The sequence below is a fragment of the Notamacropus eugenii genome, chromosome 7, assembly GCF_028372415.1.
Source record: "Notamacropus eugenii isolate mMacEug1 chromosome 7, mMacEug1.pri_v2, whole genome shotgun sequence".
In the NCBI taxonomy this organism is placed as follows: Eukaryota; Metazoa; Chordata; class Mammalia; order Diprotodontia; family Macropodidae; genus Notamacropus; species Notamacropus eugenii.
Window position 1 is genome coordinate 137,009,316 of NC_092878.1, and position 72,089 is coordinate 137,081,404.

At 38.6% G+C, this 72,089-nt stretch overlaps 2 protein-coding genes across 3 annotated transcripts in view; both read right to left on the reverse strand.

Moving 5' to 3' along the window:
• Positions 1 to 17,400: 17,400 nt before the first annotated feature.
• Positions 17,401 to 48,488, reverse strand: LOC140513630 (alcohol dehydrogenase E chain-like). 2 transcript variants are annotated; one of them, XM_072623478.1, is made up of 9 exons: positions 48,364 to 48,488; positions 44,852 to 44,953; positions 39,398 to 39,536; positions 37,274 to 37,361; positions 36,946 to 37,165; positions 32,646 to 32,906; positions 27,923 to 28,058; positions 24,613 to 24,751; positions 17,401 to 17,916 (listed from the first exon to the last, which is right to left on the reverse strand). In XM_072623478.1, the coding sequence occupies exons 1-9, from the start codon at positions 48,379 to 48,381 to the stop codon at positions 17,892 to 17,894; spliced, it is 1,128 nt and encodes a 375-aa protein (XP_072479579.1). In that variant the 5' UTR covers positions 48,382 to 48,488; the 3' UTR covers positions 17,401 to 17,891. The 2 variants fall into 2 exon arrangements, with proteins under 2 accessions (XP_072479579.1, XP_072479578.1); XM_072623477.1 differs by having other exon boundaries at positions 27,923 to 28,082.
• Positions 48,489 to 54,298: 5,810 nt separating this feature from the next.
• The window catches only part of LOC140513631 (alcohol dehydrogenase E chain-like), a 29,163-nt gene continuing 11,372 nt past the window's right edge, over positions 54,299 to 72,089 (reverse strand). The window contains exons 6-9 of the mRNA XM_072623479.1: positions 69,566 to 69,826; positions 64,835 to 64,970; positions 61,485 to 61,623; positions 54,299 to 54,814 (exon numbers count right to left, since the gene is read on the reverse strand). Coding sequence (XP_072479580.1) covers positions 54,790 to 54,814; positions 61,485 to 61,623; positions 64,835 to 64,970; positions 69,566 to 69,826 — 561 coding nt within the window. The 3' untranslated portion in view covers positions 54,299 to 54,789. The remainder of the gene's footprint in view (positions 54,815 to 61,484; positions 61,624 to 64,834; positions 64,971 to 69,565; positions 69,827 to 72,089) is intronic.

A 72,089-nucleotide genomic window follows, 5' to 3' on the forward strand; every position in this document is an offset into this window, starting at 1 on the left:
AGGAGGGTGTCACTAATAAAAATTTACCCAAAAAATAAGACCTGAGGTTTTTACAGACTGAATATGATTCCTAACCCTAATTTTGAGATGAATTAAGAAGCATAGCATTCAGTGTAGAGCAGGTGAGATAGTGTGTGGGATGGTGAGACTCCTACTCAAATTCACTACTCAGAGGCATCTCAAAGTACAAACAGAAAGTCCTTTATTTGGTTCTTGTAAGAAGTAGGCATTGCCCTCTCCAGATGGTCTGGAGAAGTGAGGCACCTTACAGAAGTGGAAACATGGTTATAGAGCTAAAAATGACAAACCCACCCCCTTACCCTCTTGATAAAGAGCCTGAGCAAGCAATCTTATTTTCAGAAATAAGGAAATGGGTTAAGCAAATCTGGGGAGAAGAGGGACAGGTGGTTGCACAACTTCAAGTTTCCCCATATCATATGATTTTTGAGAAATTGAAACTCAGGCGTAGAATCTGATCTACTTCAGATTTAAATTCTTTAAAAGTTTTCACTAGTCATCACACTCAATAGTCCTCTGCCCAATTCAGATATCAAGAATATGTTGTTATAGTGGAACAGTACGAAATGTGCACCTAGATCTGCCTTCTCTGAATAGCACATGGACATTTCCTTTGTAAGAAAATAAGGAGAACCTGTTTTGTTGCTTGGCCTGTTATTTTAAGAAATATCAGCTTTTTTAATGTGCCAACTCTGAAAAAGCATGGAAACATCCTCTAATGTACCTGTTTCAACTGTATCTCAATAGAGGATGAGAGCTATATTTCATCAACACATGAATAATCCTTTCTCCACTCCCCCCTCTACTGTCATTTGCTCACATGCAAGCAGTCTTATATATGTATATATATATATACATGCATATATATATTATATATATTTATACACACACACACACACACACACACACGTCTTCCTAAACTCATTTGGGCAACTGTTTTGCATATTTTTGTCCCAGGTACTTTCTTCATCCTTCCCAGTTCCCAGCTCTATTCCCAATGTATTCTAGGAAGAGTGCTTGAGACCTTTTTCCATTTCCCTTTCTTATCTTACTAAAGGTTGCTCATTTTTGTTTTATTATGATGTGGCTTCTCATATGTATGCAATTGTATAAACACATTGCACTGCTCATGAATGCCTTCAAAGTACTCTCTGGAAGAGTGATTTTCCCAGCCAAGTAGTTGTAAACAATAAACTTTGAACAATGTACCTGCTAACCAGTGTGTGGTCTTTTGAATGCTATAACAGCATTAAATTCTAAATAACACATGAGGCCAAGCAAAGTAGGATCTTTTGCTGTTTTTGTTTTAGTATCATCAAGAAGTATAATGCCTTTATTTGAATGTGATTAAAGAAGATCTTCCACACCCATTGATGGGCCAGTCCATTGAGGGAAGCTTGATTAGGGGAGTTGTTTTGTAGGAGGGTCCCAAGTACCTTTTGTTTTTTCTATTGAGGCACTAGGTCAGAGAGTCATGATCTCCAACTCTGAAAAGTGTATAAATACTCTGAGGGAGAGGTGAAGAAAGCCAAGTGACTTGCTTAAGGATACAGAGGCAATCAATTGCTACGTATGAAACATGCTCCTATGAGAATGACATGCTAAATGATGGGGTGCTTGGGTACATGTGCTTGGACCCCAATTCTAAGATCATATTTCTCTTTAAATATCACATTTCTCCCTAGCCTCAAAACACTATCCCAGGCAATTTCTCCCCAGCCCAAAGACACAGCCTGCCTTAGCAACAATGGTTATCTCCCTTCCTGCTATAGTAGCCAACTACACCTATAGAACTCATTAGGCTTAACCAGCTGTGTACTAACTGAATGGGCTGTGCACTGGGTCATAATGACATTTACTACTCACTGACCAATCATATGTATCCCAGACTTAGACATAAGTATACTCCCTTACACTTATCTTATCTAATAAGACATTGATGAGAGCAACCTGGTATTTCTGAGCTAGCCCTGACCATTGGTTGACTTAGTGACATTTCAGGCCTAAAACCACACCTCCAGGTAGCCCCTCCTTGTGCTATTTCCTGATGAATTTTGAGTAAAATACCTGCATAGTAGATATCAAAAGGGCATGTTCCTTTAAGAACTGATCACTCCTTAACCACTCCCTAATCCCACCCCAAAACACCTAGTTAGCATATTTGGCACATGCTTCCCTATAAAATATCCTATATAAACGTTCCCTGTACCCCTCTAAGGTTGCAGGTTCCCTAAGAACTCTTGCCTGCTAAAAAGCATAGTAAATCTTTACCTTGACCTCAACGATGCTTGAATCCATGAATTCTTCTCCAAGAGACCTGCCCCTGGTACCCTGGTCTTTGTGGGGGTCTCACACCCCGCTTCTAGCCCTGATCACAAATGACATGCTCTCTTCTGTTATGTCACTTAGCCTCTCTGGGCCCCAGTTTCTTCATCAGTAAAATGAGAGAGTTGAACTAGCTGGTCTCTGTGTCCCTTCTAGTTGTAGATCTATGATGCCATGATGGACAGACTTTTTACTTAGAGGTCTTCAGTGAAGGCAAACTTACTTTCTCCTATGGTGGACTTTTCCACCAAGGCCCTCTGATTTCAGAGTTAATGATCTTTCTACTATGCTATGCTACCTGTTTGGTGTATGCCTTAGAATATTGCATTAATAATTATGACTATGGCAGGCAATAATTAAGGGGAGAGGATTTTGCTGGATTAACACATAGTTAAGATTGCAAAGGCTGTAACATTAATATGAGGCCAGTGACCTGTCATCAAAACTTTGAGGCCAATATTGTTGTGACTTAATGAGGAGGAAGTCAATGTTGTATGTGCCACAGAAGAGTTTGAAATGGTAAGGGGAGAGGTGAAGGAAATGTGCCCTTCTAATGGAGCCTGGACAGCTTAAGAAGGAGGACTCTAGGCTCAGGGTTTCCCCCTCACATTCAAAACTAGCTCTTTTCTCACTGACTACACCTTCCTGCACCTTTGGGCTGGGTTTGTCCCTGTCATCATCATTCTCCCAAGATTTGTGGGCATAGCCAAAGAGTTACATGAGTATTTCAGAATTGGAGCTTTACTCCTTATTCCAAGCTTCCTCTGTATCAGGCGGCTGAAGTTTCAATGATTGTGAGGGTGGGCTTCCACTAATAAATGTGTGCTTCTGGAGCCTAGGTTTTGTATCAGCTTTAGGCCTTCAGAGTCTGATGGCCACACTCATAAAACCATAAACTATGTATTTATCTTGATAGGGTCATGACCTGATCCCCTCCCTACTTTGGGGCTCCCCTTCACTTCTTTGGCTGGTGGTTCCTGGAGGTAGCTTGAGGAAGTAGAGGAGTGGGCTTTTTCAGATACTGCTAACCAAATACCTGAGGTCCATACCCACATAATCAGAGAGGATAAAATGCCCCCATTCCCCTTCTCCCTTTGCCATTCTGTTAACTATCATGATGAGACTTCATTGTCCCTTCAAAGGTACCTGGGTTCATTCTGAAGAAATTTCATTTGGATAAACCTGCTTGAGGAGCACACACAATCTGATTTGTCCTGGTTCTTGGAACCCAAACTCCTACAGAGATGACCTTGAGTCCTAAACCCTCTAGGTATACTGTAGGCACATGGGTGCTCTAATCTATGACCATTATTGACAGTAATCTTCCTATTTCCAAGTTTGAAACTATTTATAGTACCAACAGAGTTTATTTAGAATTTCTTTAACCACATAAGTAGTCAATGATTAATAGGAGTTCACAACATCTTTTCCACTTGGGTAACACTTCTTATTTTTAACTCACATCTTTCTGAGTTGGGATGATCTTAAGAGTCTAAACTGTCAAGCTTTGCAGTGAGCTCAGCTAATTTCTAAGTTTCTGAGAGTTCTATTTATTTAAAAAGAGCCGGACTTTTCACTGGCTGTGTCCCATACATGGAATGGTCTCTGACTACCTGATTTCCCTTCAAGTACCAGTTAAAATTTCACCTTTCAAGAAGACTTTCTTGATTCCTTTTAATTCCAGTGCCTTCCTTCTGATTATTTCCTATTTATCCTGCAGGTGTAGTATTTGCACACAATTGTTAGCATTTTGTCTTTTCCCTTAGGTTGTGAGTTCCTTGAGAGCTGGGGCTATTTTTTACCTTTCCTTGTATCCCTAGCACTTAACACAATGCTTGGAAGGTACGTGCTTAAAAATGATGACTGGCTTCCTGAAAAGTAATTTGTGAATACTCAGTATGAATTATGTACTCAGTGTGAATACTTACAACTACTTAATAAAAAAATCAATGGAACTAAAACTAAGTTAATAAGATTTTTCATTTTGTTTTGACTCATTAAATGTATGGTTTGCATTATATTGGCTTCAGATCTTCCCAAGGCTAGGGAAATTTTTCCGAAAGAAACAATAAGACTTTTACATTTTACATTTTCTGTAAGCCTAGGATATTATGTCATCTCCGCTACCAGGAAGGCTCAGGCTGGTGGATAGCTTAAGCTGGACAGTTCTAAGCTTCAGTGGGCTGTCTTAATCCCAGTTGTTCTTGTTCTTTCAGTTGTGTTCTACTTTTTGTGGCCTCTTTCTTGGCAAAGTTACTGGAGTGGTTTCATTTCCTTTTCCAGCTCATTTTACAAAAAGGGAACCGAAGCAAACAAGGTTAAGTGATTTACCCAGGGTTGTACAGCTAGTAAGTGTCTGAGGTCAGATTTGAACCTGGAAAGATGAGTCTTTCTGACCATAATTGAAGATGATTCTAAGGCCAGTATTCTGTGTACTGAAATACACGGTGCACTATGGCACCAAGTTGTTTATGTCTGCACTAAGTTGAGAGAGAGAGAGAGAGAGAGAGAGAGAGAGAGAGAGAGAGAGAGAGAGAGAGAGAGAGAGAGAAAAGGAGGGAGGGAGGGAGGGAGGGAGGGAGGGAGAGGGAGAGGAAGAGGGAGAAGGAGAAGAAGAAGAAATATACGATTTATTTAGTGTTCGCTTTCAAATGAGCTCTGCATGCTTGGCAGAACAGTTAGTTAATCAGCATATCAGATGATGGGGTTGAGTGCTGTTGTATAAACATTAGATTTCTTAGATGTTTATTATGATGATTGTGATTTGATCAACAACTTGAAGGTAAATACAACCTCCCAAGGGTAAGTGTAAAGCCAAGGAAAAATGGAATACTAAGTAATTATACGTAAGAAAATACTTATTATATAAATGATGTGGCAAGAAGCCATGATACAGTGGCAGAAGCAGCGGACTAGGAAACTAGGAAGTCTGCCACCCAATGGCCATATAAAGTTGAGAAAATCATCTCTGGACTTGTTTCTTCATGTGTGAAAGGAGGAGATTGGAATAGTTGACCTCTTAGTTTCTCTTCTTTCTTCTATATTCTTTTCACCCGTGTAGACATCTGACCATTTTTATACATGTAAGAGCTGGTTGAAATGAACAACGAAGCATTTATCTTATTGTTTTTCTTTAAATGTTAATTAAGGAATTTGATTATTTTTCCTTAAATGTTAAGGGTGTAATGTTTATATTCCTGCAAGCCAGGTATATTATATTTTACTTCTCCCCCAGGGTTCTCTGGCATCTTTAAGGGGGTTGGACGTGTCCAGGCTCTTAGCAAATAGCTCTAGCCCTCCACAGATGATGTTTCCCCATCATCCTTCTTAACCACTAACAGTTGGATTAGTTTTCACTAAGCAGTCTTTACTTTAAAGGAAATAATATAAATATAATATTTATTGTACAATATAAATATGTATTTATTATATGATATAAATATATAATATAAGTATATTTAGTATATAAATGTATAATATTTATTATACAATACAAATATAATAGAAATATATTTATGCATAAATAAAAATATATGTAATATATTATAATGTATAAATTTGAAATATATAATAATAAAATTATATATATGTATATATATATATACATATATGCTATAAATAAGCACATAGCTTAGTGTCATTATGGTAGAGTTCAGTCCCAGTTCCAAGTCTAAAACTCCACCACAGGCTTGAGCCCCAGGCACACTGGCTTCACCAGACTTCCTTGCCAGGCTGGCCAACTGCTCCATCCCTCCTGGAATCCTGGCTTCGAGGTCTCCATGGTTTGAACTCCCAGATCTGGTCACTGCTGACACCTAAATCTGGTGATTTCAATAAAACATGACAGAAACAAACACCTTCGAGGCCATTTCTTGGAGCTGGGGCAAAAGGGGTGGGGAGAAGTATCCTCCTCTGCTGATTTAGTGCATGATACCCATGTTGTGGGTTAACTATGGTCTTTTAACACAGTAGGAGGGAGCATGCAGAAAGAGAGAGACTGGCTTAGTCTGACCAGTCTTAAAGCTGCAACCTATTTCATCTACATAGTTAGTCAAAGGAGACTTCTCCCACCTGTGTGGTAGGGGAAACTGTATCAGACTATCTCCAAGTTAGGAAATCTGGGTATGAGTAGGGTGCACGGTGGGACCCATTGCAGAAATAGAAAAAGATCAGATACGCTATCACTTTAGAACATTATCATTTTTTTTATAAAAAAGAAGCAATTATGAAAAGTAGCAAAGAATTCTCTAAAGTTCTACACCAGTTTTCCCAGAAGCCACTGAGATTGGTATAGAACATAAATGTCAGACATAGACTGGTTTCTGTCCTAGTGATATGCATTGAGTTATTTCTAGCTATCCCTTATGGTTCCTGAAGAAGAGCTTCTTAAAAAGCACCTATCATTTCTGAGAGAATAAATATAAATACATGATATAAATAAAAATATATTAACAAATCAGTATAAAAACAAACTAACTCATCGTTTATCTGACAAAATAAATACTTTTTGATATGTACCTGTTTCTCAAAAGAACAAGGAACCAAACATTGAAATGTTACCCGGAATATATTTGTTCGAATTAGAATCAAATCTTTTGAGATCCCAGCTATACAAAGCACATTAATCAGAGACATACACTAGTGGTCCATGTCATACTGTCAAAGGCATATACTTGGCTTTTTTATAGGAAATAGAATTTTATTCAGGTGCTGGACAGGTCCTGAATCATATTCTGAGTCTCCATTTCCATTTGTATCACAGCTCCTTTAAACTGGATTATTCCATCGGGACAAAAAGTTTTGTGGATATGTTAGTCAAACAGTGATATTTTGCAGATAACTTTGAATGTAGCATAACCCCTTGCTGTGGATCCTGAAGAGTCAAAGAAATTGAGAAGATATAAATAAAAGAGGCTAAAAGAACACACGACTCACAACATAGATAACCAGGATGCAAAGAGATCCCAAGTTGCAAGGTATATATTTTCTTTCTTTCTTTTTTTAAAATCTGTTTCAGTAATATATTCTGCTCAACAGTAATTCAGTAATACATTCTGCTTGATAGGAAACTGGGGGAAATATTTGTTCAAATTTCCCTAATTAAAATCTCATTTTAAGACATAGAAGAAATTGAGTAAAATTTATAAGAACAAAAGCCATTTTCCAGCTGATAAATGGCTAAAGATTATGAATAGAAAGTTTTCAAAGGAAGAAATCTAAGCTATCAACAACCATAAGAAATCCTGTAAATCCCTAGCAATTAGAGAAATGTAAATGAAAACAGCTCTGAGTTACTATCAAATCCATCAAATTGGTTAAACTGACAAAAACAGAAAATGACAAATATTGAAGGGGTTATGGGAAAACAGGTACTTAAATGTATTGTTGGTGGAGCTATGAACTCCATTATGGAAAGTAATTTGTAACCATGACCAAAAAGCTATTAAACCATAGATAACCATAGCAATCATTACTAGGTTTATATCCCAAAAAAGAGCAAAGAAAGAGGAAATGGCCCCCATGTACAAGGACATTTATAGCAGCTCTTTTCGTGGTGGCAAAAAATTGGAAAGTGAGAGGATGTCAAGCAATTGGGGAGTGGCTAAACAAGTTATCATATGTAAATATGATAGATTATTATTATGCCATAAGAAATGATGAAGGGAATGGTTTCAGAAAAACCGGAGGTTCGTATGAACCGATGAAGAGTGAAGTAAGCAGAATCAGAACAACTTACACAATTTCAATAATTCTTCCTTCCTTCCTTCCTTCCTTCCTTCCTTCCTTCCTTCCTTCCTTCCTTCCTTCCTTCCTTCCTTCCTTCTCTCTTGTGAGAATTTATTTTGTTCCACTATACATATTTGTAATAGATTTTATTTTCTCACCTTCTCAATGGATGGAGAAGGAGTAGAGCAGGGGGAATTCAGAACCAAAAACAACAAAAAAATAAAATTAAAAATACATTCTGCTTGACCAGAAGTTGATCCATTTTTGTAATGTTAGTAGCTATCAGTCTCTCAACATCTTTTATAAGGTGCTTTGACTGTCAGTGTGTTAAGACACTGCCCTCAGGTTCTGATCAAATATCTTTGTATCAGCATTAAAGATGTAACCAATAGACATTAAAACCACACAATTATATATGAATGCAAATCATCCTATGCCTCTACTGATGTAGAGGTCATTGAGGTGATTTTGAGAGCACTGAATATGCAGAATTGCATGTCTACTTTATACCAAATTTTAACTAAAGAAAAACTGATATACATTTTTTTCTTCATAGATATGAAAAAGGAAGGGAAAAGACAAAGTTGGGAGAACACCCAGATGCTGCTCATAGGGCAGCAGTGGAACTTGGCTGCTTTGGTCTTGGCACCAGCAATTCTTACATCCATGGCAGAAATCTGCTTTTTGCCAAATTAAACCATCTTCCTGGCAATCAGGACCCTAAGGGAGGGACCCTCCACCTCTCCAGCAGCAAGTGGCTTTTCAGGTCACTGCAATAACACAGCAGTGTTATTATGAGAGGGACTTTCAAAGCCTTTATAAATATATTTCATTAGAAGTTCTCCACCAGAATACCATACTCACTCAGTTGGGTGTAGAAATTGATCTTATCATAGGAAAGTAGAAGGGGAGGAGGATAAGAGAAGGGGTTGTGGGCTGATAGAAGGGAGGGCATTTTGGGGGAAGTAAAAGTCAAAAGCAAAACATTTTTGTGAATGGATAGGATAAAAGGAGAGAGAGAGAGAGAGAAAGAGAGAGAGAGAGAGAGAGAGAGAGAGAGAGAGAGAGAGAGAGAGAGAGAGAGAGAGAGAGAGAGAGAGAGAGAGAGAGAGAGAGAGAGAGAGAGAGAGAGAGAGAGAGGAATAACAGGAACTCTGACCAAGTCACTTAACCCTGTTTGCCTCAGTCCCCCATCTGTAGAAATCTCTGATAAAGGTTTGATAACCAAGATATAAAAAGAAATGATATAAATATTTAAGAGTCATTCTAGACATTTTCCAGCTTAAGAAATATGTTATCTACAACCATATCAAACACAACAAATCACTAATAACAAGTAAAAAACAAACTAAAACAATTCTGTAAAATGAGCTAGAGAAGGAAATGGCAAACCACTTCAGTATCTCTGCCAAGAGAAAAATCCCCCAAATCGGGTCACAAAGAGTCTGACACAATTGAAATGACTCAACATCAACAAAAATTTCCAATATCATTCTTATGAAAGAAAACTTGAGGATTAGGCAGACATTCAATAGAAAATTAATCTCCAGGGTAGATGATCAAGGCAACCAAATACTTTTCATTTATAATAGGTAAACTTTATCAGATTTTTGAGGTTTGAATACACAAAATGATATCACAAAGTTGTACGCTAATTAACCTAGAAATCTGGAAGTAGATTAAAAAAATTCTCACATCTTAGATGAAATGCATTTGCAAAGGCCAAAGTGGAACAGGGAAAAGAGATCTTTTTTAAAAATTAAGGAGACACAGGCATATTTGTAGGCAGATGGTAAGGAGTCAGTGGGAAAGGAAAGAGTGAACGGGTTGGAGGTGGGTTGGGATAACTCATGGGGTCAGGTACTAGTGGAGGTGGTAGGAAATAGGATCAAGTCTGCATTTTGAAGGTTTAGCCTTAGGGAGAAGCAAGGATAGATTTCTCTTCTGTGACCAGAGAGCAAAAGAAAAGCACATGATAAGAGAAGGGCGAAAAAGTAGCATGGTCCTGGATGTTATAAGCTTTCAATTCCAGGCCAAAAAGTCTGAATTTGACGTGGTGGACAATAGGGTGCCACAGAGGGTTTTTGAGCAGAAGAGTGATGTGAACAGATGCCTGAATGAGGAAGACTTGTGGGGCAAAGTCATAAAGTATGGATTAGATAAGGAAAGAGTTATTATAGCCCAAGCAGGGAGCAGTGATGGCCTTTGCTAGGGCAGTGACTGTGGGAATAGAGAGGAAATGACTGATGAAAAAGGTATTTCAGGTGACAATGTGGTTATTGATTAGATGTGTGGGGTAAGGTCGGGGGGAGAGTCAAAGACAATCATAGGATTTCATACTAGGAGATAAGTGAATGATCACTACTGAGACCTCCGTGGGGATAAAAATTGTCCAACTCCCAATAAAAGAGACTGAGGAAGAGTTCTTATAAAGAGTTCTTATAAAGCCAATCAAGGCAGCATACGTGAGGACCACAGCATAATGAACTCTTCATTTATTCAGCGATAAACTAAACATTGTTCAATAAAGTAAAGAATAACATTCATAGCAACATCCTTAAGCAAAACATATCATCTAATACATACATGCATCTCATAACACTCAGTATGTCATATGGCACATAGCATATATCATTGCATCCCCAAAGTCAGGGGATCCCAGACTAGGGTCTTCCCTAGCACAATACATCCTTAAGGGGTAGCAGAAAATACTACACTATCCATCCCTAGGTCACAGTAAGAACAATCTCCTTAATCAGTACACAGTGTTCAAGTAAAGTCCTCTCTCATTTTGACTTGAGGCTGACTTCCAAACCCCACAGCTCCTCTTCCTTGGGCCAACCACTCCTAGTTCTTGCCTGGGTTCACATGCAGGCAGCTCTCTGCTCCTGCTCCTTGTCTCAGCTCACAGGAACTCTTCCACTCCAGACTCTTCCTGTTTCTGCTTAACAGCAGGCTCCAGGGACTCCTGCCCACAACTTCTGCTTTTAGGAAAACAAAGCTTAACAAGGCTATAACACTACACATATTACCAGCGCCATCATCTCCATTCAGAAAGACAGGACTCCTATCTCAGAAATCAACACAGATCAACAGACAGGGCTCCTATCTGAGAAATTAACACAGACCAACAGACAGGACTTTTGTCTGAGGAATTAACACAGATCAACAGACAGAGCACTGACAACACAAACATTTTTTCCATTAGACCTCTCTACAAACAAGTTCCCCTAGTCCACTCACAGTCACTTCTCTCTGTTATGTTTCTCTCTTTGCTTCTCTCAGTTCTGCTTCTCTCTCCAAGCAACACTATATATAATATATATACATACATATATATGTATGTATGTATGTATATTATTTCCAATAAAAGAGTCTTGATTGATTCAATCAAAGGTAAGAGTCAAAGTCTGTGAAGGAGTTTTTTGAACTCTTCCCGGAAGGAATTAAATAACACACACAAGTGTGTGTGTGTGTGTGTGTGTGTGTGTGTGTGTGTGTGTATGTGCATGTGTATGTATTTACTGTATCCAGGCCTTTGGCTGCACACAGATCACAGATGATTCAGGCTATGAGCTACCTTAAGCTGCTCAATTATCTTAGAAGTTGGAGGAAGGAAAAAGTGGTGATATCTTATTCCTTCTTGCCAACCTGGTACCAAAGCAGTCAGATCTATAAACGTTGTGTACAGACCTCTGTCCTGCTCCAACATTTCTCTTGGAGTTGTTGGGCAGCAAACACCATATCAATTGTTCCTTGGCCCTTTCTGAAGCCACACTGGCTCTCAGGTAGATGATCATCTTCTAGGTGAAGGATCACTCTATTAAGGAGGACTCTGTCAAGAATCTTGCCAACAATAATGGAGAGACTCCCAATGATTTTCACAGGAAAATCTATTTCTTTTACCTTTACAGATGTGGACTTCCATTTGAATTGTCTTAGGAAGATTTTGAAGATCGCCTGGCAGGATAAGGTACCAGATACTGAGGTCCTTACTGGAACTAAAATGCCAAGCATTCAAACTATGTTTCAGAGTGCACAACTCCAATGGGCTGGTCATGTTGTTCGAATGCAAAACATACACTTGCCAAAAAGACTGTTTTTTGGAGAACTCACACAGGGCAAGTGTTCACATGGTGGTCAGAAGAAACAGTGCAAGGACACTCTCAAGGTCTCTCTCAGGAACTTTGGAATTGATTGTGTGACATAAGAGACACTGGCACAGGGCTGCTCAGTATGGCATCCCCACATCAGAGGAGTTGCTGTGCTCTATGAGTAAAGCAGAACTGAAACAGCTCAAAGGAAATGCAGGATTTGCAAATTTAGAGTATCCACCCCAAATATTCATGCAGAATATTTGTGCACAATCTGTGGTAGAGTATTCCAAGCTTATATTGGTCTGATCAGCCACAGCTGAACACATTGGAACTTGACTTTAGCATAGGGATGCCATTTTCATCCTCTTCAAGAATGAAGGATGGCAACCAACCAGTCAACCAAGGCAGCCATATGTAGTTCATATTATAAGCCTAGAAATCAAAGTTTCACTAGTACGTCTTGGTCTGTGCCTGAGAAAGGCAGCCCACGCCAACACTGACCACTCTATGTGTCTGGAGCTTAAGCTTATGGGTTTATTGCTGGAGAAAGAGGCTCCAAACAATCTGAACTAGAAAATAGTCTACTGATATCATCCTGTAGATGGAGATTTGCCCAAGGTCAATGTTAGAGCAGTCCTTCTGAGTTCTGTGGAATCCTGGTCCAATGAGGGGGCAAGTGATAGGCTCAGTTCAGAAGCTGAGATAAGGAAGGGCTGTGTGTGTGTGTGTGTGTGTGTGTGTGTGTGAGACAGAGAGAGAGAGAGAGAGAGAGAGAGAGAGAGAGAGAGAGAGAGAGAGAGAGAGAAACAAAGACAGAGACAGAGACAGAGAGAAAGAGAGAGCATGCATACTTATCTACCTGTACCTCTGGTATCTTTACGTATCAGGGTATTTATTGGAAGAAGTGCATCCGTGTGGTGCTTTCTGAGCAGTGAGAATTCTGGAGAGGACTGACAATTAATTAAATGAACTTTCCCTTTCTATCCTACTTTAGGCTCCTGCCACCCTTGCTTATCTAGTTCTAAGATTCATTCAATTAAGTGCTTATTTTACCATATACTTGGTCACCTTTCAGCTTTTCAGTAACCTCTGCCTTAAACAGCAATTTAGACTTTATAAAAGCATAATAAGAATTTGTACTAAGAACTTAGAAGAGTATAATAACTTTTTTCTTGGGAAAGAAAAAAATGTGAGCTACGGAGCAGAGTGTAACCATTTGATTTTTTCCCCTACCTATGTGGGGCTCCTGATTCAGGGTAAATAACAACGACAGAAAATTCCTATACTTTCAAACTTTCCAACTCTTGTCAGAAGGTGGGGAGCCAGCCTGGGTGTGTGTGTGTGTGTGTGTGTGTGTGTGTGTGTGTGTGTGTGTGTGTGTGTGTGTGTGTGTGTATGTTGTTGATACCCATATATTCAGTATCATTTTCACACCAAGTTTCTCATTTGGCTCCACAGACTGCAGCAATGATAATCACCATCCCTCTGTCTCCTCACATTCGTTCATTCATCAGCTTGACTGAACAGCAAGCTGCTTACCCTACTGTGATGGCTATTGCTCATGTCAGGGTCCAGTTCATATCTGATCAGCAATACAGATACAGGATGGGATTATCTGTCTTCCTGTTCTAGCTCTATGGAAAAGCTCATGTGCCTGGTGACAGGATTTCCCCTCCTTTGTGTCTTTCAGTCTCTGATATTGGCCTGGAAAATCTATACATCCAGCAGTGACTTGTGTTGTCCTATTCCATGTATCCCTTAGAGTGACACTTTCAGGACTCATGGACTTTTTGTTTCAGAGTCTTCTAAGAGGTCGGATCCCTCAGACATTGGACTTGTACATATACCTAAGGGTTTGTGTGTGTTCTCTGTGTGTTTATGTCCTTACATATGTAGCAGCAAGAATATATGCTATGTAGTTTACATATGTATGAATGCTTAAAGATTTCACTTATAGGAGTCTATCAAGTTGTGGTTTCTGCCCCCAATATTTTTTCAGTGGACTTTGATAATATGTCTTCCCCTTGTGCCTCAGTTTCCCCTGTAGTTGAAGAGATAATTATAAGGCTGCTCAGAAGACTGGAAAGAGAAGCTGACAAGGCATTGACCAACATGGTGTGCCTTCATCAAAGATGGTGCTGGTCTCTGTGAGCAAAGGGGAATTGCAGTAGGTCAAAAAAAAGTGAGATGTGTAAAGTTAGAGACATTTCCACTCCAAATGTTTATATGGAGTATTTGTGCCTGATCTATAGCAGAGCATTCTGACTACATACTGGTCTGATCAGCCATAGCCACACATTGTACCTTGACTCCAACATAGTGATGTCATTTTGGTCCTCTTGGAGAATGAAGGACAACAACCAGCCAACTGACCAATATGTATTTGAAAGATCAGTAATACAGTTTAGCAGGAGAAGAACAATGGTCCTGCTATCTGTGTTTTGTATGTTGTGTTGTGTATCCCCCCTCACTGACACAGAAGAGAAAAGAAGATAATATTACTTATTCCCTCTTCCTAGATATTCTCCTTTCCTTTGACTTCCATGACATGGCTCACCGTAACTTTATCTCTCCCTGTATGACTGTTCCTTCTCAATCTCCTTTGATGGATCATTTTATTCCTCTCGTCCACTAAATGTGAATGTCCCTTGAAATTCTGTCATTGGCCATCTTTTATTCTCTTTCTGTAGTCTTCCTTTTGGTGATCTTGACTTAATTGGGTCCCATGGTATCATTTCCAAACAAATTACTCAAAATCTACATATCCAGCCCTAATCTGCCCATTGGATACTTCCAAATGGGTGGCCTGTAGGAAGTGGTGTGCTGGAACCAGCTCATGCTGGCTTTTGAGAGCTGATAGTTAAATTTTCAGTATGAGCTTTTATTACTTGGAAAGTTGAAAATGCTGCAAATCAAGACTTTACTTATTGTTTTGCTGATTGTCATCTTAAGAGAGTGATGAAGAAAATGGTAATAATGCATATTAAATTTAAGCATGTCATGCATGCATTTCCCCCTTCCCTACCATTAGATTGTAAACTCTTTAAGAACAGGGACTATGTCATTTCATCTTTGTGTTCCCAGCACTCAGGGCACCTAATCAATCAAAGCATTACTTTTCGAGTCTTACCTGAGAGACTGAGAACAGAAACATTCCAAGGTCATATTACCTACATCTACAAATGAAGTTCTTAGAGGAGAAAGCATTAAAAGATACTTAGTCCTAAATAGATCAGCACTGGTTTTAACACACAATAGGTGCTTTTGCTGTTCACTCATTTCAGTCATCTTTGTGACCCTTTTTGGGTTTTTTTTGGCAAAGGTACTAGAGTGACTTGCCATTTCTTTCTTCAGCTCCTTTTATAGATGAGGAACTGAGGTAAACAAGGTCAACTGACTCACTCAGGGTCATATAACTAGTAAGTGTCTGAGGCTAGATTTGAACTCATTAAGATGGGTCTTCTTCCTGACTTCAGGCACTGCACTCTATTCACTGCACCACCTAGTGCCAAACAGACCAGCACAGTTCTTAGCACACAGTAGTTGTTTCATTAATGCTTATTGAATAGAAGAAGATTAGTTGACCAACCTCTATTGAGATCAAGGATAAACACTTTCATGATTTCTTGGAAAATTCAACCTAGTTTTAATTGTCTTTCTCTTTCTTCCTACTCCTAAACTTACTCTTTATTCTTACTGTGACTTTTAATTCCTCCATCCCTCAGTTTTATCCTAGGATTTCACCTCTATTATGTCTTCACTCTTCTCCCTTCCCAAACTTGACCTATTGTGAGCTAATTCAATTCTTTTCTGTCCCATACTCTTTTTTTCTCACCCTTTCATTCTGTTGACGATGATGTCTTGACAATCCATAACCCTGAATTATTTCTGCCATTTATCTCCTTTCATCTTGTTCATATGTTGCTGAATGGAACTGGAGAGAATGATGAACATTTAAACCTCCATGTATAGGTATTTCAAACTCAATATGTCCAAAACAAAACCTACTCTATTTTCCTCTAAACTGATTCCTTCTTGAAACTCCATTTATGCTGATGGTAATATCATCCTTCTGGTCATCCAGGCCAGAAAGCTTGACTTGGAGTCATTCTTGACTTTTCCCTTCCCCTCAACCCCCACTCCCACAACTTCTAACTTAGTTTATGCCCTCATAGCCTCTTACCTGAATTAGGGGTAATCTCTTTCTCTCTCTCTCTCTCTCTCTCTCTCTCTCTCTCTCTCTCTCTCTCTCTTTACAGTTGGGTTAAATGATTTGCCCAGGGTCACACAATTAGTAAGTGTCTCAGACCAAATTTAAATTCAGGTCCTCGTCACTCTAGAACCTGTACTCTATCCACTGTACCACCTAGTTGTCCCAAGGAGCTAGTTTCTTAATTTGCTTACTAAATTCCAGTCTTTTTCCCTCTCAATCCATTTTCTGCACATCTACCAAATGGATCTTCCCAAACCCAGGTCTGAACATGTCCTCCCACTGCTCTCACCTCCTCTAAATTCTTAAGATCTTTACAATGTGGTTTCTACCTCCATTTCCAATATTGTTTTGTGGTATACCATCTGTTGTGTCAAACTGACTTGCCAGATGTTCCCCATATGTAACATGCCATTTACTTTGAGTCTTGGCACTTGGTCCTCTATGCCTTGAATATACCTTCCATCTCATAGATTCTCTAATTTCCTTTGTAGAATAGCTCAGGTACAACTTTCTATATAAGACCTTTCCTGTCTCCCCTTTAAACCTCCCCCCCAACTGATTAGTATTCTGTTTGAATTTATTTTAGATTTCTTTGGATTTACCTACATTTATATACATCTTGATCACCCCTGGAAGAGTGTAAACTCCTTGAATAGCAGGGATTGTTCATTTCTTTTTTTTTGTATCCCTATTGTCCAATGCAATGTCTTACAAATAGTGTTTAATGCATAGTTATCTAATTGAATTATACCAAGCTGCTTACTATATATGATATTTAATATTGCATGGCTAACTGAACTATTACCATTAAGTATGTCTCATTTTTTATTCATATTTAGTTAATAAGACAATTTACTTTTGTCTATAAATAGTAAAGTCCCTTTGGATATACTATGAAGAATACTCCATATTTGTTATATCTTTTCAAGTATTCCCATGTTGCATGGTAACTTGAGTTCAGTTGAAAAGGAGGATCCTATTTTTTTTTTGGAAAAGAGGAGGCACAAAGGAAAAAAAGAATTATTTTTCACTTAACAAGTTGTATTTTATATATTGAAATGTTCTGAATGGATTCACAAACATTTGCTGATGACTTGGGAAAAGGGAGAAAGGGAGAAGAAAAAGGGAGAATGCTGAGAGACAGAAAGCTGCAAGCATAAGGGTCCATCAGTGAAGATAGGGCAAGGATAACGATGGCTCCCTGCCCTTTGTCTGAAGGTTGGCGGTTGTCTAAGGTACAATACTTAACAGTGATCAAACTGAGAAGTATGACCTTCTATCAAGCTCCTATTCAACTTTTGTTATTTCCCTTTACTCTAACATGAATTTGAGACATTCTTTCATATCAATCACTAATCTGCTCAGCTGCAGGTTTCCATCCGTCAACTTGCTGATTGAATTATTGAAAACTTTTATTGACGTTCTCCCAATTATTGACTCTGTAGAGGTACAATCAGAATGCTGGCAAAATGGAAGAAAAAGAGGTTTCCAGATGGGGTGTGTGATTGGTCTCACATTGTCATAACAGTGCGAATGCTGAAATGAGAAATGAGATGTATTAGTTAACTCACAATTTAGGCAATCTGCTCTGACTCCAGCAAATAACCAACTAGGCTTCCATGTAGCTAAAGTCAAACTTGGTCTGCACAGCTTTCCTAATTCTGACCTTTATCATTCCTGGACAGACCAGACCCAGGGCAAGATGTGGGGGGATCAAAACCACGCATCTGTTCCATATTTCTTGTCTTGCTTTTCTTAGTGTCTCTGCCATCAAAGCTAGACGGAAGATTTGTTCTTTTGATGCTCACAATCACCACTGAAAAGTATTTGTTAAGAGTCTGAGTACACTTTAATGATCATGAGGGTCAGACAGTTATACATACATATGTGTGTGTGTAGATGACAGGGAGCTTATGGTAGAAACGATGCGATTACATACCAGTAGTTCCTTCATAGATAATCTCAAGTAAATGTAGGAAGTAGAAAAGAAAGCTGGTTTATTTTAATTGCACGAACCTCTTGGGAAGGAGAGGCATTGAGTATTTAAAATATTTTGTACCCTTTCACTTTCCAGTATCCTCCATTTTGAATATGGATGGATACTTTTGGAATAAGTAATTGCTATGTCTCAAAAAATAAAAGCTACTCATCTTTCAAATTTCCCTCTGATATATTAAGTTATACTTTATTAAGCACCACCATGGAATATATACCATTGTACTCTGGAATTTTTCCTAAGTGATATTATATAGTAATTTAGAATAGTATAGCAGAATTTGTTTTATTTTTTTCTTCCAGTGAGTAAAATCAGAGAGTAAATCACTCTTCAGAAGAACAGGACAAGTTATTTGGTGGAGAGAGGGCTGGGGAAGGTCTATAAGAAGGCACATTTTAATTTTTCTTAGACTTCATTTACCCATACTGTGGTCATCACTACATATCCACCGATTGTTGGGTGAAAATAGTGCTTATCTGTAATATAATTGTTCACATTTACCCACTTTCTTAAAATTATCTTTAGAATCATCTAATTTGCCAATTCAGTCTCTTATGTCAGAATTCATCTTAATGTCTAGAATTCATCCTAATCTCCTACTAGAGCCAAAGTGACCCCCAAATCTGAAAATTATAGTACTCCTGTCAAAAGATAGGTCAAATTTCCAATATCCTCTAGAGAGAATTCATAGTTAAAAACAAAGCTGAAGCAAGATATTCCCAGAATTGGTGACTGTGGATTTCAAAACTTAAGAAATGATTATAATTTAAACAATCTCTTCAGCAATGTCATCTAGATTTTGTTTCTTATGTCTATTAATTCCATTCTATTCTACTCCATCCTCTGCTTTGAACTTTTGCCATATGACCTTAAGCAAAATACCATGAAATTAATTTTTGTAGCTTGAATTCTGAAGAACTTGTAGATTCCAAGTGCCTAAGCTTTGCAATTCCCTCTTGCCATGGGGCAGCCCCTGTTACATCATTATTATCATTACCTTAAGTTCTATTATCCATCAGCATCACTTAGTTGTTCATGTTTGACTCTTACAGATCTGCTACTCTGTGCTACACAGCTCTAGTTAGATGACATTATACCATTTCAGTCATAAATACCTTGTTGCTAGTTGGACTGGTTTCTAGTCTCAGATTTCATAACATTAACTATTTGACCCTGAGTAAGCCTCTTAAACTGTCTGATCCTCATTCTCCTCAGTTAATTCTATATGTCCTAAACATCTCTTTCCCTGCTGACCCCTTCCTCATGATTGTAAGCTCTTTAAGAACAGGGACTATCCTTTCATCTTTGTTTTCCCAGACCTAGGGCACCTAATGAATTAAAACATTACTTTCTGAATCTTTCCTGAGAACAAAAACTTTCCAAGGTAATATTACCTACATCTACAAATAAAGTTCTTAGGGGAGAAAGCATTAAAAAATACTTAGTCCTAAACAGAGCCACATTGGTTTTGAATACACTGTAGCTGTTTTCATTGTTCACTCATTTCAGTCATCTTTGCGACCCCTTTTGGGGTGGTTTTTTTTTTTGTGGCAAAGGTACTACAGTGACTTACCATTTCTTTCTCCAGCTCCTTTAATAGATGAGGAACTGAGGTAAACAAAGTCAACTGACTCACTCAGGGTCATATAGCTAGTAAGTGTCTGAGACCAGATTTGAGCTCAGGAAGATAGGTCTTCTTCCTGACTTCAGGTACTGCACTCTATGCACTGCACCACCTAGTGCCAAACAGACCAGCACAGTTCTCAGCACATAGTAGGTGTTTCATTAATGCTTATTGAATAGAAGAAGATTAGTTGACCAATCTCTATTGAGATCAAGGCTAAACACTTTCATGGTTTCATGGAAAACTCAACCTAGTTTTAATTGTCTATTTCTTCCTACCTATCTAATTGTCTTTTTTCACCTACTCTTTGTTCTTACTCTGACCTCTGTTTCCTCCATCCCTCAGTTTTATCCCAGGATTTCACCTCTATTATGTCTTCACTCTTCTCCCTTCCCAAACTTGACCTATTGTGAGCTAATTCAGTTCTTTCCTGTCCTATACTCTCTTTTTCTCACCCTTTCATTCTGTTGATGATGATGTCTTGACAAACCATAACCCTGAATTATTTCTGCCATTTATCTCCTTCGCTATTATTCGTATGTTGCTGAATGGAACTGGAGAGGATCATGAAACCATGCTGACTGGGTCCATTTCAAAATTACGTTAATCTCAAATGGGCCCCCACTACAGCAAAACAATGCCACTACTCATCTTCATTTGATTTCCCCATCCTATACACAATCTTTCTGTCTCTTCTCAAGTCTTTCATGCCATTTCCTCACTATTCTCATCCTCTCTGCTGAAGACCTTGCTTCCTACCTCACTATAAAAATGGAAAACATTCTTTGAGATTTTCCTCTTCTCTTTATTTTCTCACACTACTTCCCTATTAAATTGTCATCTACCTTATACAATCCCTCCCACATACTCTGTGATCCACGGACATTGGCTTTTTTGACAAGCCCACTCCATCTTCTTATTTGGGCCATTTTCACTGACTGTCCCCCATGTCCAGAAAGCTCTCCCTTCTCTTCTCTATCTCCTCACTGCCATGGCTTCCTTCAAGTCTCTGCAGGAATTTTTTTCTGATCCTCTTCCTCAATTTTAGTGCCTTCCTTCTGCTGGTATCTCCAATTTATATGATACGTAGTTTGTATATAGTTCTGTTTGTACATAGCTTGTTTTTGCATAGTTGTTTGTTTGTACATAATTGTCGACATATTATCTCTCCTATTTCACTGCAAGCTCCTTGAGAGCAGATGGTCTTTGACTTTCTTTGTACTCCTGTCATGTGGCACAATGTCTGACACATAGTAGGTACTCAAGTGTTATTAATTGGCCCATTGATTCATTGACACCCTTAAACACCATTTCCTGCTATCCCTTCCTTCACTTCAGTCTCAGATGATGGGTTGGCCTTTCTGATTGCCAAGATCAGCTTCTTTATCTCATGCCTTCTCATTTTCTCCATAAACTTGAATCCATCCTCATACCAAATCTCTCTAATTTTCAATAACCCCCATATTCACATAAAGCTGCCTAAAAACATGTCCAAATTTCTCCTTAAAAAAATCCTTACTTTCTCACTAGTTCCTTACATGCTAATACCTTCTGTCTTAACTTCCCCTTCTGTGCTCAAATCCTGGAAAAAACGAGTTCCAATCAGTTCTAATCAGTGCTTCCTTTCTTCTCTGTTTCTTCTAAACCTTTGTAATCTGCCTTCCAACTTTATCATCCAGCAGTAAATCTGATAGCTTCTTTATGATCCTTATCTTTGGTTCTGCACCCCACCCACAGCATTTGATACCATTGACCACCTTCTAATCCAAGATATTCCTTCCTTTCTGGGTTTTTGAGACTGTTTTCACATGGTTCTTTTTACTTGCTTGGCTACTCCTCAGTGTCTTTCACTAAGCCTTCAACGTGACACGTCCACTAACTATGGGTGTCCCCAAAGCTCAGATTCTTCTCTTTTCTTTCTTTGCTAGGAATTCTTAACCTAGGATCCCTGAACTTAAGAATTCTTGTTCTGTACTCTCTCACTTGTTGATCTCATCAACTCAGATGGCTTCATTTAGGATTTCTCTGGGGGTGATTCCCACATCCAGTTCTCTCCCCTGAAATCCAGTTCTGCAACTACTTGTTGGATATTCCAAACAGGATTTCCTTTAGATATCTGAAATTCAACATATCCAAACAAGAAGTCATTGTCTTTCCTTTCAAGTTGTTCCTTCTTCAAAACTTTCATATACTTTTTAAAATTTTAAGGCAATCAGGTTTAAGTGATTTGGCCAGAGTCACACAGCTAGTGTCTGAGTCTGAATGTGAACTCAAGTCCTACTGATTTCAGGGCCAGTACCCCACCTCCTGTGCCACCTAGCTGGCCCTAACTTCCTTATACTGTTGTGATGTTGTCATCCTTCTTATCAGCTAGGTTTATGATCTATATATCAGACTTGATTTTTCTTTCTCACTACCCCACATATCTAATAAGTGTCAGATCTTATAATTTCTTTCTCTACAACGTTTCTTTCATAAATCTACTTCTCTACATTCACATAATCATCTCTCTGATTCAAGCCCTTATCACTTCTCCACTGGACAATTGTAAAAACCTTTGAATGAGTCTTTCTGCATGAAGTAACTCCCCACTCTAATCTGTCATCTACACAGCTTCCAAAGAGATTTTTCCTAAACTGTAAGTCTGATCATGGCACTCTCCTCCTCAGTAAGCCTTTTCCTACTCTCTCAGGATCAAATATACAGTTCTGTGTCTGGCATTTTAAATCTCATCATAACCTGGCTTGTTCATGTCTTTCTTGACTTCATGGTTTTTTCCATACTTTCCACATGGTTTTTGAGCTATGAGAGAAGAGATTATTAATAACCAATTATGGGGGCTATCTAGGCTCATTCCCTGTCCTATTTTCTTATTTGAATCTCAGGCTTTGAAGGACATTACTGACCTCTGCCAAAAATTTACCCCATCTAGACCATCTCATTAAGGTGAATTCTTGCCCAGGGTTCTATTCAGGTTTGGGTAAGGATAAATCCTTTGATTAAATTACCCAAGGCTGGGAGTGGGGGGGATTTGGCAGTAAGTGACAAGATCAAAATCACATCCCCTAGGTCCTCATTAGAATAGGACCACCTCTTGTTATAGTATTCATCTCTTTCACTACTTCTTAATCAATCAGAATTGATTGCCACCCTTAGGAACACCCACTCTTCCAAGGGCATACAAGGATTGAGTGGGTTCCTTGAGGAATTTTTGGCATTTGAGTATCACTGGCCCCTTTTATTACTAGTATGCTAGTATGATAAATAAAATGATTAATTACCTAGAGCTTATGTCTCTCAACCTTTTTATATGTCATGGCTACACTTACCCACAGTCTATTCCCTGAAGAAAACATTAGTCTCTCATCTCCATGCCTTTGCACTGGTTATTCCTCATACCTGTAATACTCTCCTTTCCAGTCTCCGACTTTTAGTATTTCTGGCTTCATCCAAGACTCAGTTTAAGTCTTTCCTCTTCCAAGAGGCTTTTGCTGGTGCCATCCCCTCTAAGGCTAGATTTTATTCATTATCTTCCATTTCCTCAATTCTGTATAGGTGCTTAACAATCATTTGCTGACTGGCTGATATTGCTTTGACATGCTCTTTAACATCTCTTTCTTCACTTCAGTAACTGATCATGACTTGACCCTTTAAATGTGTTGGATTTATATGTGTTTTCTCCCTCACTGAAATGTAAGCTCCTTGAAGGGAGAGATGCCATTGCATTTTCTTTGTGTTTCTAGCATCAGAAGAGTGCTTTTCACATAGTGCATGCTTAATAAATGCTCAGTGGTTGATTCTAGTTCATAGCATGATACCTCTGGAGCTGGAAAGAACTTCAGATGCCCTCTAGTTTAGCCTTTCATTGGACGCATGAGGAAACTGAGGCTGGGGAATTAAAGAGGTTTGCTCAAGATCAGTAAAAGGGAGTAACAGGTATCTGAATGCAGCATCCAAAGTCATTCTTACTCCAAAATCAGTGGAGGTTCTCAAGTTTCCCTCTACTGTACCACAATTTCATTTTCTCACAATTAGTAAACAACTCATGATTTTGAGTCCTTTTTTCTTTAAAGAATACAAAAAAGCCCTGGCTGTCACCTTATCTAACATAAGAAGCTAAGGAAGGTTCTAGCTGTGATTTATTTCCCTCGCTAGGGTCTAAAATATCCTGTCATTCAAGTTACTTTTAGGGGCAGCTAAGTAGTAGTGGACAGAGCATGAGACCTGGAGTCAGAAAGACCTGAGTTCAAATCCAGGCTCAAAAACTTACTAGTTGTGTGACCCTGGGTAGGCCACTTAACCCTGTTTGCCCCAGTTTCCTCATCTCTCAAGAGGAGCTGGAATAAGAAATGGCAAACCACTTCAATACCTTTGCCAAGAAAACCCCAAATGGGCTCACAAAGAGTCAGATAAGACTGAAATGACTGAATGATAGTGAAGTTAGTTTGGTGAGGATGAACATGTTGCTGGCTTTGTGCCATCTCCCTGCATCTCTTAGTCACCTCTTTGCTGATAGGCTATCCCCATGAAAACAAACGCTTGGCTGCTTTTCGTGAGACTTGCCAAATTTCTCAGCAGAAAAATGGAAGGAAACAACCCATTATAATATTACCTCTTTCCTGCGCGTAGCATGTCAAATCCTTCATTGATCTTATCCAAACTAGAAACATGTGTTATTAATGGATCTAGTTTAAATTTCTTGGCTAGAACATCCGAGACTAGCTTGGGGACATCATCTTTGCTTTTGAAACCTGACAAAGGCAAACAGAGCACCATTATTTCATTCAGATAAACTAGTTTTTCATTTTCATTACATAACGAAGGTGAACCTATAACTTCAGTCTCTCCTTGAAGTGATAGAACATTTTGTTTGAGAGAAAATCAGCTTCTTTTGGGAGATTTACATACTAAAAATTGCACATGTACCAAGTCAGGAAATGGATTATTAGATTAAAGCAATGAAAACAACTGTAGAGTGTTTTGTCCTGAATGTTCAGCACAAGGTTATGGAGTTTATTTATAAGCGGGTTGCACACAGTAAGCATCCACCTCACAACTGTGAATTGTGGGGCAGAGGTTTTGTACTCCTGACTGCTGCCCATTAAAGGCAAGGAAGGGCTGTACAAGAGAAATTTTGATTTGAAAAGTGAACATCTGCCTGATAAGATTATATGTTCAGAATGGAATTTGGATTTTGAGACTTTAGCCTAAAACAGGGGTGGGGAACCTGTGACTTCAAGGCCACATGTGGCCCTTTAGATCCTCAGGGGTGACCCTTTGAGTGAATCCAATTACTAGTTGTGTGACCCTGGGCAAGTCACTTAACCCTGTTTGCCTCAGTTTCCTCATCTGTCCAATGACCTGGAGAAGGAAATGGCAAACCAAGCTAGTATCGTCGCTGCATAGGGTCACAAAGAGTCAGACAAGACTGAAATAGCTGAACAAGAACAACAGCTAAGTTAGTTTGGATTGGTTTGGATTCAGTCAAAGTACTGCACTTGAGGACCTAGAGGGCCACATGTGGCCTTGAGGCCACAGGTTCCCCAACTCTACCCTAAAAGGTATTGATGACAAATGTCTCATCAGGAACAGAGTACATTTAATTATGGCTGGTAAGAATGGAGCTGCCTGGTGTTCTGAAAATACAACAGAAATGGAATTAAGACAAAAAAGATGAAGGAGTGAAAAAAGTGACTGCACATATACATTCATCAGACTTGGTACCAGAGAGAGAAGTTACTAAAAGATTCTCTTCTAACTCACTGGCCTATTTTTTGTAGGCTCTCCATATGGAAGAAAATGGCCACTAAAACCCATGGAAGTCCACAGGAAACAAAATTCAGTAAAAGAGACCTTAAATTTCAATACACAATTCCACGAATGTTGGGCAAGAACGAAAAGGAAATGGAAGCCGAAAGGCAAGGAAGTAACTTTGGTCTATCATGTATCATTGAGACTAATTACAAAAGAATCTGTGACTCAGAAGTAGCTCTGGAGAATGAGATTGTATAAAGGGGATGGAGAAATCCCCTCACACTCACAGAAGACACACTCAGGTGAGGAAATTTGAGAACTCAAATGGGGATCGTAATAGAAATCATTTAGGTTAAAGGATGGAGGGGAGGAGAGGGCAGGGAGCAAATAGTTATTGAAAGCCTACTATGTACCAGGCAGTACATTTAGCACCATGATTAATGGAGGGAGAAACAAGTACTGGTCAGAAAGATTAAATAGATGAAGCCTGGCATAGAAACTTGGTAGAAGAGTGATGGAGGACTTCAATTATCTAGATATTTGATGGTGGTCTCTCTCTTTACCAAAAGCAGTGCATTTATTACCCAGGAGAAAAATTTTAATTGGCACCAATGAGCCATTTGTGCTGATAGCTATTGCTACTCCAAATTGTCTGATGATAATAAAGACACAGTATGGTTTGCCTAAAGGGCAAGGAGTTCATCAATGTTCATCCATTTAACAGACCATCATCCTGGTTTGTTAAATATTCTTATATTCTAAACCAGGGGTATGGAATCTATGGCTTAGACGCCACATGTTCTAGGTCCTTGAGTGCATCCTTTTGACTGATTCCAAGTTTTACAGAAGAAATTCTTTTATGAAGGGGATTTATTCTGTAAAGTGTGGACTCAGTCAAAAGGCCACACTTGAGGATCTAGAGCCACATGTGGCCTTGAGGCCGCAGGTTCCCCATCCCTGTTCTAAGCCTCTCTGAAGGAAGTCATTGCTCAGTTTGTTGGTCATTTTATCCAAGAGATTTTAAAAAATTGCTTAAAAGGGCCTCACCAGCCTTGGTCTCTAGGCCACTCAGTCACCCTTTGATTGGCAGCCAAATGCTGTGTATACTTTGGTCTGTAGGAGACCTCATTTTCTTTCAGATAGAGTCTCCAGTGGGATTTGGATGCCATGATGAGAAGACCTCTCAACCAAGAGGGGTGAAATTCTTGATGTCTTGAAGTGTTTGAAATGTCTTCTTTTGGTAATGAGATATTTTCTAGAGTCTGATAATCAATTTCTTTGGATACTCAGAGTTTTGGATACACAAAAATGAATAGTCAGTTCACATAGAGATTTCATAACCATGCCCAGTTTGCATGACAAAATGTATTATTCACAATTAATTTTTTCTCCTTTATTTTCCATCATATTCTTGGAGAAAGTGACTTATTCCAGCAGTCAGCTTTTTCCTGACTAATAATTTCATCCTTCAAAGGATAGAGGATGGTCATGCACAATGGTACATACCTATAGGCTCTATTACTGGGGAGGCTAAAGCTGGTGGATCAGTTGAGGTCAGTCAGGGGTTTCAAGCTATAGTATGTGCTAATCAGGTGTCCAGTCTAGTACCAATATGATCACCCAGGAAGAGAGGGCCACTAGACTGCCTAAGGAAGTGAGAACTGGCTTAGATCATTAACACGGAGCAGGTTAAAGTTTCTGTGCTGATTAGTACTGGGATTATACCCGTGAGTGACCATCACATTTTTCAGCCTGAGTGAGATAGAGAGGCTAATAACCAAATGGGAGAACCAAAAGACAAAAATTCTTTTCTGGATCTGACTCTCACAAATGTAAAGGAACTAGCTTTCAGAGTACAAGTGATGGCAACATTGTGGGGTAAGTGCCAACTTCCTTGTATAATTTGAAGTAGAAAATGAGAAGTAGGGCATAGTTTGACATGCACCACAGATTTTTTGGGAACAGATTTCTTCATAGGAAAAAATGGTGGGATACTATGAATTAAATCTTACATCCCTCTAGCAAAGTGAAACTAGACATCAATATTCTGAAGACACAAAGAAACAATTCCAATGAGGAGAAAAACATAGTTGTCTGAAGAGATTGGTGTGGATTCACAGGGCAGATCAAACTCATGAACCAGCTCTGACTCAAGACAAGCTACGTACCTCCAAAAATAGCTCCTTTCAAGGTGCGTCCAGTCAAAATCAGCATAGGGTTGATAGAGAGATTTTGGGCATTAGGAGGGACTCCCACAATGACACAAACTCCATAAGCATTATTGCAGCATGCAAAGGCAGCTGTCTTGGATGAAACACACACACACATATATATCATAAATTAGAGAAATACCAAACTGTTCTATGATTGTTGCTATCCATGACAGTGGAATGAAGAGGTCCAAAACATGTTGCTTCATTATATACACACTAACCTCACAAAGAATCTCTCTGTTATAAGTCCTGCTTAAAATCTGAATTTCTTTTCCTGAAATCAGCACCTCCCACAAAACTTCCAAAATATGGTAACCAAACACTCTGGCACAAAGTGACACACAAAGAAGGTGCTTTCAAAAATGCTTGAGTTTTTCACTCAGAAAGAAGGAAGGAGTAGCTTGGTCTTCTCTTATTAATTAGTTGAGAAGGAAACAGTCATTTCCAAACAGGGAAAAAATCTTGTCCTTCATATAACTAACTTCACTGTCTCACCAAGAAGTATAATGGCCTGGAAGGAAGACAGAATTTGGAGTCAGGGGATCTCTGGGTTCCTGTGCCAGATCAGCTGTTTGACCATGGGCAAGTCACCCAAATACTCTGAGATTCAGTTTCATCACTTATAAAATCAGGATATTAATACTTTTCTACCTTATAGGATTGTTGTAAATATTAAAATACTATAAAAATTTCAGTATTTATCCTCATCGTTATTAGTCACATATTATTGTAGGCCATTTAACTGAGGGATAAGCATTGACTTAAATTTTATTTCCTCTCTGTTTAGTTATCTCTTCTCTCCTCTGCAGTTTTCCTGATTTTATATCCCACTAGCCATTAAAATTTTTTTCTTTAAATTTTGATTCTACTTCTAGAGATATCTCTTGTCCTGGAGTCTTTAAATGCCAAAAAAGTCTGTAGATCTTTCACCCTTCCAGAGTGTCCATTTTCTAGGTCTTTTCAGCTAAAACTTGTTCAGCCCTCTCCTGGGGAGATACTAGTCCTGATTTGTAAGCTCCAGGTTATGGGGAAAACTGGTATGTTAAAGAAAGTCTCAAAGCCTGGGTTTATCAGGGGAACTAAAACAAGGAGTATGGAATGTGGGGAAAAGAAAATCCTAAGTCTCCTTTAGAATCGCATTCTAACCCTAAAAGTTTGACTGCTTTGATTTCTTATGTTTCCACTAATATGTTTTCCAAATAATGGCTGAAACTCACAAAGGCTTTCATGCTGCTGCTCTCCTAAAATTATATCTCACATTAATACACAACTTCTTTCCTTCACAATCTTCTTAAGGAAGTAATTCAAGTGATCTGTTTGTTATAGATAAGGATGCTAAAATGCAGAGAGGTTAAGGAGTTTGCCCATGGCTACTCAGCTAGTTATTATTATTAAATATTATTATTACTAATGGCAATAATAATTAGCATTTAAGACTTGTAGACCTTTTTACATATGTTATATAATTGAATCCTCACAATAGCTCTGTGGAGTACATGTTATTACTCTCCCCATTTTACAGATGCAGAAACTGAGGCTGAGAGAGGTTAAGTGCTTTGCCCAGGGCCACACAACTGAGTGAGTTTCTGAGAAACTCAGAGAGAATTTGAAGTCAGTTCTCCTAAGTTGTGTCCAGTACTTAACTGACTGCATTACCTAGTTGTCCCTCTGCGTGTGTGTTTGTCCTTTGTTGCTGAAGAAGACCATGCCATCAGAGAAATAATGACATGACTTGCACTTGTCTTCGTTTTGAGTGAGAGAAGGCTGTGTAGGTCACCAGCCTCACTTCTCCTCCAGAGCCATCTGAATCCAGTGACCAGATATTCATCAGGATGACTGGAGATGACCCAGATCAGGCAATTGGAGTTAAATGGCTTGCCCAAGGTCACACTGCTAGTGAGTGTCAGGGGTCTGAGGTGAGATTTGAACTCAGGTCCTCCTAAGTCCTGCACTGGTGCTCTATCCACTGCACCACCTAGCTGCCCAATTGTTCCTCTGTGAGCACAGAGATTCAAGCCCTGGCCTGCTCTCACTCTAAAGACCTCGAAGACTCTAAGGACTAAATTCTGTAGGTAGGCTCCTTGAGGACTGAGACTATTTCATTTTTGTTTTTGTGTTTCAAGTACCTATCAGAGTGCTTAATAAATGTTTGCTTTCTTGCTTGATTGACCAAGATTGTGGGTAGTTCATTTGCAAGCAATAGAATAACATTTTTCTGCCACCCCAAGTCCTCTTAAGATCCTGTGCTTTCCTCTGACTCAAAGGTTGGAGTATGAAGATAAGCTAAAATGGAACGACCAAGTTATGGGTACTTGGAGGAACTCTGGGAAAAACACTGAATCAACCCCATTCTGTTTCTCACTTCTGTTTTATTGACCCATGGAATGAGCAGCATAACTCATTACTAAATGTTTCTTGGCTATTAAACATTTCATGTACTGGCTATTTTCATTTTTTAAACAATGGTTTACAAGATAAGGATAAGATAATTACATTATATTCTGGAGTTGGGAAGACCTGCGTTAAAATCCACCCTCAGACAAGCTGCCTGACTCTGAATTTTTTGTTGGACCCTCAGCCTCAGTTTCTTCATCTGTAAAATGGGCATAATAATTACAGCACTTACATCTCTTGGTTGTTGTAAGGATAAAATGAGGTAATATTTGTAAAGACTTTGAAAACCTTAAAATATTGTATGAATGCCAGTCTTATTATTCCTGTATTCCTATAATTCCACTTATCAGGAAACTACTCTCCCAGCTGAGCAATCACCAGATTGGCAGGAAGCATGGAACACTTTATGAATTTTATGTATATTCTGTCTTTTTGAGCTTTTAAGAAACTTTTCAGAGAAATAAATTCAAGTAAAACTGGCAATTTTGAGCTTTTAAGGAACTTTTCAGAGAAATAAAACCAAGTAAAACTGGCAATTTTTCCCTAGACTAAAGCTCTTTTGAGCTGTTTCATTAACTTCAAGCAGATAGGTTGCTTTGTACTAGGGATGCTTGGCATTTACTTCCTGAGTTGAGAAAGTGGGGACCTCAATGGAAGGTCACATCCTGAGTTGTCCAGTGGGTGGACATAGGTGTGATCATTTCCATTCACTTTCTCCAAAGAAACAGGGTAGAGAAAAGAGCTCCTCATCCAACTACCCTTTAGAGTGGTCCCTTCTGGGCATCTTACATAAAATCCTTTGCAAATTTTAAAGTGTTTACCATTATTCTAGGAGAAAGATGGGATTTCTAATATGATTTAAGATTCCTGATAATCCTGCTCCATTCCCAGGAGATGAGGAACTTTTGGGAGCTCTCAAGAGAGTCATCAGGTACTTAAGTGAATTTGTGATCTCACTGGTTTGGGTGTTTCATTCAGTGATGCAGATTTTGATCCTTACTACTCACCCCCCACCCCCAATTTCTGTTCATCCTTTATCCTGGGGGTGACTTTTGTTCATGTGTGCCCATAAGTCCATTAGAAGAGTATGAACCAATGTTCTGTAGGCCTTCCTCCCTTTCTTGTGACATGCCAGTATAGGACTTGAATTCTCCAACAGTCATTTCATGGTCTCCCCACATGACCAGCTAGTATTTTTTCCTGCACCTATTCTTCCCCAGTGACATCTTTTACTTTAGTTCTTCTTTGGAGTTCTTTATTTAGGAAATGTTGGTCTACTTGTAACCATCCTGAGCCTCCCTATTGTCTTTTTTTTTGTGAAAATCATTTTTTAATTCCTCAACAATTTTCTATCACCCACATCCATGTAAAACCAGAAGAATGTTTTCATTAAAAAGGGTGAGCTTTGTTTCTGGGAGAAGTTTGTGGTTTCTATTTAAAGTTTTCTAATGAAAGTTTATATTAAAGAAGAAAACTGTGCATTCCTATTGTTATTGATATCATTAAAATATTTTTTAGTAATAATCATATTTATGTCTAAATGCTATCTCTTCCTTAAATAAATATCTAGATCTGCCATTGCAGACATCTGGGGAGTTGCATGGTAAATAATCTTCTTGTGCCAGTATTCATGAGCAACTGTTTTCCATCTCATAGTCTTAGAAGATTACCTGGGGCTCTCAATGTTAAGTTAATTGCTCAGGATTCCACTTTCACTATGTAACAGAGGCAAAACTCGAACCCATATCAACCTGACTTTGAGGCCAACCCCTATCCATTCTCCTTTGTTGCCTATTCTGAAATTTAGATGGTACTTTAAGATTTACTTAAAACATTCCTCAAAATGGTCTTGTGAAGTAAGTTACAGATGAAGTCACTGAGCTTCAGAGATATGACTTTCCCATGGTGACACTGCTAGGAATCATGGGAGGCTGGGATTTGAACCTAGGTCTCCTGATTTGAAGTCCAAAGCTCTTCGCACTACATTGCAAATGCAGTTTACTTCAAGTCTTTGGGTCTCCTAGCACAGCACTCTTGCCACTGCATGATGAAGAACTATGAAGCTTAATTTTTCATGAGATTAATCTAATAATCCAACTGCCTAGCCCTGCCTGTCTTTCCCCTTTTCAACTGAAGAAAAATGTCAGGAATTTAAAACATTGCTCAGGCTGAGAAGGCGAACTCTAATGGTTTTTTTTTTTGTTTGTTTGTTTTTATCATTGGTCTCTTGGGTTTGGCCTTAGCTCACAGGTGGAGATATCGCAGAGTATCATGAAATATTTACCATTGTGTCTAGACGTCCAATGACTTCAAATGAAAAATCAACACCATTCTCAGTCATTTCAACCAGAACATCTTGGATGGGTTTCTTGTAGTCCAGAGGATTGATGCACTCAGTAGCACCTAATTCTTTGGCCTTTGCAAATTTGTCCTTGTTAATATCCACCCCAATGATCCGGGAGGCTCCAGCTGACTTACAGCCAATGATCACTGACAAGCCAACGCCCCCCAGGCCAAAGACAACACAAGTAGAGCCAGGAGTGACCTGTGTAGTTGGGAAACATGAGAGGTTAGATTTACTCAGCCCTGGTTAGTGTACTTATACATTCTTCGTAATTCTGAAGTCAATCTAAAATTTCCATGAATGCTTTAGCAACATTTTCCTTTGCAGAGAGCTGACAACAAATAGCTTAAGAATTCAGTAGATTATTTAACCACTCAGAGCCTTGTTCTCCTCATCTATAAAACAAAGAGATTGAATCCCATATTCTTAAGGTGTTTTAAAGCTCAAAAAAAATTGAATCAGGAAGGAGATGTCAGCTGCTCAACTCCAAGGATACATGGTTTTCACTATTTTATGCACGAAGCAGAGTACTGGAAGAGGCCATGAGAAGAGACTTTAAACGTCATTGAAGAAATGTGAAAAAATTCCAGTGATACTCCCATGTCTTCCACTTGCCTTATGGCTTACTTCAAGGATGTATGATTTCATTATTGGGGGTCACACTCCTCCTGACGCCAGTCAACAACCCTATCAAATCTTTATATATTGTCTTCATAAACTTCTGGGCCTGCCTGAAGAGTTCATCACACTGATGATAAAACATTTCCAAATGTAGCTGAGATGGACTTTCAAGGAGAAATAAGTCACCTAGACAACTAGGTGGTGTAGTGGACAGAACACTTAACTTGGAATGAGCAAAACCTGAGTTCAGATCCTAGCTTAGATACTTAATGAGTTGTGAGACCCTGAGTAAGTCACTTAATCTTTTTTCAGCTCCAGTTTCTTCATCTAGAAAATGACGATAATGATAGCACCTAATTCACAGTGTTATTGTAAGGATCTTATGACATATTTCTATCTACCTATATCTTTCTATCTATCTCTGTCTATCTATCTATCTATCTATCTATCTATCTATCTATCTATCTATCTATCTATCTATCTATCTATCTATGTATCTATCTATCTATCTATCTCTATCTATCTCTATCTATCTATCTATCTATCTATCTATCTATCTATCTATCTGTCTATCTATCTATGTACCTTTCTGTCTGTTATTACTCTGTCCACTTTGCCATCTATATGCCTACATACTTTACATATGGGGATACTGAGACACAGAGACTTGAGGCGACTTGCTCAAAGCTACATCATCAATGATATTGGAAGCTCTTATTCCAGAGGATTTTTCCATCAGACAAGAGCCTCACAGCTCTGAAGCACTGCTCCAACCAACTAAAATGTAACTGGGAAATATTTAGCAAGATAGATAGAAGTGAGATACAACATAATATTAATTTGTGGTTTTCTCAGACACCACAAGAATTTGTGTCTATTTGAATTTCATAAACCAACCAGCTTGAGATCTTTTTGACTTATTTGTTTGCTTCACTTATATCAATCATTAATAATACGTTTTAAATGTTGCAATGTTATCAGTTTTGCAATTGTTTTTTATTTGCCTTGACTCATGATCACCTTAATCTTGATTCTGTGTTATATAACAAGTCATTTTCTATGCGGCATGTTAAAGCCCCTAATGATTAGCTTGGCCTTGGATTGTTCATTAGCAAATGAAAAGATTACAATAAAATGCTGGTCATAGGATCATAGTCATATATTGTTAACTTTTTTATTTCCCGAAATTAGAGTTCTATGCAGCCAGTTCAGAAGCAATCTATGTATGTATGTTTGTATGTATCTATCAATTGTGTCTATGTTCCATCAGGAAAACATGTTTGTGAATATGACTTAGGAACACAGAAGTTCAAGTACTGTAAACAAGATGTGTTGGCAAATATTTACCAACTGACTTTTGGGGAAAGGGAAGGATACAGAACATATTTTTAAATTTAATCTGTCTTATTGATTTTTTTTATCACTTTCTTAATTTAGACAGCCAATGAAACAATAAATGGCTTACTGATTTGTAAGCCAATTTTCAAGTGCAAATGCTCACAATGAAAATTTTAAGCTGTTTTTAGCATACCTCCGATTATAATCCATGATAACAAGGAGGAAGGATATTGCTCTCAGGTTCCATTGCCAGTTTGATCATTAGCTAGCTCTCACTGCCTTTTTCTTCAAATTCCCATCCAAGAGGGGTACCATACAGGTAGCAGGTGTCCCTCTCCTTTCCCTCACTCCACTCTGGTACCTGACTGTCAGTACTCCCCACCTTATTTCACTGGTGAAATGGATTGAATGCTGAACTTGAAGTCAGGAAGACCTGAGTTTAAATCCTATCTTATAGTTTTTGTAGTTCTGTGACCTAGGCAAGTCTCAGACTCAGTTTCTTCATCTGTAAAATGGGGGTAATAATCGCATAGGTTTGGGCAATCTGTGGACCTTATTTTAAATTTCAGCTCTGCCTTTAATACTTCTATGACCTTGGAGAAGTCATTTCATCTCCTGGGCCCTCAGTTTCTTCATCTATGAAATAGAAAAACTGGACTAGATAAATTCTAGGGTTCTTCATAGCTTTGGATCTATGTTCCTATCTAAAATGATAATCCAGTATATAGTGGTGTTATAGGCTCTAGAGCTGAAAGGGACCCAAGAGATCATTATTTATTGGTGGAAATGGTCCAGTCTCAACCCCAATCCCAGAATTTGCCTGGTAACTACCACCATCTAGTTGGTAGGGCTGATAGGGAGGAGAACTTTAGAACCTGGTCTGTGTTCTTTCTGTTCTTGTCCTTGAATCTCCAATACTAAACATTGGATGAAGACTGATTGAGATGCTCAGGCTCCAGACACATTGTTTTATTTTCTTCTACTTGGTCTTCAATCTTGGCCAGTACCTAAATGGTGAAAACAACCAGTCCCAGGAGCACCAGGCAGGGGTTCCTGCTTTTTGTGGAGACTCTTTTGTTTTTGTGTTTATTTTTTCTCCCACTTTTGAACCAGTAACAATAGGTACTTTCTTTTCCTGACTAAAGTCAGGGCAGCAGCAGCAGCTAACTTCAGCCACAGATGGATCTATCATTCAGTTCCAGAATTCTTGTTGACTGAGTCTGCAGTGCCTTCCAAACTCTGGATCTTTGCATGATAGTGCATACCATAGTCTACCTCTAACCACAGTCTGCTATGGGTTACAGTAAATCCCATGCCAGACCACTAATTCCTTCACCATTCAGCTTATTCATGCCTCAGATGGTAGAATTCTAATCTGGATAATGGTGGTGAATTGGTACATGGTGAAAATAATTCTGATCAGTAGAACCCCAGCTTAATGGGATGCAAATATGCCCAGACTAATAGATCCAGAGATTGCCCATTTAAACTTTTCAGCCTCTTGCTGGAATTGAACTGTTAGCATTAATTTCCTTGCTTCCATAGTCTTCACTCCTTATTTTCTTGCTCTGCTCGGTAACTGACATTTCTTGTAATGCAAATTGGTGTCAGAAGTTGGGGATGAAATGTGCATTCGAGAAATTAACTTTTTGGAGAAAGAAAGAGAGTGGAGGGGTGGTGGTGGAAGAAAGTGTTTTGGGGGAGGGGTACATGGGAATCTACCCAATCTGATGGTGGCCCAATGCATAGGAAATGTAGGTTATGAGATAGCTTGCCTTTCACACCCTCTAGGATCTCAAAAAATGAACTGCTGTGGGTCTTTAATTGTAGTGTAAACCACTACCCTGTAGATTGCCCAGAGAGGCTACACTGAGCCTGTTCCTACTAGTGGATATTCTTGTTCTCACCTTGTAAGGAATAATAAAGTTTGTTAAAGTTATGTCTTTGGTAGGATGATGCTTTTTATCTGGACTCCCTTGCTCATTGTCATGTAGTTCAATTTTTATTTTGTTTTTTGTTTTTTTTTATAATAGATAAAGAAACTTAGACCCAAAGCATGACTTACTTAAAGTTGCGTAATTTAAGTATCAGAGCCAGGATTCTAACACATGGTCTCAGTAGCCAAATCCCAAGATCTTTGCACTAGCCTACTTGCAAGAAAATGTTGGGTTTTTTTTTGTTTTTTTTTGTGTGGCTACTGGCCCAAGTGTCTATTCTTTGGTTTTGTTTCATATACCTTGTAGGCTGCTGTATTCAGTGAAATGAATACACTTGTTCTTACCTTGGCAACTTTTACTGCAGAACCATAACCAGTGGAAAATCCGCAGCCAATCAGGCAAACTTTTTCCAGAGGAGCAGATGAATCGATCTTTACAACGGCAAATTCATCTACCACTGTATACTCAGTGAAGGTACTTGTGCTAATGAAATGATGAATTGACTTCCCTCGGCAGGTAAATCTGGTGGTACCTTCCTTCAGGGTTCCACTAGCAATAGTCACGCTATCAATCAAGGAAACACACACACACACACACAAAAGGCCATGAGACATAGGCATCAACCCAAATACAATTCCCCTGCTACCCCAAAGGAAAATAGTAGAAACCTACTCATTTTCAATGCAAATGTTGCCAGTTGGGTGCTTACAAGTTTTGCATTTCTTGCACTGTGGATTAAAAAGTGGGATGACTTTGTCACCTATGGGGAGAAGAAAAAGTATTGTTAAAATTCTAGAATGACAAGATTTTAGAATTTGATGCTCTTCTTGTCCAAGCCCCAATCTGTAGGAGAGGAAACTGGGTCCCAGTGATGGGAAGTAAAATTATATCACATGTTTGGAAGCATGTATGTTCTGCATCCATTATCTCATTTGATACAACAACCCTATAGGATATGTTCCCATTTTGCAGATGGGGAAATTGAGACTCGGTGAGGTGAGGTGATTTATTTGAGGTTCCTAGCTAGAGAGTTGCAAAAAAATGTGATTTGAACCCAGGACTCCTGATATCCGTCTACAACTCTTTCTACTGCCTCCCCATATGCATAAACAAGGAAAGAATCTATAGACAGTAGCACGCTATCTTTGCCATGAAATATTTCTACATCTCCCAGGTTCCTAGTGTTTCTCTGCTTCTGTGCATTTTTGCACATGTTGTGTTCCATGGTGGAATATAAAGTCCTTGAGGACAGGGAATGTTCTGCTTTTGTCCCTGTATCCTCACACCCTAGTATAATAGCTGGCACATAATAGGTGCTTAGGAAATGTTTTTAGATTGATCGAAGGTATACACTGAAAAGGGCACTGGCTCTGGGGTCAGAGATCTCCAGTTCAAATTCCACCTGAGATATTTACTATTTGTGTGACCTTGGACAAATTGCTTAACTTCCCTGAGTTTCCCTCAGGTTCCTCATCTCTAGAGTTAGTTGACTTAAAAGGACTCTGAAGCCCCATTCAGCTCTACATCTCTGATCTTGCAATGGATTGAATGATGGCGTTGTCTGTACTGAGCACATAAGCTTTTGGGAAGACTCACTGGAAACAGATAGTGACTGGTCACTATCATGTTAGTCTCTATGACTGTTTTGTCATTGGGAATTACAAAGAGAATTATAAAAGTTCAAAATTCCTCATGTGAATTTTCACATGTCCTTAGGATGAATCAAGCTGTATAACTCTGCCAGATATTGGGCAGATGTGGAATTTCATATTGGTTTGGGGCACATGGGAAATGAAAATTTTCAGTGCATGAAAAAGTAAAATGTCTTGGTTTTTTTTCTCTTTGTTAATGCGCATATGTAACATTATGCCAATGTTATTATTTATTGCATATCCTTAGTTCTTTCTCAAGGGAAATTGTTTCCTTTTTGAAATGGAGATAGTAATAGCACTGGTCTCACAGAGTTGTGATGCTCACTACATATATATTTTAAATATTCATTTGCATGTTTTCTTCCCCATTAGTTGTAAGCTCCTTCAGTGCAGGAACTGCCTTTTGCCTCTTTATGTATCCCCAGCACTTAGCACCATGCCTGGCACATAGTAGGAACTTAATAAATATTTATTGAATGGATATAATAACTACCATTCATGTCGCACTTCAAATGCTTTACATGTATTGCATTATTGGATTCTCACAACAGCCCTGTGGGGTAGGTGCTATTATTATGCTCATTTTACAGATTAGGAAACTGAGTCAGATAGAGGTTAAGTAACTTGCCCAGGATCACACAAGTAATAACTGTCTGAGGTAGAATTTGAACTTAGGTGTTCCTGACTCCAGACCAGAGCAAAACCAAGCATTTCAGAATGTAAGAATTTGAATCTTGGTTAGAATGAGTATTATAGATTTTTCGGTAGAGTTTTATTCTCCATTTCATCTTTCTCTGTTCCCTAGTACCAAGGACAGTGATTGACTATTCAATTAAAATGTGGATAAGCAGATATATTGTATCCAGCAGTTGCCATAAGTGGAGCTTGCAATTATATTTACTTTTCATCTTTAAAGAACTTTAACCATGTCTGTCAATATTTAGTCATTTCTTTCTTGTTCAGAGCATATGCCCATGGTTGGGGATGATGCAGCCCTCACTGTAAAGCTAGAAGCTGCCTGACTACCTTGGCCATCTTCCATTTGGAGTTTTGTTCCATAAACATTGCCTTCATTGTCTACTAACTTCAACAGAAAGTAAGAATTTACACAATTTCTAATGTTGTGCTGCTCTTTGTATTTTACCTGGTTTTACAGAAGTCACTCCTTCTCCAATGCTCTCCACAATCCCTGCAGCCTCATGCCCCAGGATTATAGGGAGAGGTTGAACGAATGACCCGTTTATCACATGGTCATCTGAGCGGCAGATTCCTGTCGCCACAATCTGCAAGAAAATAAGAGGATGATGAGACCTTCGAGAGCTTTCAGGAGCTGCTCAGTTTTACAATCATGTCATACCCACATCTCTTGAAAATGAGAACATCGTATACAGTAACAGAACAACTTTCAGCAACTAAATCATTTTGACTATTACAAATACCCAATTTAACTATAAGGGACATATGAAGGAAGATACTATTTGCATCCAGAGAAAAAATGGATAAATAGAAGTATGCATAGAATAAATTTACATATATATATGCATATAAACACACATACATATTTGTGTCTAATAGTAGCCATTTCCATGGTGGGGAGGGGATAGAAAAAATTTGCGTGATAGCTTTATTATATATTTAAAAGGAATATCAAAAGATAAAAAATAGATTTGCAGCTTCATGTGCAATCATCTTTTTAAAAAAATTTATTTTGGACTCAAACACCAGAACGCAAATACAGAATAGAGAAAAGAAACAAAAACATATCATTAACTTAAATACTGGAACTTAAATACAAAGCAAGAGAGGCAGGGGGAAGCATGTCATATACATAGCAGAGCATAAGAGAGGATTCAAAATATGTAATAATGAATTTTCATTTCAAGAAAGCCTGGATGACAAATACTACATGTGTTGAGAGATGTCCATCTTTTCTTTGCTTCCTCATAAGTTTTCTTTTGCTCTTTGCAGTGTGGTTTTTTCCTTTTTTCTTTTTTCTCTTCCCCCCCAGCCACAATTAAGTGTGGATATGTTTTTCTGTAACTGTAGATATATACATATCCATATACATATGTACATACATATATAGACATATACTTTCCCAAATAAATTCTACTCCTGATCTTTGATTTTCTTTTTCTGCCTATCTCTTGTTTCTTTTCTCTCCTGCCTCCTCTGCTTTCCCTATCTTGTCCTTCTTCTAGTTGACCATCCCACTCCAAGGATCCCTCCCCTATTCTCTCATTCCCGTAAATCTAAAGACCCTTCTATAGCCCCCTATAACCTATTCCCTCACTCTCCCCTTTAAAGATCTCTTCCTTATTCTCCCATTTCCACTGATCCAAACACTGTTTTATACCCTACTTTTACCTATTACCTTACCCTCCACTCTAAAGATCCCTTCATTGTCTTCTCCTCCCTCCCTATTCCCTTACTTTTGTATTCTGAATTTAGAAGACTTTTATGCTCTTTTATGTATACATATAATTCCCTTAAACCCATTGCCAAAGAAAGTAGGTTACCAGAACTACCAGCCCTCCTCCCCAATCTAATTTCTCTGTTTATTCTTCCTTTTTGACCTCATTTGGATAAAGTAATTACTCTTTTGAGCTGTTGTTCAATGGTTTTACTTTTTAATTCATACCATGCTCAGGTTTACCCCAATCTTTCTTAAGAGCTGCCCAGTTACTAATAAGAATTTCAGACATGGGTTTTTCATTTTATGTATATAAAAAGTAAATGGTCTATCCTTGTGGAATCCCTTTTAATCAGTCTTTGGTACATACCTTATGTTTCTCTTGGCTTTTGTATGTCAAATTTTCTATTAAGTTGAGTTTTTTTTTTTTAGCAAAGTCTTGAAAGTTTGACAATTGCTCAAATGTTCACTTTAGTTTCTCATTCTGGATTATGCTTAACTTTACTGGGTATGATATATTTGGCTGGAGCTCCAATTCTTTTGCCCTTTGAAATGCAGTGTTCCAAGATCTGTGGTCCTTTAGGGTCTCCACTGCTAGGTCTTGTGTAATTCTGATTGTGGCACCATCATATTTAAATTGCTTCATTTTTGTTGCTTTTAATATTTTATCCTTGAGCTGGGGTTTTGGGAATTTGACTAATATTTCTATGAGTTTTTCTCATAGGATCTCTTTTAAGTGGTTATCAATGGATTTTTTCTATTTCTACTCCCCCCTTGTTCTAATGCTTCAGGACAATTTTCTTCAATTATTTCTTGTATTATTGTATCAAGGTTCTTTTTTATAATAGTTTTCTGTTGGGATTGGAAGCTCAATTCTGTGTGGACAGTCTCGGGCGGGTAAAGGTGGGAGCTTCTAAATCTTAGAGCTCTCACGAGACCCCCCCCAGGAAACGGCAGGGAATCGAGGTGAACCGAGCTATCTCGAGTAATTCCGCCTCTTCCAGTGAGAAACATGATGGGAGAGATATCTCCAGGGCAGTTTGAGGCTACAGGAAATCAATTAGAGTTAAACGACCTCCGAGAATTTTGTAAGGAAGGGCCGGAGAGGCCAGGGCGGGATTGGAAAGAGAGTGGAAGCAGAGAGAGGGGAGGGGAGAGAGGAAAGAAGAGAAGCGGAGCCTACTGTCCTCTTGGCTCCTCACGTGCTAAGAGAGCTTTCAGGCTTCCTCAATCCTACTTAACCTTCAGCCGCACAGTTTGCATCTGAATACCATGCTGTGAGGTAACTAGGTGTGCCCAGATCCGGGACAATATCGAGGGCGGGGAGATCTCTCTCCCATCACGTTTCTCACGGGAAGAGGCGGAATTACTCGAGATAGCTCGGTTCACCTCGATTCCCTGCCATTTCCTGGGGGGGTCTCGTGAGAGCTCTAAGATTTAGAAGCTCCCACCTTTACCCGCCCGAGACTGTCCACACGGAATTGAGCTTCCAATCCCAACAGTTTTCAATTAGTCTGATTAGTTTTCTGTTTTCTCTTCTTGATCTATTCTCCATATGTGTTGTTTTCCTTATAAGATGTTTCACTTACTTTTCTACTTTTCATTATTCGTATTTTGTTTAATTATTTCTTGATCTCTTAATATTTTACCAGATTCACCTTGCCCAGTTCTAATTTTCAAGGTTTCATTTTCTTCCTTAAGATTCTCCATCTCCTTTTCTAACTGGTTGACTTTCATAATCTTATTTTTCTTGAAATGTTCTTTTTTTTTTTTTTTTTTTTTTAGCTTTTCTGCATTGCCATCATTTGATTTTTCAAATCTTTTTTAAGATCTATGAATTCTTTTTGGGCAGATGGCCATTTGACGTTACTCTTTGGGGGTTTCTTTGCTTCAATATCCTCCTGTGAAGATGAACCCCTGTCTTCTCTATTCCCACTTAGAACCTGAACCAGGACTTCTGGCCTCTTATAAGTTTACCCATGGCCGGTGGGATCCCCATTCCACTGCTTCTGCACTCACGAGGCATGTGCTGCTTCCTTCTTGCCCCCACTGCTCTCCTCAGCACAAAGGGCTCTGGCATTTCCTGTCAGCAGAGGTTCCCTCCATCTTCCCAGGCTCAGCCACTCAACTACCTGCATTGTCCCTGGGGTAAAAGTTTCCATGGCTGGGGCACGAGGTGTCGTCCCCACCTGCTCATTGTTAAAGTGAACTCTAGACTAGAAGTGTTTACTCTTCACTGGCACCAAATCTAGTCCTGGGATTTTTTCTTCTGATCTTCTCTAATTGTCCCACAAAGACCCCTGTTGTGCCACTATTCTTATTTATTTCTTCCTTCTTCCCTCCCACCTCTATTTGCTCTTCAATGCTATTTTATCTCTTTTGTAGGGGAAAATCTTGAGAGCTTGGAATTTTCTGACCTATTTCACCATCTTTCCAGAATACTCTCTTGTAATCCTCTTTTTTTTAAAAAAAAAAATCCACTCTTATGGAAATGTTTGTTTTATTTCACAAATTAAAAATGAAAGAAAAAGGTCAAAAAAGAAAACAATTATGACAAGATTATGATGATGATCTGGCACTATCATTGTCATCATTGCCACCTATCATCATGACTGAGTGATGCTACGGAAACAATCTACCATATTTGGAATCAAAGGACCTGGATTCAAAACTTGAATCTGCGCCTTAGACAAGTCCTTTCACTTTGGCCATTGTAATGTCCTTATCTGTAGGTTGGACTAGATGCCTCTGAAGATCCCTTCCATCTAGAAATCTCGGATCCTATGATCATTATTAGCACTAGAAACTTCGAGGGTGTACTCTACCCACAAACAAATAAGTATGACATAAGCCAGGAAGAATAATGAATAAGAACTGAGACAAAGTAACTTATGAAAATATGATAAGAGCTTTCAGTTGGAGAGTTTCAGGAAGGATTCATGGTGCCAGGGGTATCTAAGCTTGGCTATGAAGGAAAAATTCATCCAAGGGGGAAATTCAAAAAGAAGTGCCTTCTAGAAATGACAGTCAGTCTATGGAACACACAGAAGTAAGAAAGTGGAGGAGGAGATCAGGGCACTGCTAGCTGCCCCACTTGTCTAGAATGGAGACATCAAGAAGGTGAGGAGTGGTAAATGAGTCTGGAAAAGCAGGGTGAGGCCAGACTCTAGAAGGCTTTACTTGAGAGTCTAATGTGTGTGTATTTCATTCTACAGGCAATAGAAAGTCACTGCATCTTTTTTTAAACTGCCATGTCATAGTCAGATGGCTTCCTTAGGAATACTTATTCTTTTTTTTTTTTTTTTTGAGAATGGGGAGAATTTTTAAAAATGAAATTAATATTGGGTTTTTTCAGTTACATATAAAAGCAATTTATAACATTCATTAATTTTTTTTTAAAGTTTCAAATTCTCTTCCTCTCTGTTCCCCTTTTCCTGTCATTGAGAAGGCAAGCAATTTTATAAAGGTTACGTGTATGCAGTCATGAAAAATACATTTCGATATTAAGGAATATTTATTCTTCTGTGAGGAAGACAGTGAATGTGTTACTTACTTGACCTCACAAATGATGAGATGAGGACTCTGAGAAGTGACTTGTTAAAATTCACAGCTAGTAAGTGACTTGAGGCCAGTTCTTCTGACTTGTTGGTTACTGTTTGTTTTACTGCATAATAGGCAGTGTGGTAGAATGGAAATTGCATTGGCTCTGGAATTAGAAGATCGGGGTTCATATCTTGCCTTTGATGCCTACTTTACCTCTCCTGGTACTTTGGGCAAATTACCCAACTTTCGTCAGCCTCAGTTTCCTCATCTGGCTGTTCTAGATGTCCCTTTCAGTTTTTGACCTATGATTCAATAGCCTCTCATGTAGTAGCACAGAGATTCTCATCAGACTATTATTGTAGTGGCAGATGTGGGAGCAAAGTCTCCTGATAGAGTCTTCTGTCCCACCTAAGTGCAAAGACTGTATAGCTTATCTCTTGGCAATGGTCATCCCCAAACTATCCATTTCACTATCCATTTTGCTATACATTTTCTTTCCTCCAGTAGTGATCTAATGTTTCAGAATTTAAAAATGATCTGTTTCCTTTCCCAGAAAAAATCGAATTTAGTGTTGGGACTGCAGTTAATGTTGAAAGTTGAGTATCACTGTAGAACCTGAGGATTTCTTTCTTTTCTTTTTACCTTAATTCGAACTTCATTGGCCTTGGGTGGGGCTACCTCTACTTCCTCAATGGAAAAGGGCTTGTTGAGCTCCCAAAGAACAGCAGCTTTGCATTTAATGACCTGGAATATGAAACAGAAATGAGATGAGCAGCTAGTGATCTTCTCTGCTAGACAGTACTACTAACTTTATATACATGAGAGGCAGTTTGAGTTTGAGATGTTTATGAGGCATGGATGTGAGAACTATCCAGCAAACAGATAGACATTTGGTACTGGAATTCAAGAATGATAGGTGAGCAACATATGTAGATTTGGGAGTTCTAACTGTATGCATGATCACTAAATCCTAGGGAGCCAAAGATGTGCTAGAGTCAGCTCACAGTTACTTGAGACTATTGTTAAATTTTTGGTATGAGCATTTCTACCTCAGAAATCAGAAAAGCTATAAATTCAGGGATTGCTTTAGTATTTTCTTGACTATCTAGATTTAAGAAAATGTTAATAATATAGAGTAAACTTCAAAGTACAGCATGCTTTTTGAAGAGTTGAGAAAGCCAGTTGTGAAATATTTTGTAGCATGATTTTGATAGGAGCTGATCACTGTCTGTCTGTCTATCTGTCTGTGTTTGTCCTTCATTTTTGAAGAAGATCATGAAATCAGAGAAATGACATGACTCGCACTTGACTTTGTTTTGAGTGAGGGAGGGGTATTCAAGGTCACCACCCTTACTTTCTCCTCCTGAGTCATCTGGGTCCAGTGACCAGGAGCTGACTATCTCTCTCTCTCTTTCTCTCTCCCTGCTTTTCTACCTCCCCCCCCCGCCACTGTTATTTACCTTTTCTGTGTGTGTCAGAAACACAAAGGGTTATGGGTAGATCAAATATATCTCTCCTGAAGTACTATAGGAAATTGCCTCTCCCACTGGAAAGTTTGCTGTCTTTAGGTAAAAGGTGAATACATTGATTAAAGTGCCTACGATGTACTGTGTTAAGCAGTAAGAATACAGTGCCTTTTGGTATTTCAGAGAAGCCAATGCGTCCCTTTTCAGAATAATAAAATAAAATAAATAAAATACTGTTTGTTTATTTATATTTATTATATATGTTTATAAAATATATTTACTTATAAAATAAAATACATAAGATTACAAAGAAATCCAATTATATTGACATACAGTTATCAAAATGTTAAAAAAAAACACCCTTCATAGACTTTAGGTGAAGAACTCTGAGAAAGTGAAAAGAAAAGAGGAAGAAGAAAGAAAAAAGAGGAAAAGGAGAAAATCTTGGGGTAAACGAATATATAGAATATCAGACTAGGATAGATGTATTCTTGACCTAATCCTCCCCACTCTTTTACAGGAGATTCTACACCCCTCCTTCTCCCTCCCCATTCCTACTTGCACTCTTGCCTTTAATCCAAAGATGACTATATTATCTTCTCCTCCCCCTTTGTCCTGTAAAATTCTCCACAATAAATTCCATAACTTTCTATTAAATGGCATCTGTCTGAGATCTTTGTACAATTGTCCTTACTCACTACAGGAACAAATATATAAAGTCCTCTGGCTTTTATAGCTCTTTACAACCTGCTGCTTTCGTACTTCTATCTCCTTATAACTTTTTAATCTAGTCTACATAGTCTACTCCACGTTCTCTAAACTGTGCCAACCCAGCAATAAGTAGTAATAGGAGATTGAAGAAAGGGAAAATGAATGAAGAGTTTTAAAAGGTGGAACACTTAGGTAATGACAAAATCAAGGGTATGGCCCTTGTAATGTATAAGAAGACTGGAGGGGGTCAGGTTGTAAATGACTTTAAAAACCAAAAAGGGATTTGATCTTGGCTACTAGATAGAGAGCTACTGAAGTTGAATGACCTTAGGTATATAGGGAGAATATCTCAGGCCAGCTAGGACTGACTTGGTAAGTCTCAAGTCCTTAATCAAGATGTTAATTTTATATTAGAAAGTAATATTTGGGGGGCCTCTTGTGCACTTACATGAACTTTAAATTTTACCAAACCATGGAAGATGAATCAAATTATTTCATTCGAGATCGCATTATCATAGTCTCTAAATTATGACTCTAACATACATTTACCAAAATATAAAAAAAAAACCCACCCTTAAAAGACTCTAGGTGAAGAACCCTGAGAGACTAAAAGGAAAAGGAAGAAGAAAGAGAAAAGATGAGAAGGAGAAAATCTTGTTAATACTTAGCAACAAGTCACTGATAGTCTAAAGCAGTAGAAATGTCACTATTAAGTCTTCCAAGATCAATCAGGTCACATCATGTAATCTCTACAGTCTCAGTGTTCCCATCTGTAAAATGGGCATAGCATTACCTAACACTTCTCCACAGGTTCGTTGTAAGGATCCCAGTGCTTTACAAATCTGAGAATTCTATCAAAATACCATTACTATTGTAACAGTACCATCTGCTATTACTATTATTAAATCATTGCTAGTACTGTTACTAAATTACTATTTACTATAATTAAATAGTTACTATTGTTATGATTGCTATTATTAACTTGCTATTATTTAATCATTACTATTTACTATTATTAAATTATTACTATTATTAACTCATTATGATTTAATCATTACCATTACAGAATTACTATTTTTTATTATTGTTATTATTAAATATTATTAAGTCATTATTATCATTGCTATTACCATTACTGTTAAATTGTTACTATTATGAAATTACTATTTACTATTATTAATATTAAATCATTCTTATTATTAAATTTCTGTTTCCTATTACTATTATTAAATATCTATATGCACTCATGTTTATTCATAAAATGATTTCTCTATCTTTAATCTCCTCCCTAACGTGGGGATAGCAGTGGAGGCTGATGTTTCATACTGCTGTGAACATGTCCCTGGATTTGGGGCAGCAAAAGCAAAAGAAAATAAGTTCTGTCCTTTTCCATCCTCTCCCTTTCTCTTCCCTCACCTCTTTTCCTCTCCTCTTCTCCTACCAGAACTTGTGCTTAGTTATGAACACCTTTAATCAGTATTTGTGTGTTGATAGTGGGAGGCAAGACGCTACAGTTTGTGCTGCTTAATCTGTCAAATACTAAGTCATCTATAATCCAATCCTTCCAATTCCACTAATGAAATAATTTCTCTGATCTAGTCCCTTGTTTTCATTATTCAATAAATTAACCCAGTGATAGAGAAGAAAACATGAACTATGCTCTTGTAATGTAAAGTTACCTTCTTGATCAAAAGACTTATTGAGTTTAGACCTAGCCAGAACTGGTTTGGAGTTAGCTCCCTATACAACTGTACATTTCTTTTAGAAATGGAAGAAGACAGATGTGAATGATTAGATATGAAATAACTGGAAAAAATAATATATTGCTCCTTCAGATTTTTCACTCAGTAAACAAATTGTACGTTGCTGCTAATTATGTGAAGGAGTATCTGATTCATTATCTGATAACACTGTAGCCAGCTCTTTATGAATTACACTTAATAAGGACATTATTTGGATAAGTAAATTTCTGCTTACTTTTCCTGCGGTGGTCATGCTGTGGTTGAGGTTTTTTCCCTTTTCTCTGCAGGCCAGTGAACTCTATCTGAATTTCTTCTGCCTCCTTAGCTGCCTCCTTGAGCAAAGCAGAAAGAACACAGGAAGGTTTGCCTCTGCTTTGGGTTAATATACTCTCCCAAACACGTGATTTTGGGCTTTGAAACTCCACCCACCAGCTGTATTTTCAGTCTCTTCTCTGACAGGAAAATGCACTAAGAGAATATTTGTCTGATATATTGAGATAGGGTTTGAAAGAATTTACTAGTGCTTGGTCTATTCAAGATTGCAAATAAACACTCCTCTCCCTCCTTCACCATTGTTTTCCTTCTCCAGACCTACTCAGGATCCAGATAAGAGTTAGAGTAAAAACGACAGAATTTAAAGTATTTCAAGGGTCACCATGGCTGAAAGAGAGAATAAATTGTGATATTTGGCTCCATAGGCGAATGAGGATTAAAGAACCATAACTTTAGAACTGCAAGTGACTGAAGAAGTCTAGTCCAGTCCCATCATTTTACAGCCTGAGCCCAGACAAAACAAGGAAAGAAGGAAGGAACAAAAGGAGGGAGAGGAAACGGGCATTTATTCAGTGCCTACTATGTGATAGGCACATAGTGTTAAGTTCTTTGTAACTATGTCCTTTGATCCTTGAAACCATCCTGAAAGGGAGGTGCTACGATGATCTTCCTTTCACAGTTGTTAGAGACTGAGGCAGGTAGCAGGTGACTTGCTGGGCCACCTAGCTGACAAATTTGAATTCAGATGTTCCTCCCTTCAGGCTCAGTGCTCTATCCATCCTGCCTGGGATAAGAGGTTATTAAATGGGATTAAAAGGGATGAGAGTAATTAGGGTAGTTCTGTGGCAGAGTGGATAGCAAGCCAGGCCTAGAATAAAAAAGATTCATCTTTTTGAGTTCCAATCTGGCCTCGGACACTTACTAACTGTGTGACCCTGAGCAAGTCACTTCACCCTGCTTGCCTCAGTTTCCTCAAATGTAAAATGAGATGGAAACGGAAATGGCAAGCCACTCCAGTACTTTTGCTTCCTTAGCAAACCCCAAATGTGGTCACGAAGACTCTGACATGGCTGAACAACAATAAAAATGAGAGCTATCCAAAAAAAGCCAAGGAGAGGAAATTCTACATGGGGAGGAGTACCCTCCTGTCCCAGACTTTCTTTTCCCTTCCTGAGGAAGCACTCACTCTCTTCAGGTCCTGTGCATTTCCACTTGGCTGTTTTGGCGCATTCTTTTCAACTCTAAGTAACAGAAGACTTCCCATTTATCCAGTACTTTGTTGTTCACAAGTTGTTATCACACACATCGTTACACTCTGTCCTTAACAACAGTCCTGGTAGACAGGCAGAGATGATCCTGGATTACCTGCAGCATGTCCTTACTATTGAACTGATCATCAATCAGTCACAATTTATTAAGTGCCTGCTCTGGGGCCGATACTCTGCTAGGTTCCAAGAGATACTAAGACATAAATAGCATTTCTTTTGATTCTGACAATAACCGTGGAAGGTAGGTACTGTTATTATCCCCATTTTACACATGAGGAGACTGAGGCAAAGAAAGGTTAAGTGACTTGCCTGGTGCCACACAACTAGTAAGTATTTGAGGCTGACTTTGAATTTAGGTCTTTCTGACTTGAAGCCCAGAGCTCAGCCATTGTGCCACCTAACCTAGGTGCCAAGCCTGGAGGAGTACACAGACCCCCATCTAGTGGGCTCCTCATTGATTATCAATTAAGCGGCTAATATATCATGAATAATCAGTACAAAACTTGCTCTCATCCCTGGGACATACTCTCATCTTGCACACACAAGAAGTTCCCTTTAGGTTTAGCTCTTGCTGAGCTCTGAGGGTTTGTACTCTTATAGAATTCTACAGCTGCCTTTCCTCAATGTCTCCAGTCTGTATTGAGCATTTCAGCTCTCAAAGAAAGTGGCATCATCAGACGTTGCTGTTGAAGGACATGGATCTCTATACCTTGATTCTTTGACCTTTCTAAGTTCTCCTAGTCAGTGTGTGTGTGTATGTATGTTGTTGATATCCATATATTCAGTATCATTTTCACACCAAGTTTCTCATTTGGCTCCAAAGACTTCAGCAATAATAATCACCATCCCTCTGTCTGCTCACATTCGTTCATTCGTTAGCTTGACTGAACAGGAAGCTGCTTACCCTACTGTCATGGCTATTGCTCATGTCAGGGTCCAGTTCATATCTGATCAGCAATACAGATACAGGATGGGATTATCTGTCTTCCTGTTCTAGCTCTATGGAAAAGCTCATGTGCCTGGTGACAGGATTTCCCCTCCTTTGTGTCTTTCAGTCTCTGATATTGGCCTGGAAAATCTATACATCCAGCAGTGACTTGTGTTGTCCTATTCCATGTATCCCTTAGAGTGACACTTTCAGGACTCATGGACTTTTTGTTTCAGAGTCTTCTAAGAGGTCGGATCCCTCAGACATTGGACTTGTACATATAGCTAAGGGTTTGTGTGTGTTCTCTGTGTGTTTATGTCCTTACATATGTAGCAGCAAGAATATATGCTATGTAGTTTACATGTATATGAATGCTTAAAGATTTTGTTTATCAGAGCCTATCAAGTTGTGGTTTCTGCCCTCAGTATTTTTTCAGTGGACTTTGATAATATGTCTTCCCCTTGTGCCTCAGTTTCCCTTGTAGTTGAGGAGATAATTATAAGGCTTCTCAGAAGACTGGAAAGAGAAGCTGACAAAGCACTGACCAACATGGTGTGCCTTCATCAAAGAGGGTGCTGGTCTCTATGAGCAAAGGAGAATTGCAGTAGGTCAAAAAAAGTGAGATGTGTAAAGTTAGAGACATTTCCACTCCAAATGTTTATGTGGAGTATTTGTGCCTGATCTATAGCAGAGCATTCTGACTACGTACTGGTCTGATCAGCCATAGCCACACATTGTACCTTGACTCCAACGTAGTGACATCATTGTGGTCTTTTTGGAGAAAGACAACAACCAACCCACTGACCAATATGAATTTGAAGGATCAGTAATACAGTTTAGCAGGAGAAGAACAATGGTCCTGCTATCTGTGTTCTGTATGTTGTGTTGTGTGTCCCCCCTTCCCCCATTGACATAGAAGAGAAAAGGAGATATTGGTTTGATACTATTACTTATTCCCTCCTCCTAGATATTCTCCTTTCCTTTGACTTCCATGACATGGCTCACCTCAACTTTATCCCTCCCTGTACGACTGTTCCTTCTCAATTTCCTTTGATGGATCATCTTGTTCCTCTTGTCCATTAAATGTGAATGTCCCTTGAAATTCTGCCATTGGCCATCTCTTATTCTTTTTCTATAGTCTTCCTCTTGGTGATCTTGATTTAAACAGGTCCCATTGTATCATTTCCAAACAAATTACTCAAAATCTATATATCCAGCCCTAATCTGTCCATTGGATACTTCCAAATGGGTAGCCTGTAGGAAGTGGTGTGCTGGAACCAGCTCATGCTGGCTTTTGAGAGCTGATAGTTTAATTTTCAGTAAGAGCTTTTATAAGTTGGAAAGTTGAAAATGCTGCAAATCAAGACTTTACTTATTGTTTTGCTGATTGTCATCTTAAGAGAGTGATGAAGAAAATGGTAATAATGCATATTAAATTTAAGCATGTCATGCATGCATTTCCCCCTTCCCCACCATTAGATCGTAAACTCTTTAAGAACAGGTACTATGTCATTTCACCTTTGTGTTCCCAGCACTCAGGGCACCTAATCAATCAAAGCATTACTTTTCGAGTCTTTCCTGAGAGACTGAGAACAGAAACATTCCAAGGTCATATTACCTACATCTACAAATAAAGTTCTTAGAGGAGAAAACATTAAAAAATACTTAGTCCTAAATAGATCAGCACTGGTTTTAACACACAATAGGTGCTTTTGCTGTTCACTCATTTCAGTCATCTTTGTGACCCTTTTTGGGTTTTTTTTGGCAAAGGTACTAGAGTGACTTACCATTTCTTTCTCCAGCTCCTTTCATAGATGAGGAACTGAGGTAAACAAGGTCAACTGACTCACTCAGGGTCATATAACTAGTAAGTGTCTGAGGCCAGATTTAAACTCAGGAAGATGGGTCTTCTTCCTGACTTCAGGCACTGCACTCTATTCACTGCACCACCTAGTGCCAAACAGACCAGCACAGTTCATAGCACACAGTAGGTGTTTCATGAATGCTTATTGAATAGAAGAAGATTAGTTGGCCAATCTCTATTGAGATCAAGGCTAAACACTTTCACGGTTTCATGGAAAACTCAACCTAGATTTAATTGTCTATTTCTTCCTACTTGTCTAATTGTCTATTTTCACCTATTCTTTGTTCTTACTCTGACCTCTGTTTCCTCCATCCCTAAGTTTTATCCCAGGATTTCACCTCTATTATGTCTTCACTCTTCTCCCTTCCCAAACTTGACTTATTGTGAGCTAATTCAATTCTTTCCTGTCCCATACTCTTTTTTTCTCACCCTTTCATTCTGTTGATGATGATGTCTTGACAAACCATAACCCTGAATTATTTCTGCCATTTATCTCCTTTGGTCTTATTCACATGTTGCTGAATGGAACTGGAGAGAATGATAAACATTTAAACCTCCGTGGACAGGTATTTCAAAGTCAATACGTCCAAAACAAAACCTATTCTATTTTCCTCTAAACTGATTCCTTCTTGAAACTCCATTTATGCTGATGGTAACATCATCGTTCTGGTCATCCAGGCCAGAAAGCTTGACTTGGAGTCATTCTTGACTTTTTCCTTCTCCTCAACCCCCACTCCCACAACTTCTAACCTAGTTTATGCCCTCATAGCCTCTTACCTGAATTAGGGGTAATATCTCTCTCTCTCTCTCTCTCTCTCTCTCTCTCTCTCTGTCTTTCTCTCTCTCTCTTTACAGTTGGGTTAAATGACTTGCCCAGTGTCACACAATTAGTAAGTGTCTCAGACCAAATTTAAATTCAGGTCCTAGTCACTCTAGGGCCTGTACTCTATCCACTGTACCACCTAGTTGCCCCAAGGAGCTAGTTTCTTAATTTGCCTACTAAATTCCAGTCTTTGTCTCTCTCAATCCATTTTCTGCACATCTACCAAATGGATCTTCTGAAACCCAGGTCTGAACATGTCCTCCCACTCCTCTCACCTCCTCTAAATTCTTAAGATCTTTACAATGTGGTTTCTACTTCCGTTGCCAATATTATTTCATGGTATACCATCTGTTGTGTCAAATTGACTTGCTAGATGTTCCCCATATGTGACATGCCATTTACTTTGATTCTTGGCACTTGGTCCTCTGTGCCTTGAATATACCTTCCATCTAATAGATTCTCTAATTTCCTTTGTAGAATAGCTCAGGTACAACTTTCTATATAAGACCTTTCCTGACTCCCCTTTAAACCCCACCCCCCCCCACTGATTAGTATTCTGTTTGAATTTATTTTAGATTTCTTTGGATTTACCTACATTTATATATATCTTGATCACCCCTGGAAGAGTGTAAACTCCTTGAATAGCAGGGATTGTTCATTTCATTTCTTTTTTTTTGTATCCCTATTGTCCAGTGCAATGTCTTACAAATAGTGTTTAATACATAGTTATCTAATTGAATTATACCAAGCTGCTTACTCTATATGATATTTAATATTGCATGGCTAACTGAACTATTACCATTAAGTATGTCTCATTTTTTATTCATATTTAGTTAATAGGAAAATTTACTTTTGTCTAAAAATAGTAAAGTCCCTTTGGATATACTATGAAGAATACTCCATATTTGTTATATCTTTTCAAATTTTCCCATGTTGAATGGTAACTTGAGTACAGTTGAAAAGGATGATCCTATTGTTTTTTTTTAAAAGAGGAGGCACAAAGGAAAAAAAGAATTATTTTTCACTTAACAAGTTGTATTTTATATATTGAAATGTTCTGAATGGATTCACAAACATTTGCTGATGACTTGGGAAAAGGGAGAAAGGGAGAAGAAAAAGGGAGAATGCTGAGAGACAGAAAGCTGCAAGCATAAGGGTCCATCAGTGAAGATAGGGCAAGGATAACGATGGCTCCCTGCCCTTTGTCTGAAGGTTGGCTGTTGTCTAAGGTACAATACTTAACAGTGATCAAACTGAGAAGTATGACCTTCTATCAAGCTCCTAGTCAACTTGTGTTATTTCCCTGTACTCTAACATGAATTTGAGACATTCTTTCATATCAATCACTAATCTGCTCAGCTGCAGGTTTCCGTCAGTCAACCTGCTGATTGAATTATTGAAATCTTTTATTGACATTCTCCCAATTATTGACTCTGTAGAGGTACAATCAGAATGCTGGCAAAATGGAAGAAAAAGAGGTTTCCAGATGGGGTGTGTGATTGGTCTCACATTGTCATAACCGTGCGAATGCTGAAATGAGAAATGAGATGTATTAGTTAACTCACAATTTAGGCAATCTGCTCTGACTCCAGCAAATAACCAACTAGGCTTCCATGTAGCTAAAGTCAAACTTGGTCTGCACAGCTTTCCTAATTCTGACCTTTATCATTCCTGGACAGACCAGACCCAGGGCAAGACGTGGGGGGATCAAAACCATGCACCTGTTCCATATTTCTTGTCTTGCTTTTCTTAGTGTCTCTGCCATCAAAGCTAGACGGAAGATTTGTTCTTTTGATGCTCACAATCACCACTGAAAAGTATTTGTTAAGAGTCTGAGTACACTTTAATGATCATGAGGGTCAGACAGTTATACATACATATGTGTGTGTGTAGATGACAGGGAGCTTATGGTAGAAACCATGCGATTACATACCAGTAGTTCCTTCATAGAAAATCTTGAGTAAATGTGGGAAGTAGAAAAGAAAGCTGGTTTATTTTAATTGCACGAGCCTCTTGGGAAGGAGAGGCATTGAGTATTTAAAATATTTTGTATCCTTTCACTTTCCAATATCCTCCATTTTGAATATGGATGGATACTTTTGGAATAAGTACTTGCTGTGTCTCAAAAAATAAAAGCTACTCATCTTTCAAATTTCCCTCTGATATATTAAGTTATACTTTATTAAGCACCACCATGGAATATATACCATTGTACTCTGGAATTTTTCCTAAGTGATATTATATAGTAATTTAGAATAGTATAGCAGAATTTGTTTTATTTTTTTCTTCCAGTGAGTAAAATCAGAGAGTACATCACTCTTCAGAAGAACAGGACAAGTTATTTGGTGGAGAGAGGGCTGGGGAAGGTCTATAAGAAGGCACATTTTTATTTTTCTTAGACTTCATTTACCCATACTGTGGTCATCACTACATATCCACCCATTGTTGGGTGAAAATAGTGCTTATCTGTAATATAATTGTTCACATTTACCCAATTTCTTAAAATCATCTTTAAAATCATCTAATTTGCCAATTCAGTCTCTTATGTCAGAATTCATCTTAATATCCAGAATTCATCCTAATCTCCTACTAGAGCTAAAGTGACCCCCAAATCTGAAAATTATAGTACTCCTGCCAAAAGATAGGTCAAATTTCCAATATCCTCTAGAGAAAATTCATAGTTAAAAACAAAGCAGCAGCAAGATATTCCCAGAATTGGTGACTGGGAATTTCCAAACTTAGGAAATGATTATAATTTAAACAATCTCTTCAGCAATGTCATCTAGATTTTGTTTCTTATGTCTATTAATTCCATTCTATTCTACTCCATCCTCTCCTTTGGACTTTTGCCATAGGACCTTAAGCAAAATACCATGAAATTAATTTTTGTAGCTTGAATTCTGAAGAACTTGTAGATTCCAAGTGCCTAAGCTTTGCAATTCCCTCTTGCCATGGGGCAGCCCCTGTTACATCGTTATTATCATTACGTTAAGTTCCATTATCCATCAGCATCACTTAGTTCTTCATGTTTGACTCTTACAGAGTTGCTACTCTGTGCTACTCAGCTCTAGTTACATGACATTATACCATTTCAATCATAAATACCTTGTTGTCAGTTGGACTGGTTTCTAGTCTTAGATTTCATAATATTAACTATTTGACCCTGAGTAAGGCTCTTAAACTGTCTGATCCTCATTCTCCTCAGTTAATTCTAAATGTCCTAAACATCTCTTTCCCCACTGACCCCTTCCTCATGATTGTAAGCTCTTTAAGAACAGGGACTATCCTTTCATCTTTGTGTTCCTAGACCCAGGGCACCTAATTAATTAAAACATTACTTTCTGAATCTTTCCTGAGAACAAAAACATTCCAAGGCAATATTACCTCCATCTACAAATAAAGTTCTTGGAGGAGAAAGCATTAAAATATACTTAGTCCTAAATAGAGGCACCTTGGTTTTTAATACACTGTAGGTGTTTTCATTGTTCACTCATTTCAGTCATCTCTGCGACCCCTTCTGTTTTTTTTTTTTTTTTTTGGCAAAGACACTGGAGTGACTTGCCATTTCCTTCTCCAGCTCCTTTAATAGATGAGGAAGTGAAGTAAACAAAGTCAACTGATTCACTCAGGGTCATATAGCCAGTAATTGTCTGAGGCTAGATTTGAACTGAGGAAGATGGGTCTTCTTCCTGACTTCAGGCACTGCGCTGTATCCACTGCACCACCTAGTGCCAAACAGACCAGCACAGTTCTTAGCACACAGTAGGTGTTTCATGAATGCTTATTGAATAGAAGAAGATTAGTTGACCAATCTCTATTGAGATCAAGGCTAAACACTTTCATGGTTTCATGGAAAACTCAACCTAGATTTAATTGTCTATTTCTTCCTACTTGTCTAATTGTCTATTTTCACCTACTCTTTGTTCTTACTCTGACCTCTGTTTCCTCCATCCCTAAGTTTTATCCCAGGATTTCACCTCTATTATGTCTTCACTCTTCTCCCTTCCCAAACTTGACTTATTGTGAGCTAAGTCAATTCTTTCCTGTCCCATACTCTTATTTTCTCACCCTTTCATTCTGTTGATGATGATGTCTTGACAAACGATAACCCTGAATTATTTCTTCTGTTTATCTCCTTCACTATTATTCACATGTTGTTGCATGGAACTGGAGAGGATCATGAAACCATGCTGTCTGGGTCCATTTCAAAATTACGTTAATCTCAAATGGGCCCCCACTACAGTAAAACAATGCCACTACTCATCTTCATTTGATTTCCCCATCCTATACACAATCTTTCTGTCTCTTCTCAAGTCTTTCATGCCATTTCCTCACTATTCTCATCCTCTCTGCTGAAGACCTTGGTTCCTACCTCACTATAAAAATGGAAAACATTCTTTGAGATTTTCCTCTTCTCTTTATTTTCTCACACTACTTCCCTATTAAATTGTCATCTACCTTATACAATCCCTCCCACATACTCTGTGATCCACGGACATTGGCTTTTTTGACAAGCCCACTCCATCTTCTTATTTGCACCATTTTCACTGACTGTCCCTCATGTCTAGAAAGCTCTCCCTCCTCTTCTCTATCTCCTCACTGCCATGGCTTCCTTCAAGTCTCTGCAGGAATTTTTTTCTGATCCTCTTCCTCAATTTTAGTGCCTTCCTTCTGCTGGTATCTCCAATTTATCTGATACAAAATTGTTTGTATATAGTTCTGTATTTGTACATAGCTTGTTTTTACATAGTTCTTTGTTTCTACATAATTGTCGACATATTATCTCTCCTATTTCACTTCAAGCTCCTTGAGAGCAGATGGTCTTTGACTCTTTTTGTACTCCTGTCATGTGGCACAGTGTCTGACACATAGTAGGTACTCAAGTGTTATTAATTGGCCCATTGATTCATTGACACCCTTAGCCATCATTTCCTTCTATCTCTTCCTTCACTTCAGTCTCAGATGATGGGTTGGCCCTTCTGATTGCCAAGTTCAACTTCTTTATCTCATGCCTTCTCATTTTCTCCATAAACTTGACTCCATCCTCATACCAAATCTCTCTAATTTTCAATAACCCCCATATTCACATAAAGCTGCCTAAAATCATGTCCAAATTTCTCCTTAAAAAAATCCTTACTTTCTCACTAGTTCCTTACATGCTAATACCTTCTGTCTTAACTTCCCCTTCTGTGCTCAACTCCTTGAAAAAACCAGTTCCAATCAGTGCTTCCTTTTTTCTCTTTCTTCTAACCCTTTGTAATCTGCCTTCCAACTTCATCATCCAGCAGTAAATCTGATAGCTTCTTTATGATCCTTGTCTTTGGTTCTGCACCCCACCCCACAGCATTTGATACCATTGACCACCTTCTAATCCAAGATATTCCTTCCTTTCTGGGTTTTTGAGACTGTTTTCACATGGCTCTTTTTACTTGCTTAGCTACTCCTCAATGTCTTTCACTAAGCCTTCAATGTGACATATCCTCTAACCATGGGTGTCCTCAAAGCTCAGATTCTTCTCTTTTGTTTCTTTGCTAGGAATTCTTAACCTAGCATCCCTGAACTTAAGAATTCTTGTTCTGCACTCTCTCACTTGTTGATCTCATCAACTCAGATGGGTTCATTTATGATTTCTATGGGGGTGATCCCCAGATCCAGTTCTCTCCCCTGAAATCCAGTTTTGCAACTACTTGTTGGATATTCCAAACAGGATTTCCTTTATTCAACATATCCAAACAAGAAGTCATTGTCTTTCCTTTCAAGTTGCTCCTTCTTCAAAACTTTCATATACTTTTTAAAATTTTAAGACAATCAGGTTTAAGTGATTTGCCCAGGGTCACACAGCTAGTGTCTGAGTCTGAACTTGAACTCAAGTCCTCCTGATTTCAGGTCCAGTACCCCACCTCCTGTGCCACCTAGCTGCCCCTAACTTCCTTATACTGTTGTGATGTTGTCATCCTTCTGATCAGCTAGGTTTATGATCTGTATGTCAGACTTCATTTTTCTTTCTCACTACCCCACGTGACTAATGAGTGTCAGATCTTATAATTTCTTTCTCTGCAACATTTCTTTCATATATCTTCTTCTCTACATTCACATAGGCATCTCTCTGATTCAAGCCCTTATCACTTCTCCACTGGATAATAGTAAAAACCTTTGAATGAGTCTTTCTTCATGAAGTAACTCCCCACTCCAATCTGTCATCTACAGAGCTTCCAAAGAGATTTTTCCTAAACTATAAGTCTGATCATGGCACTCTCCTCCTCAGTAAGCCTTTTCCTATTCTCTCAGGATGAAATATACAGTTCCTTGTTTGGCATTTTAAATCTCATCATACCCTGGCTTCTTCAGGCCTTTCTTGCCTTCAACCACTTTCTACATGGTTTTTCAGGTATGAGAGAAGCGATTATTAATAACCAATTATGGGGGCTATCTAGGCTCATTCCCTGTCCTATTTTCTTATTTGAATCTCAGCCTTTGAAGGGCATTACTGACCTCTGCCAAAAACTTACCCCATCTAGACCCTCTCATTTAGGTGAATTCTTGACCAGGGTTCTATTCAGGGTTTGGTAGGGATAAATCCTTTGATAAAAATACCCAAGGCTGGGAGGGAGGGGGGATTTGGAAGTAAGTGACAAGATCAAAATCACATCCCCTAGACCCTCATTAGAATAGGACCACCTCTTGTTATAGTATTCATCTCTTTCACTACTTCTTAATCAATCAGAATTGATTGCCACCCTCAGGAACACCCACTCTTCCAAGAGCATATAAGGACTGAGTGGGTTCCTTGAGGAGTCTTTGGCCTTTGAGTATCACTGACCCCTTTTATGAATAGTATGCTAGTATGATAAATAAAACGGTTAATCACCCAGAGCTTATGTCTCTCAACCTTTTTATATGTCATAGCTACACTTACCAACAGTCTATTCCCTGAAGAAAACATTAGCCTCTCATCTCCATGCCTTTGCACTGGTTATTCCTCATACCTGTAATACACTCCTTTCCAGTCTCCAACTTTTAGCATCTCTGGCTTCATCCAAGACTCAGCTTAAGTCTTTCCTCTTCCAAGATGCTTTTGCTGGTGCCATCCCCTCTAAGGCTAGATGTTATTCATTATCTTCCATGTCCTCAATTCAGTATAGGTGCTTAACAATCATTTGCTTACTGGGTGATTTTGCTTTGACATGCTCTTTAACATCTCTTTCTTCACTCCAGTAACTGATCATGAGGTGACTCTTTAAATGTGTTGGATTTATATGTGTTTTCTCCCTCACTGAAATGTAAGCTCCTTGAAGGCAGAGATGCCATTGCTTTTTCTTTGTGTTTCTAGCATCAGAAGAGTGCTTTTCACATAGTGCATGCTTAATAAATGCTCAGTGGTTGATTCTAGTTCATAGCATGATACCTCTGGAGCTGGAAAGAACTTCAGATGCCCTCTAGTTAAGCCTTTCATTTGACGCATGAGGAAACTGAGGCTGGGGAATTAAAGAGGTTTGCTCAAGATCAGTAAAAGGGAGTAACAGGGATCTGAATGCAGCATCCAAAGTCATTCTTACTCCAAAATCAGTGGAGGTTCTCAAGTTTCCCTCTACTGTATTACAATTTCATTTTACTCACAATTTGTAAACAACTCATGATTTTGAGTCCTTTTTTCTTTAAAGAATACAAAAACGCCCAGGCTGTCACCTTATCTAACATAAGAAGCTAAGGAAGTTTCTAGCTATGATTTATTTCCCTCGCTAGAGTCCAAAATATCCTGTTTTTAAAGTTACTTTTAGGGGCAGCTAAGTGGTAGTGCACAGAGCATGAGACCTGGAGTCAGAAAGACCTGAGTTCAAGTCCAGGCTCAAAAACTTACTAGTTGTGTGACGCTGGCTAGGTCACTTAACCCTGTTTGCCCCAGCTTCCTCATCTGTCAAGAGGAGCTGGAATAAGAAATGGCAAACCACTTCAATACCTTTGCCAAGAAAACCCCAAATGGGCTCACAAAGGGTCAGATAAGACTGAAATGACTGAATGATAGTGAAGTTAGTTTGGTGAGGATGAACATGTTGCTGGCTTTGTGCCATCTCCCTGCATCTCTTAGTCACCTCTTTGCTGATAGGCTATCCCCATGAAAACAAATGCTTGGCTGCTTTTTGTGAGACTTGCCAAATTTCTCAGCAGAAAAATGGAAGGACATAACCCATTAAAATATTACCTCTTTCCTGCGCGTAGCATGTCAAATCCCTCATTGATCTTATCCAAACTAGAAACATGTGTTATTAATGGATCCAGTTTGAATTTCTTGGCTAGAACATCCGAGACTAGCTTGGGGACATCGTTGTTGCTTTTGAAACCTGACAAAGGCAAACAGAGCACCATTATTTCATTCAGATAAACTAGTTATTCATTTTCATGACATAACGAAGGTGAACCTATGCCTTCAGTCTCTCCTTGAAGTGATAGAACATTTTGTTTGAGAGAAAATCAGCTTCTTTTGGGAGATTTACATACTATAAGTTGCACATGTACCATGTCAGGAAATGGATTATTAGATTAAAGCAATGAAAACAACTGTAGAGTGTTTTGTCCTGAATGTTCAGCACAAAGTTATGGAGTTTATTTATAAGAAGGTTGCATACAGTAGGCATCCACTTCACAACTGTGAATTGTGGGGCAGAGGTTTTGTACTCCTGACTGCTGCCCATTAAAGGCAAGGAAGGGCTGTACAAGAGAAATTTTGATTTGAAAAGTGAATGTCTGCCTGATAAGATTATACGTTTAGAATGGAATTTGGATTTTGAGACTTTAGCCTAAAACAGGGGTGGGGAACCTGTGGCTTCAAGGCCACATGTGGCCCTTTAGATCCTCAGGGGTGACCCTTTGAGTGAATCCAATTACTAGTTGTGTGACCCTGGGCAAGTCACTTAACCCTGTTTGCCTCAGTTTCCTCATCTGTCCAAGGAGCTGGAGAAGGGAATGGCAAACCAAGCTAGTATCTTTGCTGCATAGGGTCACAAAGAGTCAGACAAGACTGAAATAGCTGAACAAGAACAACAACTAAGGTAGTTTGGATTGGTTTGGATTCAGTGAAAGAGCTGCACTTGAGGACCTAGAGGGCCACATGTGGCCTTGAGTCCACAGGTTCCCCAACTCTACCCTAAAAGGTATTGATGACAAATGTCTCATCAGGAACAGAGTACATTTAATTATGGCTGGTAAGAATGGAGCTGCCTGGTGTTCTGAAAATACAACAGAAATGGAATTAAGACAAAAAAGATGAAGGAGTGAAAAAAGTGACTGCACATATACATTCATCAGACTTGGTACCAGAGAGAGAAGTTACTAAAAGATTCTCTTCTAACTCACTGGCCTATTTTTTGTAGGCTCTCCATATGGAAGAAAATGGCCACTAAAACCCATGGAAGTCCACAGGAAACAAAATTCAGTAAAAGAGACCTTAAATTTCAATACACAATTCCACAAATGTTGGGCAAGAAGGAAAAGGAAATGGAAGCCGAAAGGCAAGGAAATAACTTTGGTCTATCATGTATCATTGAGACTAATTACAAAAGAATCTGTGACTCAGAAGTAGCTCTGGAGAATGAGATTGTGTAAAAGGGATGGAGAAATCTGGGGTCTCACATTAAGAAGACACACTCAGGTGAGGAAATTTGAGAACTCAAATGGGGATCGTAATAGAAATCATTTAGGTTAAAGGATGGAGGGGAGGAGAGGGCAGGGAGCAAATAGTTATTGAAAGCCTACTATGTACCAGGCAGTACATTTAGCACCATGATTAATGGAGGGAGAAACAAGTACTGGTTGGAAAGATTAAATAGATGAAGCCTGGCACAGAAGCTTGGTAGAAGAGTGATGGAGGACTTTAGTTATCGAGATATTTGATGGTGGTCTCTCTCTTCACCAAAAGCAGTGCATTTATTACCCAGAACAAAAATTTTAATTGGCACCAATGAGCCATTTGTGCTGATAGCTATTGCTACTCCAAATTTTCTGAAGATAATAAAGACACAGTATGGTTTGCCTAAAGGGCAAGGAGTTCATCAATGTTCATGCATTTAACAGACCATCATCCTGGTTTGTTAAATATTCTTATATTCTAAACCAGGGGTATGGAATCTATGGCTTAGACGCCACATGTTCTAGGTCCTTGAGTGCATCTTTTTGACTGAGTCCAAGTTTTACAGAAGAAATTCTTTTACGAAGGGGATTTATTCTGTAAAGTGTGGACTCAGTCAAAAGGCCACACTTGAGGATCTAGAGGCACATGTGGCCTTGAGGCCGCAGGTTCCCCATCCCTGTTCTAAGCCTCTCTAAAGGAAGTCATTGCTAAATTTGTTGGTCATTTTATCCAAGAGATTTTAAGAAATTGCTCTAAAGAGTCTCACCAGCCTTGGCCTCTAGGGCACTCAGTCACCCTGTGATTGGCAGCCAAATGCTGTGTATACTTTGGTCTGTAGGAGACCTCATTTTCTTTCAGATAGAGTCTCCAGTGGATTTGGATGCCATGATGAGAAGACCTCTCAACCAAGAGGGTTGAAATTCTTGATGTCTTGAAGTGTTTGAAATGACTTGCTTTTGGTAATGAGATATTTTCTAGAGTCTGATAATCAATTTGTTTGGATACTAAGAGTCTGGATACTCAGAGTTTTGGATACACAAAAATGAATAGTCAATTTACATAGAAATTTCATAACCATGCCCAGTTTGCATGACAAAATGTATTATTCACAGTTAATTTTTTCTCCTTTATTTTACATCATATTCTTGGAGAAACTGACTTATTCCAGCAGTTAGCTTTTCCTGCCTAATAATTTCATTCTTCAAAGGATAGAGGATGGTAATGCATCATGGTACATAAGTATAGGCTCTATTACTGGGGAGGCTAAAGCTGGTGGATCAGTTGAGGTCAGTCAGGGGTTTTAAGCTACAGTATCTGTTAATCAGGTGTCCAGTCTAGTACCAATATGATGATCACCCAGGAAGAGAGGGCCACTAGACTGCCTAAGGAACGGAGAACTTGCTTAGATCATTAACACAGAGCAGGTGAAAGCTTCTGTGTTGATTAGTATTGGGATTATACCCATGAGTGACCATCGCATTTTTCAGCCTGGAGTGAGATAGAGAGGCCAGTTTCTAATAAGCAAATGGGAGAACCAAAAGGCAAAAATTCTTTTCTGGATCTGACTCTCACAAATGTAAAGGAACTAGTTGTCAGAGTACAAGTAATGGAAACATTGTGGGGAAAGTGCCAACTTCCTTGTATAATTTGAAGTAGAAAATGAGAAGTAGGGCATAGTTTGACATATAGCACAGATTTTTTGGGAACAGATATCTTCATAGGAAAAAATGGTGGGATACTATGAATTAAATCTTACATCCCTCTAGCAAAGTGACATCAATAGACATCAATAGACGTCAATATTCTGAAGACACAAAGAAATAATTCCAATGAGGAGAAAAACATAGTTGTCTGAAGAGATTGGTGTGGATAGACAGGGCAGATCAAACTCATCAACCAGGTCTGACTCACGACAAGCTACGTACCTCCAAAAATAGCTCCTTTTAAGGTGCGTCCAGTTAAAATCAACATAGGGTTGATAGAGAGATTTTGGCCATTAGGAGGGACTCCCACAATGACACAGACTCCATAAGCATTATTGCAGCATGCAAAGGCAGCTGTCTTGGATGAAACACACACACATATATATCATAAATTAGAGAAATACCAAACTGTTCTATGATTGTTGCTATCCATGGCAGTGGAATGAAGAGGTCCAAAACATGTTGCTTCATTATATACACACTAACGTCACAAAGAATCTCTCTGTTATGAGTCCTGCTTAAAATCTGAATTTCTTTTCCTGAAATCAGCACCTCCCACAAAACTTCCAAAATATGGTAACCAAACACTCTGGCACAAAGTGACACACAGAGAAGGTGCTTTGAAAAATGCTAGAGCTTTCGCTCAGAAAGAAGGAAGTAGTAGCGTGGTCTTCTCTTATTAATTAGTTGAGAAGGAAACAGTCATTTGCAAACAGGGAAAAAATCTTGTCCTTCATATAACTAACTTCACTGTCTCACCAAGAAGTATAATGGCCTGGAAGGAACACAGAATTTGGAGTCAGGGGATCTCTGGGTTCCTGTGCCAGATCAGCTGTTTGACCATGGGCAAGCCACCCAAATACTCTGAGATTCAATTTCATCACTTATAAAATCAGGATATTAATACTTTTCTACCTTATAGGATTGTTGTAAATATTAAAATACTATAAAAATTTCAGTATTTATCCTCATCGTTATTAGTCACATATCATTGTAGGCCATTTAACTGAGGGATAAGCATTGACTTAAATTTTATTTCCTCTCTGTTTAGTTATCTCTTCTCTCCTCTGCAGTTTTCCTGATTTTATATCCCACTAGCCATTAAAATTTTTTTCTTTAAATTTTGATGCTACTTCTAGAGATATCTCTTGTCCTGGAGTCTTTAAATCCCAAAAAAGTCTGTAGGTCTTTCACCTTTCCAGAGTGTCCATTTTCTAGGTCTTTTCAGCTAAAACTTGTTCAGCCCTCTCCTGGGGAGATACTAGTCCTGATTGGTAAGCTCCAGGTTATGGGGAAAACTGGTATGTTAAAGAAAGTCTCAAAGCCTGGGTTTATCAGGGGAACTAAAACAAGGAGTATGGAATGTGGGGAAAAGAAAATCTAAAGTTTCCTTTAGAATCACATTCTAAACCTAAAAGTTTGCCTACTTTGATTTCTTATGTTTCCACTAATATGTTTTCCAAATAATGGCTGAAACTAACAAAGGCTTTCATGCTGCTGCTCTCCTATAATTATATCTCACATTAATACACAACTTCTTTCCTTCACAATCTTCTTAAGGAAGTAATTCAAGTGATCTCTTTGTTGTAGATAAGGATGCTAAAATGCAGAGAGGTTAAGGAGTTTGCCCATGGCCACTCAGCTATTTATTATTATTAAATATTATTATTACTAATGGCAATAATAATTAGCATTTAAGACTTGTAGACCTTTTTACATATGTTATATAATTGAATCCTTAGAATAGCTCTGTGGAGTACATGTTATTACTATCCCCATTTTACAGTTGCAGAAACTGAGGCTGAGAGAGGTTAAGTGATTTGTCCACGGCCACACAACTGAGTGAGTTTCTGAGAAACTCAGAGAGAATTTGAAGTCAGTTCTCTTAAGCTGTGTCCAGTACTTAACTGACTGCATTACCTAGTTGTCCCTCTGCGTGTGTGTTCGTCCTTTGTTGCTGAAGAAGACCATGCCATCAGAGAAATAATGACATGACTTGCACTTGACTTCGTTCTGAGTGAGAGAAGGCTGTGCAGGTCACCAGCCTCACTTCTCCTCCAGAGCCATCTGAATCCAGTGACCAGATATTCATCAGGATGACTGGAGATGACCCAGGATCAGGCAATTGGAGTCAAATGGCTTGCCCAAGGTCACACTGCTAGTGAGTGTCAGGGGTCTGAGGTGAGATTTGAACTCAGGTCCTCCTAAGTCCTGCACTGGTGCTCTATCCACTGCACCACCTAGCTGCCCAATTGTCCCTCTATGAGAACAGAGATTCAAGCCCTGGCCTGCTCTCACTCTAAAGACCTCGAAGACTCTAAGGACTAAATTCTGTAGGTAGGCTCCTTGAGGACTGAGACTATTTCATTTTTGTTTTTGTGTTTCAAGTACCTATCAGAGTGCTTAATAAATGTTTGCTTTCTTGCTTGATTGACCAAGATTGTGGGTAGTTCATTTGCAAGCAATAGAATAACATTTTTCTGCCACCCCAAGTCCTCTTACGATCCTATACTTTCCTCGGACTCAAAGGTTGGAGTAAGAAGATAAGCTAAAATGGAATGACCAAGTTATGGGTACTTGGAGGAACTCTGGGAAAAACACTGAATCAACCCCATTCTGTTTCTCACTTCTGTTTTATTGACCCGTGGAATGAGCAGCATAATTCATTACTAAATGTTTATTGGCTATTAAACATTTCATGTACTGGCTATTTTCATTTTTTAAACAATGGTTTACAAGATAAGGATAAGATAATTACATTATATTCTGGAGTTGGGAAGACCTGAGTTAAAATCCACCCTCAGACAAGCTGCCTGACTCTGAATTTTTTGTTGGACCCTCAGCCTCGTTTCTTCATCTGTAAAATGGGGATAATAATTACAGCACTTACATCTCTTGGTTGTTGTAAGGATAAAATGAGGTAATATTTGTAAAAACTTTGAAAACCTTAAAATATTGTATGAATGCCAGGTCTTGTTATTCCTGTATTCCTATAATTCAACTTATCAGGAAACTACTCTCCCAGCTGAGCAATCACCAGATTGGCAGGAAGCATGGAACACTTTATGAATTTTATGTATATTCTGTCTTTTTGAGCTTTTAAGAAACTTTTCAGAGAAATAAAACCAAGTAAAACTGGTAATTTTTCCCTAGACTAAAGCTCTTATGAGCTGTTTCATTAACTTCAAGCAGATAGGTTGCTTTGTAGTAGGGATGCTTGGCATTTATTTCCTGAGTTGAGAAAGTGGGGACCTCAATGGAAGGTCACATCCTGAATTGTCCAGTGGGTGGACATAGGTGTGATCATTTCCATTCACTTTCTCCAAAGAGACAGGGTAGAAAAAAGAGCTCCTCATCCAACTACCCTTTAGAGTGGTCCCTTCTGGGCATCTTACATAAAATCCTTTGCAAATTTTAAAGTGTTTACTATTATTCTAGGAGAAAGATGGGATTTCTAATATGATTTAAGATTCCTGATAATCCTGCTCCATTCCCAGGAGATGAGGAACTTATGGGAGCTCTCAAAGAGTCATCAGGTACTTAAGTGAATCTGTGATCTCACTGGGTTGGGTGTTTCATTCAGTGATGCAGATTTTGATCCTTACTACTCACCCCCCACCCCCAATCCCTGTTCATCCTTTATCTTGAGGGTGACTTTTGTTCATGTGTGCCCATAAGTCCATTAGAAGAGTATGAACCAATGTTCTGTAGGCCTTCCTCCCTTTCTTGTGACATACCAGTATAGGACTTGAATTCTGCAACAGTCATTTCATGGTCTCCCCACATGACCAGCTAGTATTTTTTCCTGTACCTATACTTCCCCAGTGACATCTTTTACTTTAGTTCTTCTTTGGAGTTCTTTATTTAGGATATGTTGGTCTACTTGTAACCATCCTTAGCCTCCCTATTGTCTTTTTTTTTGTGAAAATCATTTTTTAATTCCTCAACAATTTTCTATCACCCACATCCATGTAAAACCAGTAGAATGTTCTCATTAAAAAGGGTGAGTTTTGCTTCTGGGAGAAGTTTGTGGTTTCTATTTAAAGTTTCTATTTAAAGTTTTCTAATTAAAGTATCTATTAAAGAAGAAAACTGTGCATTCCTATTGTTATTGATATCATTAAAATATTTATTAGTAATAATCATATTTATGTCTAAATGCTATCTCTTCCTTAAACAAATATCTAGATCTGCCATTGCAGACATCGGGGGAGTTGCACGGTAAATAATCTTCTTGTGCCAGTATTCATCAGCAACTGTTTTCCATCTTATAGTCTTAGAAAATTACCTGGGCCTCTCAATGTTAAGTTAATTGCTCAGGATTCCACTTTCACTATATATCAGAGGCAAAACTCGAACCCATGTCAACCTGACTTTGAGGCCAACCCCTATCCATTCTCCTTTGTTGCCTATTCTCAAATTTATATGGTACTTCAAGATTTACTTAAAACATTCCTCAAAATGGTCTTGTGAAGTAGGTTACAGATGAAGTCACTGAAGTCACTGAGCTTCAGAGATATGACTTTCCCAAGGTGACAGTGCTAGGAATCATGGGAGGCTGGGATTTGAACCTAGGTGTCCTGACTTTAAGCCCAAAGCTCTTTGCACTACATTGTAAATGCAGTTTATTTCAAGTCTTTGTGTCTCCTAGCACAGCACTCTTGCCACTGCATGATGAAGAAGTATGAAGCTTAATTTTTCATGAGATTAATCTAATAATCCAACTCCCTAGCCTTGCCTATCTTTCCCCTTTTCAACTGAAGAAAAATGTCAGGAATTTAAAACATTGCTCAGGCTGAGAAGGCAAACTCTAAAAGATGCAGATGTGTGTGTGTGTGTGTGTGTGTGTGTGTGTGTGTGTGTGTGTGCGTGTGTGTGTGTTTTATCATTGGTCTCTTGGGTTTGGCCTTAGCTCACAGGTGGAGATATCTCAGAGTATCATGAAATACTTACCATTGTGTCTAGACGTCCAATGACTTCAAATGAAAAATCAACACCATTCTCAGTCATTTCAACCAGAACATCTTGGATGGGTTTCTTGTAGTCCAGAGGATTGATGCACTCAGTAGCACCTAATTCTTTGGCCTTTGCAAATTTGTCCTTGTTAATATCCACTCCAATGATCCGGGAGGCTCCAGCTGACTTACAGCCAATGATCACTGACAAGCCAACGCCCCCCAGGCCAAAGACAACACAAGTAGAGCCAGGAGTGACCTGTATAGTTGGAAACCATGAGAGGTTAGATTTACTCAGTCCTGGTTAGTGTACTTATACATTCTTTGTAATTCTGAAGTCAATCTAAAATTTCCATGAATGCTTTAGCAACATTTTCCTTTGCAGAGAGCTGACAACAAATAGCTTAAGAATTCAGTAGATCATTTAAGCACTCAGAGCCTTGTTCTCCTCATCTATAAAACAAAGAGATTGAATCCCATATTCTCTAAGGTGTTTTAAAGCTTAAAAAAAATTGAATCAGGAAGGAGATGTCAGCTGCTCAACTCCAAGGATACATGGCTTTTGCTATTTTATGCAGGAAGCAAAGTACTGGAAGAGACCATGAGAAGAGACTTTAAATGTCATTGAAGAAATGTGAAAAAATTCCAGTGATATTCCCATATCTTTGACTTGCCTTATGGCTTACTTCAAGGATCTACGATTTCATTATTGGGGGTCACACTCCTCCTGACGCCAGTCAACAACCCTATCAAATCATTATATATTGCCTTCACAAACTTCTGGGCCTGCCTGAACAGTTCATCACACTGAGGATAAAACATTTCCAAATGTAGCTGAGATGCACTTTCAAGGAGAAATAAGTCACCTAGGCAACTAGGTGATGTAGTGGACAGAACACTTAACTTGGAATGAGCAAAACCTGAGGTCAGATCCTAGCTTAGATAGTTAATGAGTTGTGAGACCCTGAGTAAGTCACTTAATCTTTTTTCAGCTCCAGTTTCTTCATCTAGAAAATGACGTTAATAATAACACATAATTCAAAGTGTTGTTGTGACGATCTTATGAGATATTTCTATCTACCTATGTCTTTCTATCTATCTATCTGTCTATCTATCTATCTATCTATCTATCTATCTATCTATCTATCTCTATCTATCTATCTATCCATCCATCCATCCATCTATCTCTCTCTCTCTCTCTATCTATTTATCTATCTAACTTTCTGTCTGTTATTACTCTGTCCACTTTGCCATCTATATGCCTACATACTTTACATATGGGGATACTGAGACACAGAGACTTGAGGCGACTTGCTCAAAGCTACATCATCAATGATATTGGAAGTTCTTATTCCAGAGGATTTTTCCATCAGACAAGAGCCTCACAGCTCTGAAGCACTGCTCCAACCAACTAAAATGTAATTGGGAAATATTTAACAAAATAGATAGAAGTGAGATACCATGTAATATTAATTTGTGGTTTTCTCAGGCATCAAATTTGTTTCTATTTGAGTTTCATAAACCAACCAGCTTGAGATCTTTTTGACTTACTTATACTTTTGTTTGTCTTATATCAATCATTAATAATACGTTCTAAAATGTTGCAATGTTATCAGTTTTGCAGTTGTTTTTTATTTGCCTTGACCCATGATGACCTTAATCTTGATTCTGTGTTATATAACAAGTCACTTTCTATGCGGTATTTTAAAGCTGCTAATGATTAGCTTGGCCTTGGATTGTTTATTAGCAAATGAAAAGATTACGATAAAATGCTGGTCATAGGATCATAGTCATATATTGTTACCTTTTTTACTTCCCAAATTAGAGTCCTATGCAGCCAGTTCAAAAGCAATCTATCTATGTATATATGTATATATGTATGTATGCATGTGTTCGTCAATTGTGTCTATGTTCCATCAAGAAAACATATTTGTGAATATGATTGTTAGCATTAATTTCCTTGCTTCCATAGTCTTCACTCCTTATTTTCTTGCTCTGCTCTGTAACTGAAATTTCTTGTAATGCAAACTGGTGTCAGAATTTGGTGATGAAATTTGCACTTGCGAAATTAACTTTTTGGAGAAAGAAAGAGAGTGGAGGGGTGGCGGTGGAAGATAGTGTTTTGGGGGAGGGGTACATGGGAATCTACTCAATTTGATGGTGGCCCAATGCCTATTAAATGTAGGTTATGAGAGAGCTTGCCTTTAACACCCTCTAGGATCTCAAAAAATGAACTGCTTTGGGTCTTCAACTGTAGTGTAAAACACTACCCTGTCGGTTGCCCAGAGAGGCTACACTGAGGCTGTTCCTACTAGTAGATGTTCTTGTTCTCACCTTGTAAGGAATAATAAATTTGTTAAAGTCATGCCTTTGATAGGATGATGCTTTTTATCTGGTCTCCCTTGGTCGTTGTCATGTAGTTGAATTTTTATTGTTTTTATATGTTTTTTTATAAAAGATAAAGAAACTTAGACCCAAAACATGACTTACTTAAAGTTGCGTAATTTAAGTATCAGAGCCAG

Bases quoted from the DNA above. Each gene is read 5' to 3' on its own strand.
- LOC140513630 (XM_072623477.1), bottom strand. The intron at 39,537-44,851 runs GTAAAAAGAAAA...ATTTTCTTGCAG, and splicing joins CCAATGAAGTTCGAATTAAG to ATTGTGGCGACAGGAATCTG. The intron at 37,362-39,397 runs GTAAAATACAAA...TTCTCCCCATAG, and splicing joins AGTGACTTCTGTAAAACCAG to GTGACAAAGTCATCCCACTT.